The 68,359-nt window shown below is 33.2% G+C and overlaps 11 protein-coding genes across 22 annotated transcripts in view; 5 read left to right on the forward strand and 6 right to left on the reverse strand.

Moving 5' to 3' along the window:
* LOC133299311 (glycine cleavage system H protein 2, mitochondrial-like) overlaps positions 1-984 on the reverse strand; it is a 3,562-nt gene extending 2,578 nt beyond the window's left edge. The window contains exon 1 of one of the 2 annotated variants that reach the window (XM_061498765.1): positions 865-984. In XM_061498765.1, the coding sequence (XP_061354749.1) occupies positions 865-943 (79 nt within the window). In that variant the 5' untranslated portion in view covers positions 944-984. The remainder of the gene's footprint in view (positions 1-864) is intronic. The other variant, XM_061498766.1, reaches the window with a different exon arrangement.
* Positions 985-5,863: 4,879 nt separating this feature from the next.
* LOC133299307 (uncharacterized) lies at positions 5,864-7,916 on the reverse strand. The gene is made up of 4 exons (XM_061498761.1): positions 7,491-7,916; positions 7,362-7,412; positions 6,940-7,149; positions 5,864-5,950 (listed from the first exon to the last, which is right to left on the reverse strand). Exons 1-4 carry the CDS (start codon positions 7,554-7,556, stop codon positions 5,864-5,866), a joined length of 414 nt encoding a protein of 137 aa, XP_061354745.1. The 5' UTR covers positions 7,557-7,916.
* A 675-nt stretch (positions 7,917-8,591) lies between these two features.
* LOC133299306 (glycine cleavage system H protein 2, mitochondrial-like) lies at positions 8,592-13,026 on the reverse strand. 2 transcript variants are annotated; one of them, XM_061498760.1, is made up of 3 exons: positions 12,911-12,996; positions 9,663-9,928; positions 8,592-9,458 (listed from the first exon to the last, which is right to left on the reverse strand). In XM_061498760.1, the coding sequence occupies exons 1-3, from the start codon at positions 12,984-12,986 to the stop codon at positions 9,330-9,332; spliced, it is 471 nt and encodes a 156-aa protein (XP_061354744.1). In that variant the 5' UTR covers positions 12,987-12,996; the 3' UTR covers positions 8,592-9,329. The 2 variants fall into 2 exon arrangements, with proteins under 2 accessions (XP_061354744.1, XP_061354743.1); XM_061498759.1 differs by having other exon boundaries at positions 8,597-9,458; positions 9,663-9,922; positions 12,908-13,026.
* Positions 13,027-14,290: 1,264 nt separating this feature from the next.
* On the forward strand, positions 14,291-19,222 carry LOC133299305 (pseudouridine kinase). 3 transcript variants are annotated; one of them, XM_061498757.1, is made up of 10 exons: positions 14,291-14,425; positions 14,519-14,809; positions 14,933-15,058; positions 15,350-15,452; positions 16,706-16,753; positions 16,844-16,941; positions 17,098-17,212; positions 17,322-17,404; positions 17,772-18,336; positions 18,647-19,220. In XM_061498757.1, exons 2-10 carry the CDS (start codon positions 14,771-14,773, stop codon positions 18,703-18,705), a joined length of 1,236 nt encoding a protein of 411 aa, XP_061354741.1. In that variant the 5' UTR covers positions 14,291-14,425; positions 14,519-14,770; the 3' UTR covers positions 18,706-19,220. The 3 variants fall into 3 exon arrangements, with proteins under 3 accessions (XP_061354741.1, XP_061354742.1, XP_061354740.1); XM_061498758.1 differs by having other exon boundaries at positions 14,303-14,425; positions 14,698-14,809; positions 18,647-19,222; XM_061498756.1 differs by having other exon boundaries at positions 14,303-14,518; positions 14,698-14,809.
* Positions 19,223-21,622: 2,400 nt separating this feature from the next.
* LOC133299310 (uncharacterized) lies at positions 21,623-25,771 on the reverse strand. The gene is made up of 4 exons (XM_061498764.1): positions 25,723-25,771; positions 24,781-25,083; positions 24,529-24,645; positions 21,623-24,430 (listed from the first exon to the last, which is right to left on the reverse strand). Exons 1-4 carry the CDS (start codon positions 25,738-25,740, stop codon positions 22,019-22,021), a joined length of 2,850 nt encoding a protein of 949 aa, XP_061354748.1. The 5' UTR covers positions 25,741-25,771; the 3' UTR covers positions 21,623-22,018.
* Positions 25,772-26,972: 1,201 nt separating this feature from the next.
* Positions 26,973-30,461, forward strand: LOC133299309 (uncharacterized). The gene is made up of 6 exons (XM_061498763.1): positions 26,973-27,505; positions 27,599-27,794; positions 28,416-28,594; positions 28,773-29,017; positions 29,375-29,544; positions 29,944-30,461. The coding sequence occupies exons 1-6, from the start codon at positions 26,973-26,975 to the stop codon at positions 30,109-30,111; spliced, it is 1,491 nt and encodes a 496-aa protein (XP_061354747.1). The 3' UTR covers positions 30,112-30,461.
* A 3,540-nt stretch (positions 30,462-34,001) lies between these two features.
* LOC133299303 (uncharacterized protein At4g19900) lies at positions 34,002-38,004 on the forward strand. The gene is made up of 5 exons (XM_061498750.1): positions 34,002-35,200; positions 35,301-35,450; positions 35,660-35,794; positions 36,855-37,049; positions 37,415-38,004. The coding sequence occupies exons 1-5, from the start codon at positions 34,062-34,064 to the stop codon at positions 37,599-37,601; spliced, it is 1,806 nt and encodes a 601-aa protein (XP_061354734.1). The 5' UTR covers positions 34,002-34,061; the 3' UTR covers positions 37,602-38,004.
* A 756-nt stretch (positions 38,005-38,760) lies between these two features.
* Positions 38,761-42,652, reverse strand: LOC133299308 (disease resistance protein RPV1-like). The gene is made up of 4 exons (XM_061498762.1): positions 41,714-42,652; positions 41,335-41,631; positions 39,079-41,249; positions 38,761-38,948 (listed from the first exon to the last, which is right to left on the reverse strand). Exons 1-3 carry the CDS (start codon positions 42,644-42,646, stop codon positions 39,165-39,167), a joined length of 3,315 nt encoding a protein of 1,104 aa, XP_061354746.1. The 5' UTR covers positions 42,647-42,652; the 3' UTR covers positions 38,761-38,948; positions 39,079-39,164.
* Positions 42,652-44,592, reverse strand: LOC133299293 (disease resistance protein RPV1-like). Its single transcript, XM_061498736.1, has 3 exons — positions 44,060-44,592; positions 42,734-42,806; positions 42,652-42,660 (listed from the first exon to the last, which is right to left on the reverse strand). The coding sequence occupies exons 1-3, from the start codon at positions 44,575-44,577 to the stop codon at positions 42,652-42,654; spliced, it is 600 nt and encodes a 199-aa protein (XP_061354720.1). The 5' UTR covers positions 44,578-44,592.
* Positions 44,593-47,431: 2,839 nt separating this feature from the next.
* On the forward strand, positions 47,432-50,806 carry LOC133299304 (uncharacterized). Of its 5 annotated transcripts, none has more exons than XM_061498751.1 (6): positions 47,432-47,598; positions 48,243-48,467; positions 48,562-48,738; positions 48,844-49,068; positions 49,182-49,310; positions 50,367-50,806. In XM_061498751.1, exons 1-6 carry the CDS (start codon positions 47,521-47,523, stop codon positions 50,598-50,600), a joined length of 1,068 nt encoding a protein of 355 aa, XP_061354735.1. In that variant the 5' UTR covers positions 47,432-47,520; the 3' UTR covers positions 50,601-50,806. The 5 variants fall into 5 exon arrangements, with proteins under 5 accessions (XP_061354735.1, XP_061354736.1, XP_061354737.1 ...); XM_061498752.1 differs by having other exon boundaries at positions 47,462-47,598; positions 48,198-48,467; XM_061498753.1 differs by having other exon boundaries at positions 47,592-47,654; positions 48,198-48,467.
* A 13,211-nt stretch (positions 50,807-64,017) lies between these two features.
* LOC133299296 (protein NARROW LEAF 1-like) overlaps positions 64,018-68,359 on the forward strand; it is a 9,806-nt gene continuing 5,464 nt past the window's right edge. Inside the window, exons 1-4 of one of the 4 annotated variants that reach the window (XM_061498741.1) lie at positions 64,018-64,316; positions 65,290-65,800; positions 66,593-66,736; positions 68,268-68,359. The exon at positions 68,268-68,359 is cut by the window's right edge and continues 149 nt beyond it. In XM_061498741.1, coding sequence (XP_061354725.1) covers positions 65,312-65,800; positions 66,593-66,736; positions 68,268-68,359 — 725 coding nt within the window. In that variant the 5' untranslated portion in view covers positions 64,018-64,316; positions 65,290-65,311. Of the gene's footprint in view, positions 64,317-64,366; positions 65,835-66,592; positions 66,737-68,267 lie in introns of those variants that run through there. The other 3 variants (XM_061498742.1, XM_061498743.1, XM_061498744.1) reach the window with 3 other exon arrangements.

The following is a 68,359-nucleotide window of genomic DNA, read 5'->3' on the forward strand; positions in this document are numbered from 1 at the left end:
CAGAACACAGCCCATTAAGTAGGTCGCAGAATATAATATAATACACCATTGTTAATAAAGGTCAAATCATAGAAATTTGAAGACAGGACATTGTTAATGGTATTGCTGGTGGCAGGATGGTGCACTTTCCCTTTTCCACTACAGCCTATAACGCTCCCTCCCATTAAGATATGGGCTTTATTAATCTCCATCAATAGGAGAGAAGTATCTCCTACCACTCTCACAATCATGTGGTGGGACCCGCATAGTTATAAAATAAAAAAATAAAAAATAAAAAAGCTCAAGGATCGATGTCTCTGTGGGAAAATAAACCTATCTCCTATGGCATAAGACTAGTTTTTTCCTTAAGATATATAGATGGGTTTGATTTTTTTCATAATATTGTATGAAATAAATTTATCTCATGTTGCATGAGATAATTTGTGTCATGAATCCACAGTAGGACCCACTTTGAAACAGAGAGGAAAAAAAAAGTGATTATCACTGTGTTACATTAGACAAATTGTATAAGAAACACATTTCCTTATATAGATAATATAAAAGTAAAGGTGGAATGAACAGTTTCTCAACATGGTCAACACAAAAAGATGATCACCATTCATGGCTGAACACCCACTATATGTTGTATCTTATGCATCTCAAAAAACACAAGAAAATACGTGTATTTCACATCCAGAAGAGAATGGGGGAAAAAACACGTTAAATTTAAAATGAAACATTCAAGGACATGGATCAAGATCCAAACCACACACATGACATGAGATAACATGACATGCTAACAACACGATCGTAATTGAACAGTGCAAACAAATAAAAAAATGAAAAGGAGATCATAGAGAGAGAGAAGAAGAAGGAGATTAATACCATTAGAAAAGCTTCTGTGAAAGACAGAGATTCTCAAGTACGATGCAGCTCTTGAAGCCCACAACTGCCTGCAAGCCATCTCTCTCTCTCTCTGGTTTTTTCTGAGTAGTGATTTTATACTTGGGGGGTTGGTGAAAGTCTTTTTTTTTTTTTTCCTTCAAAAATAATATCAATTTAAAGCTTATATTATTCTTATTAAATTATAAATTAAGTAAATCAATTATTCTTACCCCATTCTTAGAGTCTATTTGGATCATTTTTTTTAAGTTAGACATTATTTGTTAAAGCTAAAAAAAAAAAGAACTTAAAAAAAGTTAAAAATTGTTTGATAATTATATAAAAAATTTAGCTTAAAAGCACATATTTCAAGAAAATTATTTTTCTCTATTTCTATAGCTCTTCATTCTTTTTTAAAAAAATAAACAATTTAAGAAAAATAGATAAGAGCTAAAAAAAAAGCTTCTCCTAAGAGCTTTTAACCTTTTTCTTTATTATAAAAAAAAATTCATTATAAATTTTTTTTCTCAAAATCTGTTTGGCCTAACTTAATTTAAAAAAAAGAAGATTCAAAGAGGCACTTAGTTAATGATCCTATACACATAGTTTTAATTTATTAATCATGTTAGCCGTTAAATTAAGTATATCTTGATTCATTTTCAATTTTTAATATTTAACATAAAAATCTATACTTTTTTTTTTACAAAAACTTATAAATACCTCCTTTTTCGTAAACAGTACCTAAATGCATCCATTATTTATATAAAAAACAGAAGATGTTAAGTGGGGTATTTGCGTCTGGTAAGGTCGAATCTTTGATAATATTTAATGATAGATAACATGCGCAGAGCAACAACAACAAGGACGATGGGTGGTGGGTCCCGAAAGTTGGTGACTACCAATTGTGCTCGCTGGTCGTCACGGGGTTAGCATATACTTGTTAATTTACTGCTGGTTGAAATTTTGATTTTTTTTTTAATTAATTTAGTGTCACTTCAAAGTTTAAATTTAGTTTTCGAAGTTTCTTATATTATAGGAGATAATTTTATCTCTTATATATATATATAAAAATATGTAAAACACATGTAGGGCCATATAAAAAGAAGAAGAAAAAAAAATCCTACATAGTTTTATGTATTTAGGAGATAAATGAGAAATGTTAATCTCTTTTTCAAAATGATATAATTTATACAACGCTATGGGTCTTATTTACAGTTTTGCAGCAGGGTTGCTAATTTTTAACAAAGTGGTGAATACTATATACAAAATTGTATACACAAAAAGATGGCCCCGTTTTATATATTACTAGTGTATTACCCGTGCGATGCACGGGGAAAAAAGATCAAAATATTTGTGGTCCGTCATAGTTGGTTAATTGCACTACAAACATTATACTTACAAAAATCTGTATTGCTATCTTATTTTTTTGCAAGGATTTGTGTCGTTAGTATTTAAAAAATTAAAATCTGAATTAGAAATTTAATTATAAAAGAAGAATAGTGAAATTTTAATTTAATTATTAAAACGTGTTGGCAGGCGGGGCGGGCAGGGCCTTTGGGCCAAGCCTAGTTTGCAACTTTTAATTATCAGCATTTTATGTAAATATTTATTTTTTTGCAAGGATTTGTGTCATTAGTATTTTGAATTTTACAAATTTGTATTTACAAAAATTAAACTCAGATTTAGGAATTTAATTATAAAAAAAGAAGGATGAAATTTTAATTTAATTATAAAAATATGTTGGTGTAGGCTCTAACTATCATCATGCAATAGATTTTTATATTTATCCATAAAAAAAGGTTCTTATAGTCATATTTAGGTTTTTATATTTTATCTCTCAGATGGACTTTCATTTATTACAATAAGATTTAAAAAATAATAATAAATAATTATTTTTTGCAAGGATTTGTGTCGTTTGTATTTGAAATTTTACAAATATGTATTTACAAAAATCAAAATCAGATTTAGGAATTTAATTATAAAAGAAGAAGGAGTGAAATTTTAATTTAATTATAAAAATGTATTGGTGGGCCGGTCCTCCGGGCTGAGCTCAGTTTGCCACCTCTAACTATTAGCAAGCATGTAATAGGTTTTTATATTTATCCACACAAAAAAGCTCTTATAGTTGCGCCTAGGTTTTTATATTTTATCTCAGAGATGAACTTTCATTTATTAAAATTAGAATTACAAAAAAATAATAAATATTTATTTTTTTGCAAGGATTTGTGTCACTAGTATTTGGAATTTTATAAATTTGTATTTACAAAAACTGAAATATGAATTAGGAATTTAATTATAGAAGAAGAATAGTGGAATTTTAATTTAATTATTAAAACGTGTTGGCAGGCGGACCGGGCAGTCCCTCTGGGCCAAGCCCCGTTTGCAACCTTTAACTATCAACATTTTATGTAAATAATTATTTTTTTGCAAGGATTTGTGTCCTTAGTATTTTGAATCTTACAAATTTGTATTTACAAAATTTAAAATCAGATTTAGGAATTTAATTATAAAAGAAGAAGGATGAAATTTTAATTTAATTTAAAAATGTGTTGGTGGGCCGGTCCTTCGGCCTAGCCCAATTTACCACCTCTAACTATCAGCATGCAATGGATTTTTATATTTATCCACAGAAAAGGTTCTTATAGTCACATTTAGGTTTTTATAATTTATCTCAGAGATGGACCTTCATTTATTACAATCACATTTAGTAAATAATAATAAATAATTATTTTTTGCAAGGAATTGTGTCGTTTGTATTTGAATTTTTACAAATTTGTAATTACAAAAATCAAAATCAGATTTAGGAATTTAATTATAAAAGAAGAAGGATGAAATTTTAATTTAATTATAAAAATATGTTGGTGGGCCGGCCCTCCGGACCGAACCCAGTTTGCCACCTCTAACTATTAGCATGTAATAGGGTTTTATATTTATATACAAAAAAAGGCTCTTATAGTTGCGTCTAAGTTTTTATATTTTATCCCAGAGATGAACTTTCATTTATTACAATTAGATTTACAAAATAATAATAAATAATTATTTTTTTGCAAGGATTTATGTCATTTCTAATTTTTTTCATTTAAATTTCAAATTTGAATTACTTTTTATAAACTATACATATTTTATAAAAAAATTTAAATAATTAATATGTTTAATCTATAATTTAACATATTAAATTTAATTTTATTATATATATTTTTTCCACTACAGAAACATTAATGCGGAATTATTTTTCCACCTATCAAGTTAAAAATTCAAATTTAAAAAGTTTGAATTTTAAAATATTAAATATTTTCTCACCCAATAGACATAATAACAAATATTATTAATAGATTTAACAATTTTCCATACTAAAAGTAGTGGGAAACATGCATAGAAGGTTGTGTATAGAAATGATAGTGGGTTTTTCATTTTCAAGTAACATTGATAATACATCTTTCACCTTCCAACAGAATAATTAAAAACCTTACAATTCCAATATAGAAATGATAGTGAGACATTAATTTGATGTCTGCCACTAACACTTTAAGTTCAAAATTTAATTTACTTAAAACTTAATTTTTAGTTATTTATTTATTTTCAAAATTAGCAAGCAATTGAGAACACACATAAGGTAGAAGATTAAGCGTCTGAATGGTTTGAAGGTTATAAGAAAATATCAAATGATGAGTTTTCCATTTTCAAGTAACATTAGTAAAGAACCTTGCATCTTCCAATACAACAATTAAAAACCTTACAGTTCCAATGTAAAAATAATAGTGTGTCATTAATTAGATGTCTCCCACTAATTTCTTAATTTTGATTTTTGATTTAATTAAAAACTTATTATGTAATTTTTTAAAAAATTGACATGCAAGTGTGAACACAAAGCTTAAACTGCATGAGAGCTTGACACATCAGTTTTTTTGGTTCTCCTTTTAAGTATATAATAATAGATGGAAATTTAATACAGTTGTCTCCTGCTAAAAGATGTTAAACCCTTTTCACACCTATATCAACTTCAAATTTCAAATTTTAAAAAAGAAGTAGGATATTAATACACTTGTTTGTCACTAATTAATGGTAAACTCTTTTCGTACTAACTATTTAGTTTAAATATTTTAAATTTCGAATTAAAATAAAATGTTTTTCATTCATATGTAATTTTAAATTCTATATCTCGTATAAAAGCGTAATTAATGCTGAACTCTTTTCTTTGGGTCTTTTGATTTTTCGATAAATATGAAAAAAACATTAAATATTTTTTAAAATGAGGGTTAACAATTTCCATGTAGAAAATAGAGAAAATTTAATACAGTTGTCTCCACTGAAAGATGTTAAATTCTTTTCCCACCCATATCAACTTCAAATTTCGAAATTTCAAAAAAAAGTGGGATATTAATGAACCTGTCTAAAACTAATTAATGTTGAACTCTTTTCTTTGGGTCTTTTGGTTTTTCAATAAATATGGAAAAAAAATTAATTATTTTTAAAATAAGGGTTAACAATTCTCATGTAGAAAATAGAGAAAATTTAATACAGTTGTCTTCCACTTAAATATGTTAAATTCTTTTCCCACCTATATCAACTTCAAAATTCGAAATTTAAAAAAAAGGTGAAATATTAATGAAACTGTCTGCCACTAATTAATGCTGAACTCTTTTCTTTGGATTTTTTGATTTTTCAATAAATATGGAAAAAAACATTCAATGTTTTTCAAAATGAGGGTTAACAATTCCCATGTAGAAAACAGTGAAAACTTAATACAGTTGTCTCCCACTAAAAGATGTTAAATTCTTTTCTTACCTATACCAACTTCAAATTTCGAATTTTAAAAAGAAGTAGGATATTAATGCACCTGTCTGCCACTATTTAATGTTGAACTCTTTTCGCATTAACTATCTAGTTTAAGTATTTTAAATTTTGAATTAAATAAATTATTTTTCATTCTTCTACTTTAAAATTCTATATCTCGTATGATATTTTTTCATTCATCTCTTTTAAAATTCTATATCTCGTATAGTTATTTTTCATTTTCCATTTTATCATTATGAGCATTGACAACTCCCATTTTTTTGAGGATTCCATTCATATTAGCATTAGCAATTTCCTATTTTTATTCATTGAATTGACAACTCATTATTAACATAAGCAATTACAACAATTACACATAGTAAATGACTTATTTCTAATAGGTATGTTAATTGTTAAAAGACTCCTCGTAGTATAATTACTTTATGTTTTGAAAACGTCTACAGTTACCTTTGAAATTTTCCACGCAATCAAAATTAGAGTAAGAATTCCTTGAAATTTTCAACTTAATCAAGTTTACAAAAGAAATTCCAAAAAATATCCCATATGATGCATTACTTGGATCGTATTTTTGTGTTGCATGTGTTTTATTTAATATGTATAATTCTAATAGGTATATTAATTGTTAAAAGACTCCTCGTAGTATAATTACTTTATGTTTTGAAAACGTCTACAGTTACCTTTGAAATTTTCCACGCAATCAAAATTAGAGTAAGAATTCCTTGAAATTTTCAACTTAATCAAGTTTTCAAAAGAAATTCCAAAAAATATCCCATATGATGCATTACTTGGATCGTATTTTTGGGTTGCATGTGTTTTATTTAATATGTATTTTTTTATACTTTTTCTTATTTGAAACTAAACAATGAAATTAATATTTCCAAATTTTAACTTAAATATTATAGAAGTAAAACTCAGAATATGAAAATATAAAGAAACATAAATAATAAACAAACAAAAGTTTTAGGTTATTTGCACAATTTAAAAAGTTATTTTCCTTTATTATGAGATATTTTTGAAATTTCAATAGTTTATTCACATTTAAAGTATATTAATTTTTTGAAAGTTTTACCGAAATAAGTTTTGGATATTATTTAATTTTGCTGGAGAAAAAAAAAAGGATATATAAAGGATACACCATAAAAGACATACATAAAGAAAAATCATTACTTTTTTGGATATAAAAAGGATATTAGTAATTATGTCCATGGGAGAAAAAAAATAAGAAAATAAGAAAAGAATTGGTAATATAAGATTGCGCCCAATTCTTATCTCTGGTTCATTAGCTCCAGTAGTATTGGTATCTTCTTGCCTTTCCTGAGGATTCGACCCCCAATGCGACCCCTGATGTGCATTTGTAGCATTTGCGGCCATGTTCATAAACATGCTTGCAATATCATTGGGATTAAATGGCATTGAGTTAAATGGAGGCGGCATTGCATGGCTTCTTGATCCTCCTGCAGATTGGTTTTGGGATTCTTGAGATGATCTTGAATTCTTTAAAGAATAAAGAAAAAATAGGTTTAGTTAGAAGTCATTATGTTGGAGCAAATTGTCATCAGAATACTATAGCTATTGTATTATAAACAGCGATTATCGAGGAGGAAAAAAAGATAAATTGAAGACAATATGATCACATGCAGTACCGAAAACAGAAATATGGATTATGGATAATACCTAACTTTATTTAAAAGAAATAATAATAATACCGGATTATGATCTGCGTGATGTTGCTCTTCAATCAATTTTTGCTCAGCTACCTATGGATAATAACAGCATTATGAGCACATAGAAAAAGTAATAGGAGAAGCAGAAGGAAAAGGAAAAACAGAACAAACCTGTATATTTTCTTTAACAGACTCATTGTTCGGATCCAACTGCAAGGCTGTAAGATAGAACATCATGTTCAGGCTAAATAACTTGAGTAGATAAAAAAACAGTATAATAATAGATAATGTAGAAGAGTAGGTTGAGAAGATGAATAAAGTAGTGGAGATGTAAAATGTGAGCACAGACGATTTCCCAAAGAACAACTCTCATCCAATATATCTTCTTTTATACACGACTTCTCTTGGCTTGCACATCAAATATTTCAAAAAACTTTTCAGCTTCTACTATGACACAACTCTAAGAAACTTTTCAACTTCCAATAAGGTTCAATAAATTGTTACAGCTTCCAACTTTCGCAGCTTCCAAAAAGGTTCAATAAATTGTTGCAGCATCCAACTTTCGCAGCTTCCAATAAAGAGATAGTGAAAATTTAATTGTGTTTGTCAAAATATATATTTTTTAATCGGATTAGGATTGTATTTTTAAAATTTCATGCTTAAAAAATAATTGAAAAAGTTACGCAGATAATTTAATCGGATTAGGATTCCTTTATAATATATAAGATAAGATAAGATAATCCAATGACGAAAGAATGGCACTGAATGAAGAAGGGTTTCTTTTGAGTGATGCAGAAAGTAAATAAACAAACATTGATAATGTAGGACATTATAGTATTATACCCTCGAATCCTGAGCAAAAAATCTCGAAACCGAGCCAAAATTATAAAAAAAACAACACCAACCATCATAAATTCTGAACACAAGCTTTCAAAGCAGCTTTATTCATTATACCAATACAAACAGGATTGCATAGAGGAATGAAATAGAATAAAATATATTGCAAAAAAACCTATCAACTTTCATTAAGACACAGCTCTGAAAAACTTTTCAACTCCAAATAAGATTCAATAATTTTAAAAAAATTTCAGCTCCCAATAAGATTCAATAGATTGTTGCAGCTTTCAACTTTTGCAGCTTCCAATAAAGAGATAGTGAAAATTTAATTATGTGTGTCAAAAACTATTTTTTAATCAGTTTACAATTTATTATTTTTAAATTATAAGCCTAAAAAACAATTTAAAAAGTTACTATAACAGGAAACATTTTAAATTTCTTCAAGTGTGAAGACAAACCTCAGATTCAAGGAGAATGCGGCACATCATCAAAGTTTCCAATAAACGGTTTTACTTTAGAATAATTCCAATAAACGGTTTTACTTTAGAATAATATAGAATAGATATGTTACAAATCATATACGAGAGACACGACTTCATCATTTAATATAATCGAATAAACTTAAAAAAAAAAAAAAAAAAAAAAAACTCGTGGTTTCCGTAGGCAACTATGGAATAACTGTCTCTTAATCATTTTATCGGTTGCATATGATAAGTTGTGTGTGAAGCCAACGGTGTTATAAAATCATTGTCACACAGACAGTTTCTTTCATTGGGAATATGTTAAGAGTCTGGTGTGCATCACACATAACTTCTGGGAGCTAACCGGTTCGAGAGAGAGAGGTAAGAAGAGAATCATTATAAACTAGCAATGAGAACAACTTATCATATGCAACCGATAAAATTCATGATACCTATAATGAAATTCATCTAACAATTTGTCACTACTTGAAAAAAACTTAATGACTTTTCATGTCAAATTTCCCACATGAAATTTCATATTTCTAAGGCAAAGAGTGAAATTATTACGCCAATAAATTTGAAACTCATGAGAAATAAAAATAAAGTAGTCAAAACACGTATTTCGAAATAAGGAGAAATCAAACAATTCTTAGCTTCCGCATTTTAACATGATCAACATCATGTATAGTGCTGAAAGATCTTGGCAAGACCATCAATGCTTGGAATCTTCATCTTCACAGAATTCGGAGTACTGTTCTGAATTCATCAAGTTCTTTAGTTCCCCACTGTCACTCATTTCAACTTTAATTATCCATCCATCTTCATAAGGGCTTGAGTTGACCTACAATGTAGGACAGCACAAAAACACTAAGGGTCGATATAAATACATTGTGATCCTTAAACATTACGTAAGCATAGTGATCCAAAATTCAGAGAGTACATAGAAATTACAAAAAGGGAAAAATTGGTAAAAATGCACAGAAAATCCAGCTTTTCAGATCCTGGCTTGTAAATATTCTTAAAAGAACAAGACTTTGAAACTCACCAAAGCAGGAGAGCTGCTAAGCTCTTCATTGATTTCAACCACTTTTCCTGAAACAGGAGAGTTAATATCACTAGTTGCCTTCACACTTTCAACTGCACCAAAACCATCTCCTTGTGTTACTTCCGCTCCCACTTCTGGCAATTCAACGTACACAACATCACCCAAATGATCTTGGGCATGATCAGTTATGCCAACAGTTGCAGAATTTCCATCAACTTTCACCCACTCATGAGAATCAGCATACTTCAGATCTTTCAAAACTGTAGGTATAAAAGACAAAGGGAAGGTAGATTTGTCACAAAAAACAATAATTGACTTTCTTCCTAGATCACTTCAAACCAAAAAATCAAATCCTTTGGCACTTTTTTCTTCTTGCTTCATTGTTATTGACTTGACTGGTGGTACTTGCACTGGCTGTGTGTGTGAGAGAGAGAGATCACAGAGAATAAAAAAAAAAGTAGAATAAATCAACCATACAATAGGAAGGACAACCACCCCCATTTTTCTAAATAAAGTAGAATTGCAGCACAAGATAGAACTCAGAAGGGGTAAACATGTAGGAAACCAGATATGGGGTGGGGACATGGTTGACATGATGATAAGTTAATAACATTGCAATCTTTATCACTTTATCCCCTGATCAGAGAAGCTGTTTCAACTATTAGAACCTGTGACCACTAAGTTACAACTCAGAAGGTAACAACAACCTTAAACTTTATGTCAAAGCACACTCTCTATAGGGTGTGGCATGATGATTGACATACTAATAACACTAACACGGATAGCAAATTCTAAATACAACTAAAACACACGTCATGGAACTTCTTTTGCTTCTTTTTTTCTGCCGAGTGAACATGAAGTTATTGAAGAAAAAACAAATCCCAGTATGTACATAATAACAAAACCTAACAGAGCCTTCATTCTGCACTACCTATATTTCTATTTCTGCTAACTGTGCTCTCCACTCAGGAATGAATCAACTAAAACTTACATTTCAGTCATTATAATGACTGTAACCTATAACTTCAGCTAAGTCCTCACACATCCTAAGCAGACAAATTCTTCAATAGACTTATCCTACACAAATCATCATCAACATCAACATTATCCCAAACTAGTTGAGGTCGGTGGAAGATGAACCAAAATGAAAAATACAAAAAAATTGAGGGAAAAAAAGGATAAAATTAAAATTAAAAGAACTATAAATACCATTAGAAATGAAAACATATCAATTCAGAAGAAGAATAAAATAAAATAAAAGAGAAAATAAAGATACATAAGAGAGAGGAAAAAATTAGAAATAGAGAGATACAAATAAAGAAAAGAAGAAAAAAAATAAATTAATAAGAGAAGCCAAAGAAAGATGAAATAAAGTGAGATAAAGGAAAGGAGAATGGAAAAAAAGTAGATGTAAAGAAAGAAATAGAGGGACATACAGGGGGAAAGGACTAAAAAAGAACCAAAAAAGGACCATCTGGAACATAAAAAGCAAAAACGGATCTAACCCTCCACAATGCTAATAGCTTTCTTCCAATCCGTTCTAAGACATACCGTCAGCCAATCTATACCCCACTCCATTAAATCTTGATTTACTACCTTTCCCCAAGTAAGTTTCGGCCAACCTCTTCCTCTCTTTGTGTTGAGTTCTTGGTAACACACTTTTATTCTTATAGGAGCATCTAGGAATCTTCACATCATGTGCTCAAACCACCTCAATCTATGCTCTCTCATCCTTTCAACCACCGGTACAACTCCCATTTTGCTTCAAATATCTTCATTTTTTTATCTTATCCATCTTTATATGACCACACATCCACCTTAATATCCTCATTTCTGCTACTCCCATTTTATGCTCATGTTGCCTATATGCTGGCCAACATTCAGCTCCATATAACATTGCAAGTCTTACTACTATTCTATAGAATTTTCCTTTTAGCCTAAAGGGAATCTTGTGGTCGAACAAAAACCCTGATGTACTATACCATTTCATCCAATCTGCTCTGATTCTATGATTCACATTCTCATCAGTCTCTCTACCCTTTTGCAAGATAGATCCCAAATATCTGAAAACATCTTTCTTGAGTACCTCTTGTCCAAGCAGATGCAAGTCTTGATCTTCATCTCTAGCCGGAGCAAACTCACACTTCATATATTCAGTCTTGTTGCTTCGACTGAATATATAGCATAGTGGTCATTTTTTATTTCATGACCACACAAATATCAAGCTTAAATATATAGCATAGTTTATTTTAATGAGAATTATTGATGCGTCAATTTTTTATTAGCTTTATCTGCAAAATTGTGTAGAGTAGAAGAATTTCTCCCCCAAAACATCTGAGGATAGTGGTCATATCATGATTTTGCGTAAGAAAATATCAAAAATTTTGTATTTTTCTCTTAAAATTTATCCTACTTTAACGTATAAATTTAATGTTCAGAAGACTAAAATCCTTTTTTCAGTCCCTACCCTTATCATACTCTTGTACCTAATTGGGCCTGTACGGTCCACAACATTCAGCATGCAGTCAAAGCTGACATGATCAATTTTGGAAAAAGGACATTGCTGATTCTATTGCTGGTTCCCTCCCAAGATCGACCGCCTAGAGAGCTCCCTTTCTTCCATTAGAATGACCATGACCAAGAAATGTCAGGATATTTAATAATGGGTGGAATGGAATAAAATGAGATACAATAAAATAAAATAAAATCATCATACCATTGTTTGGACACTTTAGGATGGAATGGAGGAATGTTTATTTTCAATTATTTTGAGAAGTGAACAGAATAATAAGGAAATTAATAAACAATGAGTTTATTTCTTTACATATCCCAAACTGGGAGGTGGGAATAGAGGTATAAGATAATAGATTCATTCATTTCCACCAAATTCTAAACCATCGAAACAATAACAACTAATGCCATTCCATTCCATTCCATTTCCATCCCTTTTGCATCAATCCAAACATAGAGACAGTCATTCATGGCTGAACCCCACACTATATGTGAGCAATATGTTGTACATCATATACATCAGGAAACACAAGAAGAAACGTGAATATCCCATCCATAAAAGAAGAAGAGACCCGAAATTTAAAATGAAACATTCAACGACATGGATCAAGATATCCACACCATAAACATAACATGACATGACGTGAAAACAACATAATCATAAGTGATCATCGAAAAAAAAATAAAAGAAAATGAAAAGGAGATCACAGAGAGAAGAAGAAGGAGATTAATACCATTAGAAAAGCTTCTATGAAAGACAGAGATTCTCAAGTACGATGCAGCTCTTGAAGCCCACAACTGCCTGCAAGCCATCTCTCTCTCTTTCTCTGTGTTCAACACTTGCACACTTTCTCCTCTGTAACCCTTTTTATTTACCAATGTGGTAGGGTTGGTGAAATTTATTTGTTCTTGTTTTTTTTTCTTTCTTTCTTGGTTTAAAAAAGAAAAACAATTTTTTTAATTAAAAAAACATTGTTTTTTATTTTGTTATTATACTCAGATTAGATCACAAACAACCATTTACTATATTTAATAGTAGTACTATATAGTAGTAGCATTTTAAGGGTGAAGCAGGGCTGTGGGTCCCTCGGCAGGGTTGGTGAGTAGGTAAAAGTACTGTGCTGGCTGCTTTAAGCGGGCGTCACGTCATCATGTTAACACATAGATTGTAGAATTTTCTATATTTCTTTTTATTTCTCATTGCACCTTCTTTTAAAAAATAGATAAATTTAGCATAATTTGGATGAATATGTTATATTTATCAATTTTTATAAATTATATCATATATCATCGGTAATATACTTTTAATTAAGTCTATTATCACTAATATATAATTGAGTTTGTAAGACTTTATATAAAAACAAATTATAAATGTAACATTTTTCTAATATTATTATCCAATCAAGTACGAATGAGTGGTTTACTTGCCTATAAATCGTGCATAAGTAAATAACTAAATATACGTGTGGGAGGAGCAAATAGTTTTTTTTTTAGTAGGCGGAGCAAATAGCTTTAACATTAATTAAGCCATACGGGATTAATCTCAAGTCAATTTAAAGAGTTGAAGTGGGGATATTAAAAAACAGATTTATAAGATTGGTATAATAAAAAAAATTAATTATGTAACTATGGGAGGATAGAAAAAAGAAATCAAATATATCATATTTTATATATTTTATTTTATGAATTAACGTTTCTTCCGTCATCTTAAATAACTTTATTATTTACAACTCCGAAACAATATCGATTTGAATATTAAATTTAAAATAAAAGACATTTTAGAAAAATTTATAATGCAAGAAAAAAAAAATTAAAGATGCTTTTATTTTTAATTTTAAACCCTAAAATAATATTATTTTGAGAATTGCAAGAGATAAGATATACATAACCACATAAGCATACACCGGTTTTTTTACTCATCCAGAGAAAAGTATATATTATTATGGAAAAAATATATGTAATTTCAAAGAATATAAAATTATGTTTAGATGAGAAAAAAAACAGATAAAAAGAAACAAATGATGAATAAAATAAAAATAAAAATATGAATTTCTAAAAATAAAATGATACAAATTATATAGACACCCAGATTGATTTGAGAACCAATCCACTATCGAGTCCGAGTCCACTACGACACTGTTGACTCGGGTTAAGGTTATATCCCTCATCTCTCTCTATCATCTCTCAGCTGTGAACCCTCTCGACTTATCTAGTATCAGAACAAACACCGTTTTTACCCACCGTGTGAAGTGGTAAGCTACTTGTGTTCGTTTAAACATCGACTCGAGTTCGAGATCTTGTGTATGCAGAAAATTCTTGCTGAGAGACTCATCTGTCAATGCTAGGTAACCTACCTGGATCGGATTGGACATAGTCGGGGCGAAGTCCCGAAAACCCGAGGAGCATTCCAAAAAAAAAAGAACAAACACCGTTTTTATTTATTTATTTTCCTTCACTTCTTTTTCCTCTGATTTATATCCCATTACATAGTTAGTTATCTGCTACTTGATTGATTCTTTGCCAGCTCTGGATTTGAGAAAATTACAATCACATCACATCGCATCACAGGATTGGAGAACAGCAGCATTAGGGGAAAAATGCAGGCTCATGAAGCTAATAATACTCTTTTATATCCTGTGAGCTTTTTTTATACTAATATTTCCAAATTTGTTTTTTGTTCTCATTATTTATTTATTTATTTATATCTCCTTTTCTATATTATTGTATTTTGTGCAAATTTGATAGTTGTTTGTTGTAAGGTTGTGCTAAGAGGTACACAAATGGAGTGTGGGGATGCAGAAGCAGTGATAATTGGGGGTATGGTGTTGGACATTCATGCTACACCTTCAATCCATGTCAATTCGGGAACTACTACCCCTGGCAAGGTTATTTTTCTATATATTTTCTCTGACAAAGAAAGAAAGAAAAGAAAAGAAAAGAAACTCGCTGGATTTGTATGTACATTATTCTGTCATTGTTGTTTACATCTTCTTAGTTACTAAGATGTAACCTGTGACTATAAAGTTGAAATCTCTTCAATAAAAAGTTCTCAATGCTAAATGAGGATGATGCTAATGATGTGAAGAACATAAGCAGTCGTTGTCTTGAAGTGAAATCCTTCTTGTTCTTTTTCTCTTTCTAGTGTTTGCACCTATCTTATACTGAAGATTTGTCAGGTCTGTTATGTCCAAGGAGGTGTGGCAAGGAATGTAGCTGAGTGCATGTCAAAGCTAGGAGCAAAGCCATACATGATTAGTGCTCTCGGGTTTGACATGGCTGGTAAATTCTCATAATCACTAAACATTTTCTCTTCCATTGCCATGATGATTTTTATCTTTTCCCTTTTTATTATGGTTAATTAAGAGGCACTGCTTTAAGGCAACTTCCAAGTGGCCTAGAGTGAAATTTGTCAGTTGATCTTTGTGGAAACATTTCTCGAATTCATTTATCTTAGTCAGGATGTATGTTTTCCGTCTTACTTAGAGACTAATAAAGCACAAAACTAGTATTGTTATTCTTTAAATGAAAAATGATGTAAAATAATTTTCTAAAGAAGTTGTGCAATTTGATAAGTTTAGTCACTACTGTGCTAGAAATTCATAATGATGCTGCCCAAGGGTTGTAAGTCTATGGAAAAGGAGTAGGATGGGATTGGAAATGGTCCTTGGATAGAAATATGAAAATTCTTAAGAGATCCAATCCTAGAAATGAATGTAGTTTTCTTCGATATGAAATACGTGCGGTTTGCTTTTGCTCATAATACTTCATTAATCTGATAAGAAGTACATGAAAACTCCTACTAATCTACTCCTGTAATGTTCTAGATTTGACTGGAACCTTAAGTGGCTTACTTAATGACATCCGACTGACTTTTTAGACTCCCTTTAATTACTTGATCCCTAATTGACTTTAGAATTTCTACACTTAGTTAACTTACATCATTCATTGATGGGAGAGTCCCCACTGGTCAGCAATTTGGTTTTATGCATTACACTAGGCTGCACAGACGAGTAATAATTTCGTTAGGTACACAAAAGCCTAACTGAGCTAAGCTAATAAATGCTGCATAAGAGAGTAGGAGGCTGGCCTCCGCCCACCTGGAGATGCATACCCTTTTAGGATCATATGCAAAGGGGAAAAGACATAGAACAATGTCCGCTGAGTTGACTGAAACATTTAATACTCTTAAATAATAAGAAGATGGTTTTCATTCTGTATCGCATGCTCATGAGCACGAAAGTAAAATGATAATCAAGAAACCAACATATACTTCATTGGTATCTTCACTAATGCCTATAATAACAAATTATGAAGTATCCCAAATTTGTAATGTTTTGAGCTAATATATCCTTTTAAGGATGTTAAATGATATACTTGTCATGCCAATCAGTTAAGAAGCTTCTATGGTTGATTCTTAGTTACTAAGATGTGTATGTATCAGAAGATATTGTGATTAGAATTACATTTGGCAAATAAACCCAGGGAAGAAGCTTACAAAATTCTGCCTCAGTTCTCTTAATTTTTTTCCATAGGAAATCTGCTGTTGGAACAGTGGAAATCTGCTGGCCTATCCACAGAAGGTAAACTCTTTTATCTTTGTGGCTGTTCATCACATAAATCTGTTATAACAATGTCAAATGATTTGTTGTACATTATTGATTTTGAGGTAGGTATTTTGAAGGATAAAGATATTGAGACTCCAGTTGTATGCAATATATTTGATGTTAATGGCGAGGTAGCAGCTGGTGTTGCTAGTGTGGAAGCTCTTGTAAGTTGACCTTTCAAGTAATAAGCTATCCAGTTATCTCCAAACTTAAGCAAGCTAAAAGATGTGCATCAGAACCTTACATATTTGCATAATGATAATTGTTATAAAAGATAGAAGCAACTAAAAAGAAAATCTTACAAAGTCGTATTGTTACAGGAAAAATATCTGACACCTGACTGGATCTTGCACTTCAAGAGCACTTTACTTTCTGCTCCAGTGGTATTGGTTGATGCAAATCTGAGTTGTCCTTCTCTGGAAGCTTCTTGTAAAAGTACATCACATGTTACTCATTTAATTATCTCTTTCCGTCTCTGTTTGCTGGATTATAAACTCACAACGAGTGTTATTTCTTCCATTGTATAAATATCTACATTCCTCAGTGGCAGCTGACACAGAATGTCCTGTCTGGTTTGAGCCAGTTTCAGTGACTAAATCCCGGAGAATCAGTTCTATTGTCAAGTATGTGAGTGCTATGCTTTATACAAACAAGATATTCTTTTTAGATCTATTTCATGGTTTGGTCAAAGCTGTTTGTGAGAAATTGGGAATTGCAGTAGTCAGAAGTTGTTGTAAACAGTTGTGGCTTCAGCATCTTCCCTAGCGTTGTCTTGAATTTTTTATATTCATTATTTTCTTAATGATGTCATCATTATGCGTTAGTTTAAACTTCTGCTTGCATCACTAGAAAATTCCTTAGAATTTAGATATATTACATTGTTCGTATCTTACTTGTTTGAATTTATCAACACCATTGGATACCATATATGCTTATAAAATTCATTCATTGTATCAAAATTGTCTTCTGTGACATGTGTGCATCCTTTGTTTAGGTAACTTTTGCTTCTCCAAATGAAGATGAACTTATTGCGATGGCTAATGCTTTATCTGGTGGTGATCAGTTCCATCCACTTATAGAAAGTCATTACAAAAATAACCTTTCAAGTGTATCTTTGTTTCAAATGTTGAAACCAGCAATATGGGTTTTGCTAGAAAAAGGCATTAAAGTGGTCCTAGTGACCCTCGGCTCAAATGGAGTGTTTTTATGCAGTAAAGGAGGGCCAAGCTGCTTTAAAGTTCCTGTAGAGAAAATGAATTGGTGTAGTTTTGGTGGACAATTATATAGGACTGTTATGCAAAAGTGTCCACCAAATTGTTATTCTGGTTTTTCAGAACTTGATAGAAGCTCTCGTCTCTTTGTTGTGCATTTTCCCACAGTTCCTGCATCAGTTGTGAGGCTTACAGGGGCTGGTGATTGCTTGGTTGGTGGAACACTCGCATCAATTTGTGCAGGATTAGATATTATGCAAAGTGTGTCTGTTGGCATTGCAGCGGCTAAAGCTGCTGTTGAGGTTGAGGCTAATGTCCCTTATGCTTTCAGTTTAGCTGCTATTACGGGTAAGGTTTTAGCTATGTTTTTATTTACAGTCATATTCATATGCATGTCTAGGTGCTTAATTTGTTGCATATTTGAAAGTTACTTTGAGAGGAGTTCAGCATCTCTGATAGCAAAACTAAGCCTGCATGTGGACTTGAATCAGTGTTTGAGATCAACAGCTTATCCTTTTCAATTATGAATTTAAGATTTTGTAAGGTTTTGTTTGTTTGCCGTTTGATTGTTGGGTGCTTTCCATAACCATGATGATGCCATCACCTTTTCAATTATGAGCATTGTGTGAATTTTTATTTTATGTTTATTCTTGCGCAGACGATGCTAAATCTGTATACTCTGGTGCCAAAGTGCTCTTCCACCAATCAATGCTGTAAATTTTGAATAAACATCATGTTAGATGAACAGCTTGAGTTGTGAAACAGCAACCACCTTTGTCCAAAATATGGTACGTTATCACAAGGTTTTATGGCATTGGAGTATGAATGAGTAACTATTTTTGAAACTTTTAGAAAGTTTTCACATTTGTCTGTAACAATTTGATTGGTATGCACTGTCAGGGTAAGAGTTTTCTACACATTTGCAGCATACTAAATTATTAACTACTAATTTTCCTCCTCCTCTTTATCCTTGGGAAATTCACCTCAACTTTCTGTTTTAAGATTAACCAACAAAAGAGAAAGCTAAACCAAGAACAATGCCACGTTGCCGATGCTGACCGTGTTAGTTAATCTAGTTCAACGTAGATATAAACCTGTGTATTATTATAGTGTGTTTCGACTTTTATGCATTATGCAAATGCTATGAAAAGGGTGTGTTGACAGTGTTGTATACTTTGATGACTCCTTATTGTCCGTTTTGTGGACTCCGCTGGCCATTGCAGAAAGTATATTAACAAAGGCACTAGTAGACCCTGCATACAATTCACTGTTTTGGACCGCAAGTTTGTTACGCCGATCTTTTAAATAGTGAATTGTAAATGGTATCCAATTAAGATTTAATAAAAAATACCAATAACTTTTGTTTTAAGGGGTTTTGTCTTTTTGTAAAGAATTAATTAAATCCAAAGTTTAAATTAATATTATTTTTTAATAAAATGAAGGGCGGTGATGATCGAACGCATAATCGTTTAATCATGTAGGCTCTGATACCTAAATAATTAATTCAATGCAAAAATTTAAAGGTTATATTAATGATTTTATATTTCTTTACCATCCATAATTAGAGATTTCTGGTTGAAGTTTTTGGGATGAAAAAACGGTGTTGCTCCAATTGGATTAGATGGGTTTTTGAAAAACTGATTTGAAAGATAAATAATAATAATAATAATAATAATAATAATAATAATAAATAGCTTAAAATATATCATATAAGTAATGTATTGAATATATAGTGCTCAATATATGAATAAAAAATAACATCACGAGTTGAGTCTTGCAATTAACATAAATACATGAGCTTAAAAAATGAAAATCCCATGATTCATAAGTAATTAATTTATTTCAAATTTAAATATAAAAAATTTATTAGTATATTTAAAATTTATTTGAGAATAAATTAATTGAAGGCAAGTTATTATTCAGATTTTTAAATCTATTTAAAATTGATTGAAATTATAAATATAAGATAAATAAAGTAGGGTGACCTTTCAAAATTAAGATAAAATATTGGAAAAAATAACTAAATCAATAAAACAAACTATATTCAAAATTTATTATTTCCAAAAAAAAAAAAAATTATTCAAAATCGATTTAAATTATAAACATATAATAAATAAATCATTGGAGTGGGTTTTTTTTTTTCCTCCACCAATTCATTATTCAACTAATCTGTTCAAGTTTTGTCAAACTACCATTTTTGCCATTCTCATTACCATAGGTAACCATTCAAATCTTGACATTATGAGGGAATAGCTTCAAGGAATATATGTTAAGCCATTAGATTGGAAAGGGTGAACCCTACATTCAAGTCCCCCCGAAATATCACTCTATGACTGTTCTACTATTGTCTACCCCAATAATAGTTATAATACTTCACTCGACTTAACTCTAAGCCCCAAAGTATACTATAAAGAGCAGGGATATTTTAAAAAACTTGACTCAATAGGAAAAAGAAAACTTATGAACCCCAATTGGATATCTCTATTCAAAAGGAAAAAAGTAACGGCACGTAATAATAGTTAAATGGGAGTGCATCTTCGTTTCGTGTGTTAATTAATATGATCATATTATATTGGGGATTCATAATCATACGAAAGTGAATTCATGGTAATAAAGAACGCTTTAAAGTTTCTACAGTGAATGTAGATAAGTTATCTACATTCGCTCCCAAAATAACGTCGTTTTGAGTTGAAAAATTAAAAAATTATAATGAAAAAGACTATTATAACCTGAAATATATTATAATTACAAAAATAACATGATTTCCACCTCAAAACGACGTCATTTTGATCTCACTGTAGATAAGTTATCTACATTAACTGTAGAAAAAACGAACCCAATAAAGAAAGAGAAAAAAAAAAATATGGGAATAGATAGTTACAAAATCATCATCATTATTCTCTTTTGTATGATTAAGATTTTCCCATCTGACATGGCCAAGTTAATTAAAACATGGGAGAATTTATTTTCGAGTGAAATAATCATAAGTATAGTGTAACCAAGCTAATCATAAGTATGGAATAAAACATGGGAGGATTTATTCCCCTTGTTACCTTAGGTTCGGGATTGTAACCAAGCTACTCTTGAAGATGGATCTGAATATATGCAGGATTCCTGTAATAATTAAGAAGCTCCAATTGAAACTTTCGGGTGACATCAGAAAAGGCTTACTTGTGATGAATAGTACGAAATCAGTATCTCCAGGAAAAGAATCCTTGTATTCAATTTGTTAAAGAGCGTCACATAGATAAAAATCATACGCGCAGGTATCAATACGGAAGAATAAATGTCAGAATATGGTGGCTCCTTCTATTTGGCAATTTAGGAGCAAGTGCTAGCAGGTTTTGCTTTGACACTGAAAAACTACTACCTTTCCTCTCCCATTGCTTAATCTCTAGGACTACCACAAAACTGGTTGAGAACTATTCAATATTCATGCATATATCAAATATATTTCATTGGTATAGACATAGTCTAGGTAAGAAAAATCAAAATGATCAACTTTCAGATAAAATACCCAACAAGTGAAAATTTCAAGAGGAGTCTATGAAAATCATAAAAGAATGGATCACGCTACAACTACAACAACAACAAAAACAATAATAATAATAATAATAATCAAAATCAAGGGAGTTTGATTGTTCCCGGGGATAAAAGAGACAGTTTATGCAATAAAAATTCACATGAAAAGTAAGTGATAGAAAAAATAATAATTAGATGGGTAAGTAACCACTAGCATGTGTTTGAATTTTATCCTTTAATATATCTAAGGCTTGTAAGCTTGAAAACAAATTTGATAGACTACTACCATTTGTCGTACAAGAGTATTATCAACTCCCACAAAACAATGTTCTTTCCAACATTTGATGTACAACCGGTTCGCAAGCTAAGCATATCTTTTTCTACTATACTCTGTTGCCTCCCCAAAATAACAGTTCGGTCTATCACAATTCTGAGAACTTACTTCACGTGTTTCTGAACTTTCTACCATTGCCACATCGAGATTGGCATGTGAGCTAATGATGAACGCTTAAGCCATCTTTTTTTCATACGAAATTTCAATTGGAGCATCGTCATTGCTGGAGTTCTGTAAACTGTCTGATCCATCTTTAACTTCAACAGAAAAGGAGCCACAATCTTTCGGGAATTCTTCTTCGGTGTTAATACCTCTGCCAGCGCATGTGATCCCATCTACATGATGTTCTTCACCAATTGAATGGAATGATTCCTTGTCCAGAGATACGGATTTAGTACTATCCATCATACATAAACCTTCCTTGATATAACAATTCTTGTCTTTGCAAGAGGCTGAAGAAAAAACATTCTGGTTATTCAAGTTCTCCAGACATTCTGATTCATCATTAAATGCAGTAAGAGCATCATCTGTTGCTTTCTCTCCTCCTTCGCTGCAGACATATTCCTTAGCATGACTATTACTCTTATCTTCAGAATGTGTTTGTACATTAATGTTTTGTACTTCAGCATCTGTTTTAATGTTATCCTCAGTTTGAACCAAAGCACAGCAGCTTTCACTAACATCCTTAAGATTAAAACTTCCTTGTGTCAATGGTACTTGTAAATTTTGAAAAGCACCAAGACCAATGCCCTTATCATCGGAAGTTGTACTCTTGCTGAAATTTGGGCGGATCAACTTTCTTTTCTTTTGTTGCACAAGTACCAAATTTTCACTCTTTTCACACTCATTGGAGCTTGTGATCTCAGTCTCATCAAGTTTCCTTACTTTGCTACGGCGCTTGAAATCCACAAAACATATCTCTTCAGCTGTTTCATTAGTATTGCCTCCAATAGCATTTGTCAAATCCACATTTAAATCTTCCAAGGTATTTTCAAAGCAATCACCCTTCATCCTCACGCTACTGCTTTGAGTTTTTTTCCTCAAACTTTCAGCATTTTTACGAATTCCTAATGGCTTTGGCTTTCTTTTTGTCATCCCTTGCTTTCGACTTTGATGAACCATTTCCATCACTGCATCAACTGTATGGAAATCATATTCCTCATTCCATGCATTGTTTCCATTTTCTTGATTGTTAACATCCTGCGTAAAAGATAAACGAGAAAACACACTACTTTTTTTCTTTGGATAACAAGAATTATTATTTTGAGAATCACCATAGCATCCAATGTCATGTTCAAGAATTAATGAATCACCATACTGAAATTGGGAATGACTCTCATTTGGACGAGGAACAATGGGAGTAACTGTTCTATTGTTCTTCTGCAGTGTCATCTCCTGACTCAGATTTTCTCCCAATGCTATGGAATGGACATTATTGCCTAAACATGATTTATAATTATGGAACAAGGAAGAAACGGGCTCATCTACCCTGCCACTATTTCCAATATCTGTAGGAGGGATAGTAGCTGATGAAGACTTCAAGAAACGAATGCTATTGCAAGGCTCATATACATCAGATTCTGCTTCCAACCGGTCAGAATTTTGAGCTGCATTCAAGGACATGCAATACCTATTGCTACCGTAGAAAACAGAATTTAGAAAGCCACCACCAACATCGTGCATTCTGTTCATGTCTTTCAGTTCAGTATGCATGAGCCGTGGTTGACTACTCAAGCCTTTCCCTCCACGGTTGTTTGAAGGAGAAGAACTTTCTATTATTAATTCAGAACCATTATTAATTCTAGCAGCTGATGACTGACTAAAATTTAAACGAGGTGCATCTTGATCATACAGAAAGGTGGTCTTAGAACTAACATCACCTTGTGTTGCACAAGAATTGTTTAAGATCTGTGCCTGGATTTGGTGATTCATAGCAAAATTTCGCCTAAGCTGATTTTGAACCAAAGAATTATGCTCAAAATTAGGCTTGGAGTAAAAGACAGTTGGATTGACATTAGAATCATGTAAACCAGGAATACCATCTAAAAATACCATCCTCTGATCAGTATTTCTCAGATCTTCACTCTTTAACCTATCACTAATTGATAACCTGCCATCACCATGAACTCTAATTTTATCACAAAGGCTTTTGGAGTATTCATCTATGATGTTTGGCCTGAGATGGGTATCCATATAATGCTCTTTCTCATGTTCAGTAAACCCGCTTTCATCTTTTAATGCCAAATAGTCACTAACACATTCACTTGAAGTACCCAGCACGAGCTCAGGAGCTCTTCCTTGCTTATTTACTACAATATCACTTGCATCTAATCTGATATATTCAGCGTCTCCATTGTACTGTAAAGAATCTCCTTGGTATTTATGCATTATGATGGGTGAAATGTTAACACCAACACCTTGCTCATCTTGATCACTTTCGACGTGCATTCCTCGATCAACAGATCTTCCAACTTCACCAACTGGGTACCACTCTGATTCCAACTCTTCTGTTCTAGTTAATATTCTTCTACCAGGAACCTCCAGTTCTAGCTTTCTTGTACTGAACAAATATAGAAGTTTATAGACCTACACAACAGTTCAAAAAATAGATTGTAGATTGATGTAAAATCTTTTAAGAAAATCTTTCTCATTTCACTGAAAACAAATCATGTACAGGAGCAGACCTGGTTTTCAGATAGCCCAAAGTTAAACTTTTTAGCAGAAAAGTAATTTTCTATAATTGCGTCACGGAATAAGCATTCCTCTAGTGGCTTGCAGCGCCAAATTCGAACAAACTTAACCTACAGCAGAAGATCAATGAAAAACTGAGTCCATCATATTAACGAAAAGTAAGCAAATTGCAGTCTTGCACTCAGAATCAAAAGAATGCTTTGCTCTAATTGAAATTCAGAGAAATGAGGCAAGTGGGTTGCTACCTGAGCAGGGAATTGCTTCCTCGATGAAGCGTAGGCATTAGGCACAATATTCATAGCTCCATCACAGGTAGCCTTGAATACACCATAAAGTTGTCTCTCCTCATATTCAAATAAAAACAAAATCATTCCGGCTTTAACCTGCTCTACAAACTGGATGTCAGATGATGGAAGGCCGAATAATCTCCTCTGGAAACATTCTTTTTTCGTAGCTTCATTTGACATAAAAATTGCACCACAATCTGGATCTATTCCATCAGCATCGTAGCGCTTATCATTGAATCCCATGGATAACCTAACTCTATGCTGTCACATTAAAAAATAAAGCAATACCCATCGCATTGTGTAAATGTAGTCACACATAATAAGTTCCTTTGCAAGTTTCAACTATTAAGAGTACTTATTAGAAGTTTCAACTATAAACCATAATTGTTAAATTCTAATAGTTAGAATTATTTAAAGATATTTTTTTTTGGATACAAAGAATTATTTAAAGATATTAACATAATCAATAATACTCAGAATTATTTAAAGGTATTAACATAATATCGGTTTTCAATCAAATTCGATTAATCAAGTTCAAACTACCTGACCTAATTTTATTTTTTTTCTAATTTGTTGTTTCTAAGAAAAACAAAACAAATACTCAACCGCTTGATAAGACGAACAACTAACTACTCCATAGTCTGATCGGAACAGGAATAATTACCGAAAGAAATCGAAGAATTCACAAGAAGCATAATATAGTAAAATATCAAGAAGAAAATAGAGACCATCGCGTGCATGTTTAAAGAACCTTCTTCATTTGAAAGGTGCAATGAAAAAAATAAAAAAAGTAATGGACTAAAGTTGATATGAAAATAGAGAATTTAATGAAGTATATGGAAAAAGAAAAAGAAATGAAGTGAGAATCGAAGAAAAAAGACGTAATGTAGAAGAGCGTACCGTAGCAGAGTGCTTCATATGAAAAGAGAAGAGAAGAGAAGGTGGGAAGCATTCAGAGACGCTATTGTGGGGGGTAATGGCCTAATGGGGGGTATATGTAGTAAGAGGCTGCGAACCGTTCTTATCATCATTTATAGATGAGGGCCCATTCCAAATCTTCATTTTTTTTCCTGTGTTTTATTTAATATTTAAATTAAAAAAAAAATTGGGTCACTATCGCTGGATCCTTGGCTTTGGATATTGTTCAAGGGAGTATTTGGTTGATGCGAAATTTTTTGAATATTAGAAAAATGTGATTGATAGGAAAATGGTTGGAAAGTGAGTTTGGTAGGAAAATGTAAAAAAATTGTTTGGTTGAAAAAAAAATTACCAGAAAAATTAGGTTAAAAGATATAACATTGTCATCATTTTTATCACATTTTTCTCACTTGCCCAGTTATATATGCAATACCGTGTTCAAGTTGGTTAAGATCTAAAATAATATAGGATGTTTTTCTTTTTTTTTTCTCTCTCTATATATATATATATATATATATAGGGGTAAACATTTTTACAGAAACTTTAGATAAGCTTATCTATAGCTGCCATTTTTAACTATATTCTTCCGGAAGAATATAGTTAAAAATGACAGCTGTAAATAAGCTATATATATATATATATATATATATATATATATATATATATATATATATATATATGAGGTTATACTTACTTATGTCACGGAAACATTTTTATCTTTTATGTTATAGAAATATTTTTATGTGAGTCCCTTCATTTAAGGTAATAAAAAATTGTTTTTATGTTTATTATTTTACATAACATAACTTCACTTTCCTACACACACATTAAAGAGGTGGGGTTTACATGTGTTTTTTTCTCTTTCATCATTTCATTTTTTCTCTCCCCATTATTATGTGTGTTGGAAATTAATGTTATGTTATGTTATGTAACATAACAATAATAAAACCCATAAAAAATATAAAAAACAAAAAAAATTAAAACATTGAGAGATAAAGGAGATGATTTCTGTTCGGCAACGGAGAAAATCATCTCCAAATATATTAATATATATATATATATATATATATATAAAAAGCATATGAAAAGAAAAAAAAAATATGGATCCACGTAATTTTAGAGATAAAATTTATTTGTTAACATTAATCCCATTAATAAATTCTCTATTAAATTATGTCCTTAGTTGTTCGTCTTCATCTTCATCTTTGTCAGATTCGTTCACTCATTCCAAAATGGTTCAGACACCAAACCCTCCTATTCATCTTCATCAAGCATTGGTATTAAAATCAGCAATACTTTCAAGGCTCATAGTGTTAACCCTAATCATCATCTCGCGCGCTCTAGTTTCCCCATACGACACCTCTGCACCGTTAAACTCTCCTTGCCTCACCACACCCACACCCACAAACAACACTCACCAATCTCGCATAGCTTCGGCAATCGAAAACGGCATCGTTTGGGACTCCGTCTACTTTGTTCGCAGCGCTCAGTGTGGCTACGAGTATGAACAGTCCTACGCCTTCTTACCCTTCCTTCCCTTTTCCATTTCCTTCTTCACTCGCACCCTTTTTGCTCCCTTCGTCACCATCATTGGCCATAGACCCGTTCTCGCTTTTTCTGCTTACGTAATCAACAATTTCGCTTTCGTACTCGCAGCTCTATACTTCTATAAACTTTCCATAACTATCTTGAAGGACCCTCTAATTTCATTACGGGCTACCATTTTGTTCTGCTTTAATCCCGCATCTATATTCTATTCATCAATGTAATGTTCTCATTCTCTCTTGTATTTTTTATTTATTTAAATTAATTTTAGGAAAATAATCTTTTTGTTTTTTGTTTTTTTTTGGAATGGCAGATACTCAGAGAGTTTGTATGCTCTTCTATCATTTGGAGGATTGTATTACTTCGTAACTGGTGGAAATAATTTAGCTGTTATTTTTCTTGCTCTCTCTGGTGTTGCAAGGTCTAATGGGGTGCTTAATGCTGGCTATATCTGTTTTCAGACTATGCATCGGGCTTATGATGCTATGTTTCAGAAAAAGCATGTTACTGTGAGTTCCTTTTCTTTCCTTCTTTTTTAACCCTCTCCATATTGTGTATGCCTTTGAGAAATGATTTTGGAAACATGGTTGGAAATTGTCGTTTGCATTGAGTCATTCTATTTGAATGACATTGGTTAAAGTATTTTCTTTACTGCGATTGTTTTTGTTTTTCTGGGTTTGGACATTTGAAGGAACTGCCTCGGGAAGTTGCAGATTTACAAATGTGATTGTTGATGTTTGATGTGGAAAGAGAGGGTGAAATCAGTTAACATAGCTGCTAGCTTTACCTGTTGAAGAAATTTGTTTGCTTTTTCATTATATGGAAAGTTTGATGCGGATAATTAAGTTTAATTCCGGGGTTCTCTGAGTTGTGGATCTTTTCACATATAATGATAGGTCATAAAGTAGAAAGTAGATATATGCAGAACTATTAATTTTTTTCCCATTAATTTGAGTTTTAACTTTGTGCTATATAAACATTTATAGACTGACATAGAGGCACAACTCATGTAATTAGGTAGATGTTCTAGGGTTGATTTTCATGACAACTGAAAAGAAGCAGTTTTCAAATATTGTTACTTTGTATTATAAACTGGAATTCTTGATTGATTCTATATGTCATTTGGCCAGCTGGCATTGCAGATTGTTATTGTTGGAGCTTTACGAAGTGCATGTATTTTTGCTCCATTTGTAGCTTTCCAGGCCTATGGCTATTACAATATGTGTGTTGGACGTTTTCCTGATGAAATAAGGCCTTGGTGCAAGGCAAGGATACCGTTACTTTACAATTATATTCAAAGTCATTATTGGTATGTCCATTTTGAAGTTCCAAAAGTGTTGTTCATTTCTTTTGCTTTATGCCATTGGCTGAATTATTATACTCTAGCCTAAGCAACCTATTATGATGTATTTTCTTTGTAGACTATAAAGTTGGAGATTTAAATATTTGGATGTTCCAGTGAAGGTTGTTGATTTCTGATTGTCCAGGGGTGTAGGTTTCTTGAGGTATTTTCAGCTGAAACAGTTGCCTAACTTTCTTCTTGCATCCCCAATACTGTCTCTGGCACTTTGTGCAGTTGTCCATTATGCTAAGTCAAGGCCTCTGAACTTTTTCTCCTTGGGCTTTCAAACTACTACTGAAGAAAAGAGCTGTGGAGTTATGTTTTTGTCAGATGATCTCTCAAGGTCCAAAGTAGCTAGCAATGTGGAGAAATCCTCTGTTAGGGTAGAAGGTACAATTCTGGAACCAAAAACTGTGTTTTGCAATAGTTTAATACTTGGAAGTACATTGTTGTGTGAGGAATGGCGATATGTAATTCACTGACTTGGGTATCACTATTAAAACCACTTTGACAGTTTCTATGATGGTGCTATTTTCTGATTCTTTCACATCTGTGGTTTGGCCATTTGTGTTGTTTGTCTTGTCATTCCTGTTTGGTGATATCTGTACAGTTATAAGCTGTGCTTAATTCCTTAATCCATTGTTCTATACTGCATATAAGCATGTGTAATCTTTTGCGCTTGGATATATAATTGTTTTTTATATCTGACTATAATTGCAACTATAACGCAATTCACTCCTATAACAGAATATTTCAATCTTAGGAGGAGAAAGAATGTAATCAAAGGGGACGCTGTTAATGTTCCCATAGAATCTGAACCAACAGCCAGGCCAGGATACTTGTCTGCTTCTGTTCTTCCCTTTGTGTTACACTTGGGATTCATGGCTGGCACTGCTTTTCTTGTCATGCATGTACAGGTTAGTGTCAACTGTGTTGTTGACTTGTTCTTCTGTGAATTATGTTAAGAGAGCTGAACACGAGAAACTGACCAGTGTCAAATTGAACTTATGCTAATCATCATATCTTTGGAAACCTGGTCCTGAATATTGCTTAAATATTCTAACGTGGTTACTGAGGGTGTACTCTATAATAGGAGTGAGATTGGGGAGGTGAAGAACGGGGGAATGAAAAATGACGAAGTATTTGGACACAAAAAGTTGTAGATACATCTCTCATTTTCATTCCTCCATTTTCTGTCTTGCCAATTTTACTCTTACCCACTACCATACTTCTGTCATATCTTTTTGTTGCTTTAGAATGGATTAAGTGTTTTAATTTCTCACTAATGTGAATTTTTGGTAATTGACATACAACAGGTGGCCACTCGTTTCTTGTCTTCAAGCCCTCCTCTTTATTGGTTTGCTTCATATATAATGACATATCCTGCAAAATGCCGTAGATGGGGATACATGATATGGGCATACTCTGCAGCATATATTTTTCTTGGCAGTTTGCTATTTTCAAACTTCTATCCTTTTACTTGATAAGAAGATAGAATATATGGTTCCCCTTCAAGGCTGTAGGTCTTTTAATTTCATGGAAGGCACATAGGCATAGCTACCATAAAGTGTTGCTGTTGAATTTCAGATGTCTGTTGGTTCCTTTGCCCATTTGGTGGTTGCTGTTTGTTCTTACATGCTTGTGATTTACTAGTAGCATGGAAATTCCCCCCTCCCACTCTCAAATGCCCCCAATGTTTAATGTTTCTTTAGGTCAGCGTGTGTAATTAATTAGGATTTAATATTTCTCCCTTCACAATAAAATTCCTAACCTAAGATGATGTCATTTTGGAGTTTGGGGGAAAAATACAATGTATTTTGAAAAATTTCATGTTACAATGGAGAAGTAATCCCAAAAAGATATTGTTTTGTGGGTATATGAAATCAGTTTTTAACGTGCAGAAATATTTTCTCAATTAATAATAATCTAAATGATTAACCTAAATTATGAAGTCCATTTTTTTATTTTCAATGTTTTTTGGTAATTTTCACTGTTGTTTATTATATTTTTTTGAAGTTCAATAGGCCAGTGAATAATTCTATTTATGCCCACAAATGATTAATGTTACGTGCTTCATTTTGAAACTACCCGAATGACAAGTGCAAAAATAAAACAAATAAGAAGTTTAAGTCCCCGAGTAAGAACGAGTTATATGTGGGAATAAATCATTTTAATTTGACGTGATATGATTATGTATTTTTATTTATTTTTAGGGGTTATTGTTTTTTCTACATTTATCTCCTTCCCTTGCACATAGGGGTCATAAACGAAAAGAATCATCGGCTCTTGGCTCGGTTCGTGAAAGCTTGAGTTTACATGCTTAAAATTGGTTGTTGGAATCAGATTTGGACTTGTATAAAAGCTCGTTTAATAAAATGACTTCAATTCAAAAGTTCGGCCTTAGAGCCTCTCAGGTTGGTCTAGTATATTAATTTTTATTTTATATTTTTTATACTATTTGTAATATCTATTTTTTCAATTCATTTTATCTCATTTTATTGGTTAAACAGATTTTTTAAATGATTTTGTTCTATATTATGCTATTTGGATATATATTAAATTTATGAATATTTATGGAATTACTAGTGTTGTACTGTTGTTGATTGTACATTTTGTTTGGATAAATTTTTGTTGTCTTATTTTTTTCAAATTGGCTAACAGGTTAAATCAAGGTTTTATTTTTTTGTAAATAAGTCAGGCCACAGACCGATAATTATATTCATAACATGTAGCAGGCTTGATTAGAGATTTATGGTGACACATTTAAATACAAACTTAGTCTTTTAAGATCAAATCTTAGCTCGGCTCGGCTCGGACCATTAACACTCCTACTTACATATACATATCACTTATAATTATGTGCATGAGATAAATTATATATTTACTGAGAGACATTAAAGTTTTATTTTTAAGTGCATTTATAAATCATAATGAATAAGTTATAATCATCTATAAAAAAAAATATTCTACATAGATAAATTAATGAATATTTTTTTCCAAACTAACTGTTATTTTAAAAAAAAAAATTAAACAAATTTTTTTTATTATAAATTAATTTAAATATAAATAAGTTCAAAACAAACTTAGTCGGTGCTGGTTTGAGAGAGATTTTTTTTTGGTTCTCTTTTTTATAAGTTAATTCAAATATAAATAATTTGAAAAAAGTTCAAAAAACCCTATGGTATTGCTTTAAATCACTTACACCATTGTGTTTTTTTTTTAATAACTTAACCCTGTGATTTTTTCATCTACACCCTCTTAACACTATTAGAAAATTAATTAAGTATACTTATTTTATCTTTTTAGAAGAAAAAATAAAGTGATAAAAATAAATAAATAAATAAATAAGACCAATCGTTATGAAAATTTAGAACACTTAATAAAAGGCTAAATAGAAGAAAAATCAAATGTTTCAAAATAATAAATAAATGTATAAAAATAAGCAAATAGAATAAGAACAAAAAAATAGAAAAAATCAAATGATAGTAGCTCAGTTAGCGCATGAGAGTTGAACAATTATGGTGAGAGCATGTATTTGATTCTTTCCAATACAATTTTTGAGAAGAGTTTAAATCTTTAATTTTGAACCCTCCTCGAACAGAGTTATCTCTCGTGGAGAATACATGTGGTTTATCCAAAAAAAATAAAATTAAAAATATTAAAAATCACAACTGTCTAAAATTAAAAAAAATGAAAATAGTCCAAAAGAAATATATATATATACTAAAGACAAAGAAGGAAGAAAAAATTAAGATAAAAAAATTTTGATTAAAAAGAAATCACAGTTACGACTTTTTAATATATTTAGCTTTATTTTTTCTTTTTTTGTTCTTGGTTTATTTTATCATTTTTTATTTAGATATGTTTGGTTTTTTCTTTTGTATTTACATTTTTTTGTCTATTTTATTCTAATTTTCTTTTTGATTTTTTTAGTCTTGTGCCACCCCATTTATTAAAGATTTTTGTAAAAAAAAGAAAGAAAAAAGAAAGAGAGAGAATAAAATAGAGATATAAAAAAGATCATACATATCTAAATAGAAAGAATAAACAGCCCAAGGAAAAAAGTAAAAACAAATATATTGAAAATTCATAATTGTGATTTTGTTTTTTGTTCATTTTTTTTATTTAGACACATTTGCTTTTTCTACTATTTTTCGTTTAGTATTTTATTAAGTGTTTTAATTTATCATAACATGTAGTCTATTTTTTTTTCCTTCTTATAAAAAGAATAGAATATGTATACCTAGTTAATTTTCTAACAGTATTAAGAAGTGATGTGAATAGAAAAAATCACACGGGATGAGTGATTAAGAAAAAAAAATACAAGTGTAAAGCAATACCACGAGGGTTTTTGAACTTTTTCCAAATAATTTTTAGAATAAATACCTTTTTAAGTTCTCAATAAAACATACATAACCCATTTTAAAAAAACAGGTACCTATAGTAGTACTTTTTGAAGAATTAACGTAAATTTTCTTTGAATTTAGGCTAAATTATACAGTTTTGAATTGAATCAATAAACAAACTTATATTTTAACATTAAACATATTTAATAATTTTATGACAAAAATATCCTTTGCCATCAATCTGCTACTAACCATTGCTACTCTTGGCAATACCTACTAAACTTATTTCTTGTCAACGATCTCTATATTAGACAAATTAGAAGGCTTTACTCATAAATATTTGCCTCTCGAGAAAATAATAGGCTGCATTTCTTCTTGTTTGCATCACATCCTTCATTTTCTGTTGAAAAAATCCTTAGAAATGGATGGAAGATTCTTCGTTGTCGATGTTACTTTCCTTGATATATTGCTGCCTATCGAAATTCAACATCTTCAACGAAACGTCCTTTTTCTATTTTTCCATTATAAAACAAACTCTCTCATGATTTAATACATTGCATCTTTGTTAATTTACGAGGAAGATATTAGTAGACTATGGAGTAAGAAGAAGGATTATCAATTTTTTAAAGATTATCCATTTTTGTTTCGGTTAGTTTTTGTTGTGGAGCACTTGTAAGCAGAGTTATATGATACCAGGTTGAAGAAGGGATATTTTTGTCTTAAATTTATAAAATATGTCTAATTGATGAAATGTTGAAGTATAAGGTGGTTAATTATTTTAATTAGAAGTGCAAGGTGATCTTTTAAAAAACACTTGAAGTTTTTGGTTATTTTATGTAATTTAATCTTGAATTTACGATCAATCACAATTTAAAAGAACTGAAATATCAAAAAATCACAAGTTAATTTTTTTTTTTTTAAGAATTAAAATAAATTTCGTATTTTTGTTGTTGTGAGGATGAAAAGAATATTTACTCTAATTTTAAAGTGACTTGCTCTCAATTTAAGTCAACGTTACTTGGGGTAAACTAAGACCAGGGGTTGAAGTTTACAAAGAAAGAGAGAGTGGCGAATGTAGTTTCAGTTCAATGTTGAGAAACCTCCGATCCCGGCGGCGCTCCCCTTACGGCGCCTACTTGTGCGCCGTTATTTCCGCCGTCCTCCTTCTTCTCTCTGTCTCCCTTCTCTACTCTCGCCTCTCTCTCTCCCACCCTCACTCCAACTACCTCCGTCCCTCTCTCCTCTCCGACTCCGACGATGCCGATCTCTCTATCTCCGCCGCCGAAGACCCCATCGACGAGCTCGACATCATCATCGACGAGCAACAAGACCACCACGACGCCCTCAACGTTAAGGCTTCCGCCTATTTCTTCGATCCTCTCACGGCCTCCATTCGCCGGTCTTTCATAACCACTCCTTCTTCCATCCACCAATGGGACGACGCCGACGAGAAACTCACCATCGGGAGATCCACTCCCGAGGATCGATCCAAGGCGGCGTTCGGCTCCGACGACATGCCCGTCGACGACGACGTGAGGACGAAGGCGACGCAGTTGACTGGAATGGAGGACGCGCTTTTGCTGAAAGCTTCTCCGTTGAGGAAAGGCTGGGGTGAGTGGTTCGATAAGAAAGGCGTGTTTCTGAGGAAAGACAGGATGTTCAAGTCCAATTTCGACGTCTTGAATCCGATCAACAATCCCCTGCTTCAAGATCCCGACGGCGGCATCGGCGTCGCCGCCACCGGTCTCACCAGAGGTGACCGGATCGTGCAAAAGTTGTGGATGAATGAATTCAAGAGAGTGCCGTTCCCTGGTAATAAGAAGATTCTTCTCAACATTGACAATGGTAATTTAGATACTTCTAAAGTAGGCGCAGAACGAAAAACCTTGAATGATAATAGACCTATTAAGAAAGATGTCATTGTTGTTAATGATGGCATTCAAGGGAAGAGTGTTGTGAATCATATATATGCAGATGGTAATAGTTGGGGATACTATCCTGGTTTGCCTCTGCATTTGACCTTCGTAGACTTCATGGATTCCTTTTTAAGGATTGGTAAATGCGTTATGAGGGTGTTTATGGTGTGGAATTCACCACCTTGGATGTTTAGTGTTCGGCATCAACGTAGCCTCGAGAGTTTGCTCTTTCACCACCCTCATGCATGTGTTGTTGTGTTCTCCGAGACTATTGAGCTCGATTTCTTCAAAGATAACTTCGTCAAGGACCGGTAGTTATCCACCCCATTACCCTGCATTCTCTTCCTTTGCAAGTAACATTACTGTGTTGTTTGAATTTCGCATTTTCTGCTAAGGAATTGGTTTTATCAGTTACAAAGTTGCTGTTGCTATGCCGAATCTTGATGAGCTGCTGAAGGATACGCCTGCTCACATTTTTTCTTCGGTCTGGTTTGAATGGAGAAAGACAAAGTTTTATTCTACTCATTATAGTGAGCTTATCCGTCTTGCTGCTCTGTACAAGTAAGCTTTCTCGGTTGTGCTGGCTAGTAGGTAGCGGTTACTTAGTTGTGATTTGTGAAATAATTTTGTGATGTATTCAACATGCCGATGGTATTTGCTGTGCATTAATTGGAGTAAACTGTGAGCTGACTGTTTCTGAATTTTATTTCTGGGGAAAAGTGTAAGGATCAATTGTGGCAATGACATTTTGTTTTGATTTGATTTACCAGGTATGGTGGGATCTATCTAGACTCAGATATTATAGTTTTGAAGCCAATTTCTTTCCTTAATAATTCTGTTGGTATGGAGGATCACGTTGCTGGAAGTGCTTTGAATGGTGCTGTGATGGCTTTTGGGAGGCACAGGTATGTTAGCATGGTTTCTACTTTCCAGATTGATTTCATTTTGTAAACATGTTTTTAAAGGAAGCTATTAAATGAGGATCACGAACATCTCAATCCTACTCTATCATGAACTGAGTATGTTTTTTTCTTCGTTGAAGAGCATCACTTTTGTCCTTTGTTCTATAGCATCATTTTTTTATAAAACTCAATGGCGTCAGTTTGATCCATGTAGCGGAACCCACCTAATGTGATAAAGCTTGGTTGTTGTAGCTGGATGCACTTTCCGTAATATTCCTTTGCGTTTGAGTTGGTTTTAATTTGTTTTTATAATCCGGTAGACTGTAGAGTATTTATTGAGAATGTGACAATTGTGCATGAATAAGCATAACATGTGCACATTTCTAGCTTGATCAATTCCACTGTTGTGTTGTCACTGTAATTATCATATGGAGATGCACATCAATTCTGTGATGTCCTTTATAAACAAAATAAAGGACGTCATAGAAATTCATTTCTTAGTTGCCACTTGCCACTTGCCACAATAGATTTAAGAACTACCGTGAGTTCAGAAACAAAGAAGGAAAGTCTGAAGCACAAAGCTGGGAACCTTTACACCTAAATAATTACACTGCTGTTTAAATTACGTAGCCAACTGCTAGTCTGCTAATATCCTCCATGAACCATATAACTTCTGACTATTGCGACAGAAATAAGAGCAGTTGTGATAATGAATGAGTCTATCTGTTATCCTAGTTTAACACTGCAAAGGCGGAAGTTAGAATTTTCCCTTTTGAGACAGATATAAAGTTGGATTCTGTTTATGAGAATCGATATGAGGATAATGAAAGATGAAAATCTGAAATTCTTGTTTGTGAGATCTTGAATTTTTAGAACAGCTACAAATTACAAATATACATTGAACTATATTTTTTGAGGCTAGTTTATGAACATTCTGATTGAAATGTGTGTTGCCATGCCTTTTTATAATCAATTTGAATTATAGAGTGATAGGTGCAAATGCAATTAATTTGTTTTGCATAGAATTGGACTTTCTTTGAGACTGACTCTTCGCTCTATGCAGTCCGTTCATAAAGGAGTGCTTGGAAGAGTTCTATATGACATATGATGATACCCGTTTAAGATGGAATGGTGCTGATCTATTGACAAGGGTTGCACGAAAATTTTTGGGAGAGGAGAACAAATCTATTAAACGGTTGGAATTGAAAGTGGAACCCTCCTATATCTTCTTCCCTATTAGTTCTCAAAACATTACAAGGTAAATTGACATTTATCTCAATTGATTAGGATTACATTTGTGACATAGGGTTGATTAGAAATACTTGTGGAGGCATTTTTCAGTGGTTGGGTTTATTGCTTTGAGTCCGGAAAACAATTGCTTCTTTGTGACTAAAAGGTCACAGTTTCGAATCCGGGAAACAACTTTTTTGCAAATATGTAGGGTAAGGTTGTATACAAGGACTACCCTCACCCCACCCTCTTTAGTCAAGATTTAATAAGGAGTGGTTTTTTTGGGTCTATTGCTTGAGTCTGATTTGGAGAGTGATAGTGATACCGCCTTGCCTTTTTTGTTTACTTTTATTTTTGTGCTTGTGTACCTTAACTAAGTTAAACTGTAAACAGATACTTTATTGCACCGGCAACAGAGACTGAGAAAGATCAGCAAGATGCTCTGCTGGAGAAAATATTGCACGAGTCATTGACATTTCATTTCTGGAACAGCTTGACATCTGCTCTGATGCCAGAACCAGACAGCCTTGTGAGCAGGCTTATGAATTTTGCATGTATCCGATGTTTGGAATTACTGTAAATCCCAACTTATACCAAGTCTGTCAGCATAGCATATTAGGAATCCTCTATATCTTTGGCTAATATACAAGATTATAATCCTTGAAGCCATGTTATCGCTCTGAACATTGCAGGCCTTAAGACATCTGCAGGTTCTTGTCCATGTAGTTGTACAATTTTGTTGTATGTTTATACTTTATTGTAGGTAAATACTGGGTTGGAGTCCACACTAGAAGCGAGCTAAAATATACTGAAAACATTGTAGAGATGCATGGTTCGCTCTTGTATTGTATTACGACTAACAATATAGCATGCATTAGAGATGCATATTTCATCACTGCACGGTTTTGGTGGAATTGCAATATGTAACTGATATTTTTCATTAGTTGATGAAGAAATAAAGCAAGATTCTATTATTATTATTATTATTATTATTATTTTGGTAAATAGTAAGATTTTATCACTCACTTCATTTGTTATTTTACATTATTTTTCAAGACATTGAAACTCTGTTTCTCTGTCATTTCTCAGAATAAAGCAAGAGATTATTGTTAGAATAATGAATACTGGATGCGCAATACCAAGACTTACATCACCTCACACGTGAGGTGGTTGAATCAAAGTAAAATAATGCAGAAGTTAAGGTGGTGACCATTTATAATTAGATAATGAAATTTGAGATGGGATCACGATCCTCTGCAGTTAAAAAAATAAATGTAGATACTGCAAAAACAATTTAGCATGTAACGAAAATAGAATTATAAATATAATTTTCGTATATTTTAATTGTCCGATTATAATTGCAGCATTTTTTTGTGCAAGTAGTATTAAGTTTGGGATAAAAGTATTATTGATGTTGATTTGTGTAAATAGCGTTATTCTTGTTTTATCGGTTGGATAAGATTACATGGTATTATTTTCCATTTCATCAAAGTGTCTTAAAATTAATATAAAATATTCTTTAACAATTAAAATATGAACAACTTAATCATATTATTAGTTTTTTTTTTTTTTTTTAAATTCTACAATTATCGATGTAAGATATATATGATAATTAATTATAATTTCATCAAAAGTGGTTTTGACGAAAAAAAAAAAGGGTGACAAGTAGTTAACAGGAGTGGAATTAACTCTTTGAATGAGATGGAATTCTTGTAAATGGAACTTCAGCATAAATGGCATACTGATGTAACATAGGAAATTAGACAGAAGAATCCCCCTCCCCCCTCATTTGGAACGCTGAAATATATCTGCTTTTATATATGAAGACCTTGCTGCGTATCCCCCAACCATTTTGGATCACTGCAAGGGATGAAACCAGGTTATTGGATTACCCCTGGATTCCTTAAAAGTTCTTCAGAAAAATGACCTGTTCATGGAAAGTGTTATTCCTTAACAATGATGTTAAAAGTAATACCAAAGATAGGGGGATTCCCTAAAAGGATCTAATGGATGCTAGAAAAATAATATGGTTGAAAGCAGATTTTAGAGTAACGTACCTCTATGGCTTCAAGGATGTACTGTATTACTCAGCAACCACAGGATACAAATCCTTTCATTTGCTTCAGGTTGTTGTTCCCCATTTTCACTTTAACACTTCCTTTTCTTCATGTTGTAGTTCACTTTCAACATGAAGCCTTTCAGTATTAGCAATCAATAGTGGTCTGACCCCACACTTCTTTACAATGTCCAACCTTTGAGATGGACCCTTAAATTTGAAAATGATTCTTAGCTTCAGGTTGTTAGAATCATAGTACTTGGCTAAATCCTTGAAATCTTGCATTATGGAAACATTAAAAGCCGGATAATAGCATATGAATATATGATCTGAATTAAAACCTCGTGGCACCTGCATTATGGTTGTGCAATGGCCAAGAAAGGGAACATTGGGATCAGAGTTACCAGCAGGCTTGACAAAGTGATAACAATTAAGATCTGGATCATAGCCTTCATAACTGTTTTGCTGGAAACCACCAATTACAAGGCATAGAGCAAAGCCTAAGAACTTTGAATCAATGAACCACTGTTGAGGAATTTCTATGTCCAGTGAAGAATTTGTTGTTTGGTAGCTGAACCAGTCTGGGATTTCAGCTCCTGGCAAACAAATAGATATGAGAGGTCCCACAGGTGTTCCTTCTTGCAAAGAAGTAAAAGCTGCTTCAAAGGGTGCATCTGCAATGATATTGTTGCGCGAATTGTGATCCAAGTTTATGCAATTGTAATAGAATGCATGCCTATCTTGTATTAAGACAGTCTTTGAACTTGGAACAAACTCGAGTGATCTGCAGTCAGCTGCACAAAACAATTGCAGGCATGGGGGGAGCTCTGGTATAGCCCTGAGCCTCTTGCACTCAAGTAAGGTGATTTTTCGCAAATGAGAAAGATCTTTGATGTTCATTGGCAAGCTCTCAATATTGCATTCATTTACAGACAAATCTTCCAAGGATGGTGGAAGATCTGGTAAATATTGAAGCTTCTGGCACTTGATTAAGGCTAGTTTTCTCAGATGAGAAAGATCTTTGATGCTTACAGGTATGCATTCAATATTGCTTGCATCTAGTGATAAATCTTCCAAGAATGGTGGAAGCTCTGGTAGAGAATGAAGCCTTTTCCACTTAATCAGAGGAAGCTTTTGTAGATGAGAAAAATCTTTCATGCTCCCAAGAAAGGAATCAGTTTTACTTTCACTTAGTGATGTAGTTTTCAAGGATTGTGGAAGCTCTGGTGGAAACAAAAGCTTATTGTAGTTAACTAAGGTGAGTTTTTTCAAATGATAAAGATCTTTGATACTTACAGGTAAACACTCAATATTGCTTTCATCTAGGGATAAGTCTTCCAAGGATGGTGGAAGGCTTGGTAGAGACCGAAGCTTCTTGCACTTAGTCAAGGTAAGTTTTTTCAATCTTGGAAGATCTTTGATGCTTGCAGGTAAATTCTCAATACTGCTTCCTTTTAGTGATAAATCTGCTAAGGATGACAAAGTCCATGGTTCATCCACATTTGACCTTTCAGAAGAGTATAGCTCTTTGAGAATGAGAGGCAATTCATCAAGTTTTGGTCTGTCAGGAAAACTCACAAGTCTTTTACAGGAACGAAGAACCAAAGTAAAAAGCTTGTTGTTGCGCCAAACAGATTTTGGCAATTCTTTTATTGATGTCCCTCCCAAATTCAGGTACTCCATGTTCTCCGAAGTCAGAGAAAACACTTCAAGATTTGAACAATCTCTAAGATTGAGACTTTTAAGAGATAACAAGTGAATGTTGCATGTAAGACTCTTAAGCTTATTGCAGGATTCCAGATTCAAGTAAACAAGCTGGCTCAGATGCTGCCAAACTGATGCTGGAAAATGTTCTATTGCTGTCCCTCTTAAGTCCAGGCGTGTCATGTTCTCTGAAGTCACTGAAAACTCATCAAGACTTGAACAGCCTTTGAGAATGAACATTTTAAGAGAAAACAAGTGAATGCTACTTGGAAGACTCTTAAGGTTCTTGCAGGATTCCAGGTTAAACAAAAGAAGCTTGTTGATATATTGGATAGATGAGTGAACATGAAGCAGACTTGTGCAATGAGAAAGATCTACACTTTCAAGATTTGGCGCTAGAGATAAATCTGGGAGATCAGTTAAATTCTTGCAAGCACGGAGGTTGATCTCTTTCAAGCTTGCAAGACTCTGCAGCAACAAAGAGTGAAAAAAAAATGGCTTTAATAGCACAAACATACAATTTTTCCTTCGGTTGTATAATACAAGAAATTACCTTGATTCCATCCCAAAGTTTTTCAACATGGCTACCCATCATGGAAAGCACAACAAGGTTGTCAGGACAAAAAGTTGAGGGCAAAGACTTGGAAGGGTATCCATCCCAGTGAAGGAACTTCAATTTATTAGACAATGATTCAAGACCTGAAGGAAGGAGCAAATTGCATGTCCTACCCCTGCCCATATAGAATTTGATAAATCTTAGATTGATCATTCTTGAGAAGGTCTCATAGCTCAGTGGAAAGACTCTTATTTGAGACACATCTAAGATCATGCCTTCAACTGCATCAGTTCCCTGACAAAAAAACACTAGAATGTTATTCAATAAAAAGTATCATATTAGCCAGCTTTGCAGCCAGATACATGTGCTTTCTTACCCTATTGTTTTTCAATACATCATAGATTTCCTCTGGATCCCACAATCGGCTACGCCTTCCAGGGTCTTTGATAGATTCCTGATGAACAATTTCCTTGCCCATTTCTTGTATCAAATCATGCATGCACACTTCATTGGCATCTGAAAAAGTTATTAGAGCTTTGTCTAAAAGGTTTCTTATTCCAATATCTGCAAAGAAACCAAAAACATCTAGTAGCCTCATAACATCTTCTTTATTCTCTCCTCGGAAAAAGCATGCAATGTCCAGAAACATATTTTTTTCTTCATCATCTAATCCATCATAACTCCATCTTAACACATTCTGAATTTCCGCATTAGGGACCTTCATGAGTTTTCTCAGAGCACTGTCCCATTGTTGCTCATTTCTGGAATGGAGAACTGAACCTAAAACTTTTAAAGCCAATGGATTGCCATTTGCATGATCAACAACCATTTTAGATGGCATTTCAAACCCCGTTTCAGGATAGGTTTTGTTGAAGGCATTTAAACTGAAAAGTTTAACAGCATGATGAAGGGACAATCCCTTGACCTCATAGATTTCATCCACCCCTTCGCTAAGGACATGCTTATCTCTGGTAGTGACAATGACTCTACTACCTGGTCCCAAGCAATCATGTTTTGCAGCAAGATATTTTAGTTTCTCCCTATGGTCCACATCATCAAGCACAATTAGAACCTTTTTTCTACTAAGCCTCCTCGTAACAAAAGTGGATCTTACTGTGGTGGTGCTAATATGGAGATTTACATCCTCTAGTACCTCAGAAAGAAGCTTATTACGTAAACAACTAGGGCCTTGCTTTTGGAATTCTTCCCTTACATTTGCCAAGAAGCAGCTACCTTCATATTGAGAAGATAATTTGGCAAACAAAGCATTGGCAATAGTAGTTTTACCTATTCCTCCCATGCCCCACATTCCAATTATTCGAACTTCTCTTGACCTGATTCTCAATAATGATTCAATACAAGCAAGATTCTGGTCAATTCCAACAAGATCTTTTACTTCAGTGGGATATATACGATCTAGTTTTTGCATGACATCTTTGACAATTTCTTCAATGAGTTCATATTCCGTCCTAGCATGCATAAAAAGAAACAAAGATGAAATATTGCATCATAAGTAAAAAAAAATTAACATAGCTAGTTACCTTAAAATAAAAGAGAAGAATGTATTTGAAGTGAAAGAATGTAAAGCATCTTCATATGATGTTGATGAGATCTCTGATAATAAGCTATAGTAGATTAGCATGAAATCTTATCACCAATCTTTTCAATGAGGAAAACAGAAGAGAGAGAAGTATAATGTTAATATCAGAATCATGTAAAGCAACATTAAAAAGTGCAAATTAGTGCCAGAAAACCTACGAAGCACCGATACTCCGAATTTTTTTTCCCAACGTATTGGATACGCGTATCCGAAACGTATTGTATCGTATCGACGAATTAATGGTCGTATCGAGAACGTATTTGGAACGTATCGAAAACGCCGTGTCGAAGTCGTGCTTCATAGCAGAAAACTCAGGCCATGCACGAAGTCTAGAGATGCATCAGAACCTATTATGTGAGCTATAGTAGACATAGTCTTACATTTATAAGAGGCTGATTACATCGACTTTGTGACCTCCAAGTCACATGCGAGCAACATTCAAAGTCTTATTTTGCATTTGCAAGAGGTTAATTACATACATCAAATTTGTGTTCTCCAGGTGATTTGTGATAACATCCATAGTTTTACCTTACATTTGCAAGAGACTGATTACATGCATCGAATTTATGACCTCCAGGTCGTGTGCGACAAACAACATCCACAATTTTACCATACATTTGCAAGAGGCTAATTACATGCATCAAATTTGTGACCTCGAGGTCATATGCAACAACACCAGCAATTGTGAAGATTCTCAGTAAAACTAAGCAACATTAAGTGGAAAAAATTACATTGAAATGTCTAAGCTAATCTGAGTTTGGAAGGAAATGGATAAAACAAGCTACTTAATCACTGAACCATCAAGCATAGCTCAATTGGCAAGCTGAGTGTCCAAGAGTTTGCTTTAGTCAGGTTCAAACCGTGGCCAAAGCAAATTCTTGAAATTCTTTGGAGTCGGAGGGAAACTGTCTCTCTCTCGAAGGGGGCTAGTCTCACCGGAGGGAGATTACTTTCACACTTCCTCATGTGACAAAAGTCCAATGCATCCTGCATCCTCTGTTTTAATAAGTAGCTAGCCTTAGGACCGTATTCCGAAGATAAGGTGGTTGGAGGAGGTTAAAAATCACTAAGTAGCTCTTCAAAGATTTACTTTTATTCCCAAAAAAGAAAAGATTTTTTTACCTGTAATTCCGTGATTCCCACCCAACTAAATTGGCAACTTCAGTGAGAGCAGCTTTCCACTTCAACAACTTGGTCATGTTATGTTTGACATCTCTCTCGTATTTTTCAAAAGCTTTCTTGTAAGTACCAGTCTGTTTCCGCACATGGGACGGATCAACCTTATAGAAGACAGGTATAACAAAATGTCCACCAAGTTTCTTGTATTCAAGTATTTTGACAAGTTCACGCAAGCACCACGTGGAGGAAGCATAATCTTTGGACAGAACAACCACAGACACATTGGACTCTCTGATGGCCTTAAAAATTGAGGGAGAGATCTCATCTCCTTTGGGGATTCTGTAGTCTATGAATGTTTGGATTTTGTTTTGGTAAAAAGCAGCATGAAGATGGCTTGTGAAGTTGTTGCGTGTATCCTCACCTCTAAAACTGATAAAAACATCTTGTTTTTTAAGAGGTGCTGCTGCATCACATGAAGAAGAAGAAGCCTCAGCTGTAACTGTGAGTGTTTGGTTTGTCATTTTGGGTGGACATGATAATTGTTTCTGTCTTGTGCTGCTGCCACTAAGCATACTGTAACACTTGTTTGATCAAGGTAAGGTTGCAGTAGCAACACACTTCTTTGTGGTTGAATATTATGGCACACAAAATCAACTTGTTCTCAGTATGAACAGGTGGTCTTTGACTGTTCCCTCAATTATTTTTTATTTTTGTTTTAATAACTTTAGTTGGGTCTATGTGATCCAAAGTCCAAACATTAAACATGGTTTTACATTGGGGTGTATTATTACGGTTTGATTGGTGTTTGTAATTGTAACCATATCACAATCGTAATTGTAGTTAATTCATATTCAGAATTTTGGTAATCACAGCACAAAACTGTAAACTGACTGGGGAAGATTATACTTATCATTTTTTTTATTATCTCTTATCATTAAATTTTAGTCATTGATTTTTATCGATCTAACAATTATAATTTATTAAAAATTAATAATTAATTGTAGTGTTGCGCATAGAAAACATTGATAAGAATAGGATGTAGGATACCAAATGGTGGTAGCTTAACTAAGCTGGGAAGTAAGAGCATGTGTTTGAATCTCTCCAGTACTATTTTGGAAGGGGTTTAAAACCTTAATCCTGGACCCGCCCCGAATCAAATTAGTTGCGAAACTATGAACCGATTGGATTATTTAAAAAAAAAAAAAAGGATGTAGGATATACATTCTCTCACGCGGAACTTGACTTTTAAAAGTCTTCCCGAACCATGAATGCGAAAGAACCAAGAAACCGTGCTGCAATTTACAAGCGACTAAAAAACACATATCTGTTATTAATTTATTTTTTATTTTTTTGAAGAAAAAAATTGCCCAAGTTGATTTTTTTTTTAATTCTTGTTTATTATTAAACCAGCGCCTTATGGCCTTATGGGTCAACTATTTACTTTTATATAATATTATTCTTCAAAAAGTAATATTTCAAATAAATATATTTTGGTACATAAGTTAAATAAAATATCTAGGTTTTTTTACCACTATAGCTTTTTTTTAATAATTAATTACCAAATTAATCCTATTTATAAACTATTTCAAAAATTTAACCTCTTCAGAAAACATAACATCAATCTGCCCCTGTTTGACCGTTGACCATGAAGCCTACCCGGGTACACCTCTCCCTACCTGGGTATTTTTTGAAATTTTTTACCTACCCGGGTACACCCCTCCCTACCCGGGTATATTTCTTGAACGGGAAAAAAGTTTGAATTATTTACCCGGATAAGTAGGGGTGTACCCGGGTAAATAATCATTCTCCCAACAACAAACAATAAGGGAAAATGAAGACTTTCTGACAATATTTTACATTTTTGCAGCCTTTACTGAGGTTTTATTTCTTTTACTCATTCTCCCAACAACAAACAACAAAAACAAAAGCCTTACCCACTAGTTAGAATCAGGTACATGAATCAAATAACACCATGGTGTTCTGTCTTATGACTCATTCTGCCATTTGCAACTCTACCATGGTGTACATGAATCAAATATACTTAATCTATTTTTTGGCTCTGCACCTCTGTCGTGCCTTGTGAGTACCAGGATTTGCTGCATGCAGTTCCTTTGACAGAACATAGATGCAAGATTGATATCATTTAATAGATTTGGAGAGGTGTATTGTTGGAAAGAAGTAAGACATTGAAGAAAGGCCAATTCAGAGTGATATAGTTACTTGGGAGCTATACCATCGAGGAGAATAAATTTGAGAAAACTGCCTTGAAGTTTTCTCAGTTAGGACAATTTATCGTCATTAGTTCTTGGCAGTTTCCTTCTTTTTGCCTTGTAGTATGCATTTTATTCTATTTTGTTTTTCTTTAGCTCCATGATTTCATTTGGCATATCTTCTTTTGGCTCAATGCTGAAGTTTCTTTTCTTTTTCTCCAGATAAATACTCTAATAGCTAATGGTGACAAAAAGTCATTAAGAAAAGTCGTTACTGAGAAGATGTTTTCTGTATGCTTCACTTCCTTTTTGTGATCTTATTTAGTGTATTATATGAGCTTATGATGCAGCTCTGTACATTTTTGCATTAATTTCTAAGAGTGTACAGTTGAATTTCTGAGATGTTGTATTTCATTTTCTGTATGATTATTTATCCGGGTACACCCCTACCTACCCGGATAAATAATTCAAACTTTTTTTCAGATTCAAGAAATATACCCGAGTAGGGAGGGGTGTACTCGAGTAGGTAAAAAATTTCAAAATATATCAGGGTAGGTTTCATGGTCAACGGTCAAATAGGGGCAGATTGGTGTTATGTTTTCTAAGGAGGTTAAATTTTTGAAATAGTTTATAAATAATGTTAATTTGGTAATTAATTATTAAAAAAAAGGCTATAGTGGTCAAAAAGCCAAAATATCTAACATACCTTTTTGTATTAACTCATGAAATGAAACAATTGATAAAGAAAAGTTGAAGAAATAAAAAAAAATTATTTTAAAAAATTGGACAATGGCAAAGGGATAGTTTGCCCCATGTCCAATAAATTTGGGCCGTTCTGTAAGCCTAGCAATGGGCTTTACTCTGTAAATAAATTTAATTGCTTTACACTTAGTGGGATCTTTCAGTACATTCCATGATTCCAACATAGATATATTACGGTGACAAGAAATGGTTTTGTGATAGATTATTTCAACTAATTAATAATTGGTCATTTCCATCACTTAATTAACAAAAAATCGTACAATAGATTAGCAATCCAACGCATTAGCCTAATTTTTTTTTTATTAAAGAATATTATTTAATTAGAACCCCCTAAAATCTTTGTGAAACAATGTGAAGTATGTGTTAGCATCTACATTTGAAGGTAGATTCGTTAAGCATAAACACGTGTTTTGAGTACAGCAGTTCCTTAATCGTAATTCCTAAGTATGGTTACAGAAGAGAACTCCATTTATTTATAATTGTACTATAATCATGTTCCGTTCGAGATCACTATTAAAAGCTCCTTTCATCTTTGACTACTACAACAACAACAACTACGAGGTGAAGAAGGTATCTATCTATGTTTCATCAAAAACTACATATCTTTGTTTCTCTCTTGCTTTTAGGTACGCAATATAGAAATCGTGGGAATTTGCTGTGTAATCTTAAAATTCATTATTCATGCATATCAATTTTCTTTTTAGCTGAATATTGTATGCTTTTATGGGTGAAATCGTATTATTGATTTGCTGAATAGGAGAAATCTCTTGTTGAGATGATGATCCTTTCACAGAAAATGAACTACCTGATAATTGATTTCTATTATTGTTTGGATGTTAGCCTGAGTTAAATTTTCCCACGGATGAAAAGTACCAGTTTTTTTGTGTGTGTGTGTGTGTGTGTGTATGGATTGAACTGATTAGGTAGGAAATTGATTCGTTGACCAAAAGATAAAAGCTTCACTTGAAAGTGTCACTATAGTGGAGGCACTTTTTCTGTTAGGCAAGCCACTTGAAACAAAACTGAAGGTTTTATTATAATATGGCATCATGCTTTTAAGATTTGATTGAGTCTGTAGTTGCAATGTTTTGTCTAGTGTATGCTTCTCATATCAAATCATATTTCTTGTTGAACTAAGTTTTATTTTATACTGTTATTTTACTTTGAAGATTTGGAGGTTTTTGTGATTCGATCTTAAAATATCTACTGCTTAGCATCTTGTTACAATGGCGCGATCTTCATTGGATGAGATGTCAGACACTGGTGCATTTGTGAGATCTGCTTCCACATTCAGACAATTCATTTCAAGGGACCCAAATTCCCAATTTCCAGCAGAGTCAGGAAGGTATCATCTCTATATATCATATGCTTGTCCTTGGGCTTCTAGGTGCCTTGCTTACTTGAATATCAAAGGACTTGAAAAAGCCATCAGTTTCTCGGTTAGTAGGCTTCATGTTGAATATTTTAAAATAGACTAATTTACATTTGTTCCTCCAAATCCAGAGTTTCATGTCTTTTATGCTTAATTATCAGTCAGTCAAACCCATCTGGGGAAGAACTAAAGAATCAGATGAATATATGGGATGGGTTTTCCCTGATTCAAAAACTGAGGTGCTAGGAGCTGAACCTGATCTGTTGAATGGAGCGAAGACTATTAGGGAACTTTATGAAATTGCAAGTACAAACTACACTGGAAAGTTCACTGTTCCTGTATGTTTTCTCTTTAGGATGGACTGACTTCTTTCTTGGTTTTTTTTTTTATTTGCCTTACTGAGCAGATGTTTATTGTCAACTGATGGATTTTAATCTGCACAGGTTCTGTGGGATAAGAAACTGAAGACAATTGTTAACAACGAGAGTTCAGAGATAATCCGCATGTTTAACACTGAATTCAACAATGTCGCAGAAAATCCCACCTTGGACTTGTATCCGACTGACTTGAAAGCCCAAATTGATGAAACTAATGAGTGGATATACGATGGTATAAACAATGGTGTTTATAAGTGTGGGTTTGCGAAGATGCAAGAACCATACAATGATGTATGTAGCTATTTTTAAGTTTTTTGAGGAACAGATAATACTTTAATGTTTACATTCATTATAAGGCTTATGTACTTAGGAAATTGAAACTGTTTACTTGGTCCTTTGTGCAGGCTGCAAGACAATTGTATGAAGCTTTGGACAAATGTGAGAATATACTAAGCAAGCAACGCTATATATGTGGCAACACACTAACTGAAGCAGACATTCGTTTGTTTGTCACTCTAATTAGATTTGATGAGGTATAGTGTGTGTGTGTGTGTATTATTGGGCATTTATTGTTGACGTTTGGGAATATCCTGTGTGCTTTCATGTTACTTGCAATATGCAAACCATCTCCTCAAAGAAGCATAAGCGAGAGCCTCCTTATAGAACTCAAAATTAAATGGAATCACAGCCAAACCTAAGTTAGTAACTGGAGAGCTGGAGTCTCCCTTAGTTTTAAGACTATATTTCTTGTAAAAAATTAAACATATGGAGTTATCAAATTTCTTTTAAAAAGATAAAAAATAAAAAACTCAGTATTTCTATCCTGGGTTGGAATTTTGCAAAGTTGTGCCTCTGAGTTGAATGCTGACAAATGAATTGGAACCTCTGAAATATCCGTTTCAAGTCTTAAATCATTGTTATATCTCTAATAGCTTCCTTCTCAACTAGCTCAATTCAGCTGTGTCCCCTGGGGAAGAGAAAGAGTCTTTCAAATGTAAACAGAAAAAGAAAAAGAAAATAAAAAAATCTGTGATTCAAAATAGTCAGTTTTCCCTGATGCTTTTGGTGTAGTATTATTACTCTTAATTAGACTAATGAAAGATAAATATAAAAAATAAAGCATGGCATTTGGTTCATAATTTTATATTGGCTATCGCTGGTGCAAAGATGTGTTCTCAAATTCCTATTCCATTGTTATTTTAACCTTGAGGTACCCCGGTGCTAAATCATTATCTTGACAAAGTTTGTCCTTCTTGTTATTGCTTTATTGTTATCAGATGAATACTAAATGGTTTTACTTCATAAAAAGAGCATGCTAAAAGGAAAAGCTCTGAAATGGAACTGAAGTTTTAAAAAAAATTCTCCGTTCCTTTTGTTCTTTTCTCATAAATCTCCTCAACTTTTTGACGGTATCATAGGAGAATATACGATTGTTAGGGTGATTGTGTCATGCATGACTTGTTGTCTTATTATTAAGTTGGCTTCTGATGCCATGTGGTCTTCTACTTTCCTATTTTGGGATTCAATTTTGCAATCTATCCATTCCAATGTTTTGGCTTTTGAGTAAATAGCCTTTGTTGTAATTGTAGGTTTATGCTGTTCACTTTAAGTGCAACAAGAAACTACTGCGGGAATACCCAAATCTCTTCAATTATACCAAAGACATTTTCCAAATTCCTGGCATTAGTAGCACAGTGAACATGGAACATATAAAGTTGCATTACTATGGAAGCCATCCTTCTATCAATACATATGGGATCGTTCCTGTGGGGCCAAATATTGATTATTCTGCTCCTCATAACAGAGAAAGGTTTTCTTCTTAGGTTGTTTATCTGTACAATTGTATGAGATTTATGGCCTAACTAGTTTGAGTAAAGGTGATGTTAATGTTGATGTTATAAGTGATTTATGACAAATTTTATGTATCTTTAAGGGATTGTTTTGTTGAAATATTGCAGAAACAGCCATGCTTTTGATTTTGAAAATAAAGTGAGACAAATGGGTGTGTTTATACTTCTGATGTTAGAATTTGTTCTGTAATTGGGCTTCCATCGTTTCTTTTGTTTGTTAAAACTGGTTGAGCTATAGCCACATATTTCCTACAACTCATTACTATCTTGTGATTAAATAGATTGGAAAAATCACATGTATTTGGTGTTGGGCTTTGGGCTCAACATGTTAGTTTATTGGATCTTGTGTTGGCCCTAATTGCTTAGGTCCATGGTGAGTGGAACCAAGACAACGTCCATTCATGCAGGGTCAAGTCCCCTCTGCTCTCTTATGTATATGTATGCGTGTTATTTCACGTATATGACTAATTCATTTTTCTGCCCATCAAGAACATTGTCATTAAGGAGATAGAAAGGAGAGGAAGATCATTTTTCTAGCATGCACAAGTTGCGTACAATCTTCTTAAGGATTCTGAGGAGGATCAATCACAACAAAATATGAAATGTCTTTCACAAGTACACTGTTGTTCTCTATGGATATGATGTGAATTGATATTCTAATATCATGTATCATGATGTAGGATATTTTAGGATGTGATTTATCCTACATTTATCGGATGAATAACAATCAACTTGTTAGATGGGGTTGTGGGTGAGTAGAGGTTAGACAGATTAACTGCTGTTATGGAAACTGTTGAGATATATAGTCCCACATTGGTTGTATGAGCAACTAATGTGAAGTTTATAAGGTCTTGGGCACTCCCACCCCTTGAGCTAGCTTTTGGGGTGGTGTATCCCAAGGTTCTTTACATGGTATCAGAGCCTCGCCGCCTCCCACTTTCTCTTGTGGCGTTTCTTAGCACAGGTAGACTGGGCCTGTTGCATTGTCCACTCTTCAAGCCCAATGGGCTCTCGTGTGAGGGGGCGTGTTGAGATATATAGTCCCACATTGGTTGTATGAGCAACTAATGTAAAGTTTATAAGGCCTTGGGCACTCCCACCCCTTGAGCTAGCTTTTGGGGTGGTGTATCCCAAGGTTCTTTATAGAAACAAACTCCAGGATAAATAGGTGTACACATGATGAGACCTTGGGATGCACCATCCCAAAAGCTAACTCAAAGGATGGGAGTGACCAAGGCCTTATAAACTCCACATTAGTTGCCCATACAACTAATGTGGGACTCCAAGTCCCATACCTTGCAAATGCAACCCCAACATTCCACCACGCTTCCCTAGTGCGTGCCCCCACGCACAACTCCACGTGATGGATGCTCTGATACCATTTGATGAGACCTTGGGATGCATCACTCCAAAAGCTAGCTCAAGGGTGGGAGTGCCCAAAGCCCAAAGGATGGGAGTGGCCAAGGCCTTATAAACTCCACATTAGTTGTCCATACAACTAATGTGGGACTCCAAGTCCCAAAGGATGGGAGTGGCCAAGGCCTTATAAACTCCACATTAGTTGTCCATACAACTAATGTGGGACTCCAAGTTCCATACCTTGCAAATGCAACCCCAACATTCCACCACGCTTCCCTAGTGCGTGCCCCCACGCACAACTCCACGTGATGGATGCTCTGATACCATTTGATGAGACCTTGAGATGCACCACTCCAAAAGCTAGCTCAAAGGGTGGGAGTGCCCAAAATCTTATAAACTCCACATTAGTTGCCCATACAACCAATGTGAGTCAAGTCCCATACCTTACAAAGGGAACCCAACATTCCACCAGCTTCCCTAGTGCGTGCCCCCATGCCCCCACGCACAACTCCACGTAATGGATGCTCTGATACCATTTGATAAGACCTTGAGATGCACCATTCCAAAAGCTAGCTCAAAGGGTGGGAGTGCCCAAAGCCTTATAAATCCCATATTAGTTGCCCATACAACCAATGTGGGACTCCAAGTCCTATACTTTGCAAATAGAACCCAACAACACATCACACAGAAGATCATTTTTGTATATAGCGGGTATATAAACGCTGGAGTCCCATATTTTGCTGAATCTTTTTGTATAGGGACTTGGCCCTTTATGCCTATGTAACACTGTACTGCGCAATTGCAAGCTTGTAAATGTGATTTATGAGTTTTTTAAATGGAGTGTCCCTAAAGTTCTGTTTCAGAAAGAAAAGAAAAAAGTTTACAAATTCCAACCCCAATTTTTATGAAAACTGTCTTGAATCCATACACACACTTTCCATAGTCCTAAACATATACTGTACTATGAGTTTGAGCTTGTTAAAACAGGTTACGACACCACAGGTTGAGCATTATTTTATATATAATTATATGATGCTGATCAAAGTACAGGAACCAACAAGCAACTGACAAGGCTGTAAATCAGTAGAGAGCCTTATCCACCATGGGGAAACTGAGCAAGAAAATATTGCACCACCCTTACAAGCCTTCCAAGCCCAAGCAGCTCCCTCATGAGCAGCTGAATTGCAGACTCTTGGAATCCAATCTAATGACAGATCCACTGAACTTTTCAAGAAGTTACTGATTTCTAAAATGAATGCTAAATTTTTCCAAGCCACACTAGATTTTCCTTTTGCACCTTCCACCACTTTCCTACAATCACTTTCAATTCTGTATTTGGTATTTGGAAACAATCCAACAACTTGATCAGCACTTAGAATTGCTCTAGCTTTAGTATCTTCAACTTCTATAACAGTAAAAATTATGCCCAAAAACCTTGGCAGCTACCTCTTCCATTTCTCTGACTGCAATTGCTGTTTTACTGTCCTTGACAGTAGCATCTACAATAAGTTTAATTTCTCCCCGTTGAGGACAAGACCAATGAGGATCAATGCTTTTAGAAGTGCCAAACTTAGCCTCCTCTTCCGAATAATTTCCAAAATCATCAAGATCCCTTCTAATTAACACCAATAGTTACCAAAATCATCAAGATCCCTTCTAATTACCTCCAATAGTTACCAAAATCCAAAACTTCTTGTATTACCATATAATTTCTCACCTCCCAAGTTCTTCTTAACTCTGAAGCCAAACGAAAGGGATCCAAGCTTCATTAAAAACCAAAAAATCACTTTCCGTTAAATCTGACTAGCGAGTGTGGGGTGGAGATAATCCTTGTATGCAGCCTTACCCTTGCATAATTGCAAAGGGTTTGTTTCCTGGATCCAAGCTTCATTCTCTGCGTTAAAATATCTCTCCATTGCACTCCAAGCATTTCAGCATTGGCGGGTTCAATTCTAGAACACTAGACTGAAAACCATAATAGCCTTAATATATTACATCTTTCAATATAATGCAATTCATTCTCCAGACAGGAAGGAAGGAGCAAATTGCTATATTACCCCTACCCATATAGAATTTGAGAAATCTTAGATGGATCATCCTTGAGAAGGTTTCAAAGCTGAAGGGCAAAACTCTTATTCGAGACACATCTAAAATTCTGCCTTCAACTGCACTAGTCCCTGACAAACAAAATCTAGAATGCAATGTCCAATTTTATTTTATTTTTAATTCATCATCTAATCCATCATAACTCCATCTTAACACATTAGGAACCTTCATGAGTTTTCACAGAGCACAATCTCATTTTTGGAATGGAGAAGTGAGCCTAAAACTTGTAAAGCCAATGGATTGGCATCTGCATTTATGTTGGGCATGTAGGGAGAGCTCGCGGGGAACGCCAACCATAGATCAAGTGAGCAATAATATTAAGAGGGCTTGGAACACCACAATCAAACCCAAAACCTTAAGGTATTAGATGCATCGATCCTTCCACTTATATGGTGCTCACTTAGTCCTTCTTCAACCAATGTAGGACTACATTCAATCATTCACACTTAGATTCGTCAACAATTTAAACTAAAAAGCCTAAGAGCATGATGAACGTCGTGGTTTGGCTGGTTCAATCAGTCAAATGGATTATTCCATTGTAATTGAATTGGAAAATATGATTCCATGATTAATGATCAGGAAGTCAACCAAATGGGATGGGTTTTTCCTGATTCAAAAACTCATGTGCTAAGGAAGAACCAGAAATTGCAAGTACAAACTCTTCCAAAATATAAACAGCAAAGTAAGAAATTAATATTTTCTGTAGTTTTAAATTGTCACTTTTCCTTGTCAAGCTTTTTTGGAGAAGTATTAAAATATTGTATTCTTAATTTAGCTAATGAAAATAAATCATACCTGTTGGTTCCAAAAACTAAACTTTTCAAATTTGTACTCCATTCTTATTTTAAACTTCGTGATACCACTGATAAGTCATTATCTTCACAAAGCTTTTCCTTATTATTATTGCTATGCTGTAGATGCATAAATAATGATTGACCTTATAAAATGATCACACTAAAGAGAAAAGCTCTGAAGTGGAACTGAAATTTGGAAGGATTTTCTCCATATCTTTTGTGCTTTTATTATATATCTCCTCAACATTTTGATGGTAGTGGTGGAATATAAACGTATATGCTGTTATAGAAGGGCACATTAAATTTGGTATGGCAAACGTATATGCTGCAGTCCCATATTTTGCTGATTAATTTTATGTAACACTGTACTACAAGCTTGCACTGAATCTAGGTGCAACAGATGCACCAAAGATTTATTCCTATTTCAGAGAACAGGTTTACAAATTCCAAACTCATGTGGTATGAAAGCTAGCCTGAACCCATACATACACTTTCCAAAGTCCTAAGCTTATACAGTCCTATTAGATGAACTTTCTGCATTTTTGATATTACAAAGATCTCTGTAACGAACACAAGTATTTTTTAAAAGTAATTACTTTATTCAGTTCATTACTCTCCTATATTGCAGTAACACATTCCTTACAAAGTGGCAAAGAAAATCAGTATATGCAATCAGTGTAATGGGACTTATGATTTCGTGAAGCACTGTGACTATTATTGGCAAGCATTGACTTGCTCCTGATGTAAGTAATGGTTCAGGTTTTAGCACACGTGTGACAATAGCTAGTGCAAATATGACCAATTAATAATTGTATGGTAACCAATAAGCAGCTGACAGGAGTTATGCTTGTTGAAAATGATGGGGTTGCTATTCTGATATCAAAGGATTTAATTTTACTGACAGAATGGCTAGTAATAAGGATAATGATGAGCCATCTTTCCCCAAGCAACAAATTAATATAGATTATTTGAAAATGAGGACCATAACATAGCAGTGATACAATTATTTCTTTGTGATTGAAAGATTATGAATTCGAATATAGGAAATAGTCTCTTTATAAATATACAAGAGTAAAACTCCGTATAAAGATTACTCTCATTTCTACACTCTAAATCCAGATTTAATAGAGAGTGATTTTTTATTTAAAACTAGTAATTGGTGTTTAAGTTTGTAGACTACTCTAAACTCATATTCTAGAGTCAAATTTTTGACTAGTAATTCCATCACTACTTATTTGATTGAAAATGTTGGAAATCGACAATCACACACAAATCGAAAAATAAAAGAGAAAGAGAAGGGAGAATTTCGACACGGTGATTTACCTTGGTTCACCCAATGTAGGCTACATCTAGCTTATTTGTATTATATTTATCTCACCGTCACTCGTTACAAAGTCACTCGGTTTACCAGGAGAATATAAATAGGATTAAAAATTACTAATAAAAAGAAAAAAATTATTTTCCAGTTTATGAATAGCTATTGTTAGGGTTTTCTAATCCTATTTATATTTTCCTTGTAAACCGAGTGACTTTGTAACGAGTGACGATGAGGTAAATATAGTACAAATGGACGTTGCCTACATTGGGTGAATCAGGGTAGATTGTCGTGTCAAAATTCTCTCTCTTTTTTATTTTTTATTTTTTATTTTTCGATTTGTGTGTAATTGTCGGTATCTAATATATACCACATAGCTATGAAGCATCGACGCTCACCGACACTCCGACACTTTTCGACACTCCAATACTCGTTGCAAAGACTCAGGAAAAGTTCAAAGGTCACGTAGCATTGCATTTTGAGTTTCAACTATTAGATTCGTTAGATTACGATTACGATTTTATTAAGTTTAATATAAATATTTGGAATATCTTATGTTTCTTTGCAAAATTGATGGGTGTTATAACTTTAGCTTTATTTTTTTGTTAAATTATTGAATACTAAATATAATATACACTACATAAATTAAAAATATTATATAATATCAAAACGTGCCCTAAGTGTCAAAATTTAACGTTTTTTAGAATTAACGTGTCGAAGTATCGTGTCGTGTCATATCTCGTGTCTCGTACCGGTGTTGGTGCAACATAATCACATAGTGTCAAATTTATATAGCAGCAGCAATCAATGACTAAACAAATTATGTTTTTTTTGTGATATAAAAAAAATTAAGGTAAAGAGTTTCGGGTAAAGGATAAAAAAAATAAGGAATGTTATATTTATAAAAATTTTGTTTACAAATTATATTATGTTTGACTGGTCATATATTTTTTATTGAAGTCTGACCAGTCATACTTAATATAGTTTGTAAGAAAAAAAAATTTATAAATATAATCTTTTCCAATAAAATAAACCAGAAACTTTACGAAAAATCAAATTTGTCTTTTATTCAAATAATGCAGTAAGAGATTGTGTAACAATTGCTCTTTTATAGTGCATTTTTGGACCGTTGGACGAGAGTGCGCTGACCATATTAGCATGCGTAAGAGACCTTATTGTGGTGGGGCCTACCATTCCAATAATTGCTTTCTTGAAGTTTTCCTTTCAGCAAGAAGTAGAGGGAAAATTATTTTTTCTTTTCTTTTATATTTGACAAAATCTGTTTGAAATAATCTCGAGCTTGATAAAGACAAGTGCATAAAAATGTATAAGCTGGAAATATACATGGCAAATGCAAAAACTTAAAGGCATATCCTAGAATATCTTATTGTTGGTACAAGATATTATACCATCTTTGTCTTGGTCACCTAGCCAGTAAAGTTGGCGGATCTGACTGAAAGATCAGTGACGTTTATCGTGTTAGACTATTTTCCTTGATAAATGTCGTACACACATTTTAAAATGGAGAATATTAGTCTTATATTACATCGAAGTAGTTCTCTCATGTTATAAAAAGAGTTTAAGTGGGGCCTATCATTAAAAAAAAAAAAAAGGTGGAATTTTCAAAGTGAGAGAAGATGAAATAACTATGTCAAGTAGTATTTTCCTTTTAAAATTTGTAGTGAAGTCCAATAATAATTTTATAAGGACTTATTAAATTAATGTCTTCATATTTTGAATTGAGAGTGGTATGGGCAATTGTAATGAATTATCACTTATTTAATTAAATGAAAATCTCTCGTAGTTTATGTTTATATATTGGACTTATTTAATTATAAACATAAACTACGAGAGATAAGTTATGATTTTAATATTCTTAAAGTGAATGTAGATAAGTTATTTACATTCGCTTTCAAAACGACGTCATTTTAGGTTGAAAAATTAAAAAATTATAATGAGAAAGACTATTATAATCCTGAAATAAATTATAATTACAAAAATACCATAATTTCTGTCTCAAAACAACGTCGTTTTAAGTTCAATATAGATAAATTATCTACATTTAATATAGAAAAAAAGAACCATATATATATATATATATATATATATATATATATATATATATATTAGTTCCATGCTGAGTTGATATTGGTTCTTGATAGTGCAACCGCACCATGGAAGAGCGGAGGGACGATTCATGTATAAGTAATAACTCCTTTCTAAGTCTTTGCGTTAATAATTTAATATGACTTGAAAGATATCATGATTTGATGATTGAAAATGGGAAATCATGATGTGACTAATAATAGTGAAGATAATGTAAGGATAATAGATGAATGGACGGAGAGAGAGAAAGTGAGATAGAGACAAATGGTTGTTGTTAAGTTCTTTAGAATTTTTTTTTCCCCAAGATCTCAAACTTGGACTATTACGTAAGTTGGAAAAGTATTTCTTCAGTTATAGATATAAAATTATTTTCAATGAGTCTGATTTTATTTTGAGATTGTAAGATTAAAAATTATAATGATAAAAATTATAATGATAAAAATAATTAATATAACTCTGCATTAAATTAGAATTATAAAAATATCTTGATTTCTATTTTAAAATAATATCATTTTGAATTCATCAAAAATAATTTATTTCCCTTTCACCGAGAGAAATCCTTACCCATTTAACATTACATTTGTTACCAAATTTTAGGTATTTTATAACGTTAAAAAATATAATATTTTGGTATTCCAAAAAAAAAAAAAAAAAAAATTTGATTACAATTTAGGTAATAGCTATTTTTGCTGGTATAAATTGGGCGTAGTTTCCAAAACATTCTATCAACCGTAGCAATTACACAGCCAGAAATTTCCTTTGCATGTCTCAATCACCTTCTATTTCCTTGTCCAAGGTTTCTATAGTTGTTCCCAAGTTACTTTTTTTATTTCTTTTAAGAGTTAATCGATTATACCAAATTTTTAACACAGTTGGCATTACTAATTAATTAGCTAATCCATATGTTTGGTAGTTTCGCACTTGTTATTATTTCTAATATTTATTCAGTTATAAAAATATAAAATTATTAATGTAGTTTCAATTAATAGTTTAAATTTTCGAATTGAATTAATTTTTTACATAATATCATTGCCGATATGACTAAATAATTATGAGTTCGATCATCATCACCTTCATTTTATATAGAGTTTTCTAGCATAGGTACGCTAGACCTAATGTATTATTCATCATTTAAGTCTAACGGACTCTCGTATGAAAGAATATGTTAGAAAAATATAACACTATTAATGCAATTTCACTCCTCCACTTTATAATAAGTGCACCACTAGGGTTAGCCTAGTGGTGTTGGATGTGTTTAGTGTGTATTACGTTTGTAGTTCGATTCCCATGTAATGTTCAATTTTTTTTTTATAATAAGTGTATTTTCATGAAACTAGGCTTGTTAGCCTAATCAGTGGTAAATTGATAATAAAATTAAACTTAACTTAAATGCATTACAGGCAAAGTGGGCAGCCCGCCTCACCCCACCTCGTCCCGCCATCAACCTGTCAAAAATTAAGTCAGCCCGTCCCGTCCTGTTTTTGAAAGTAGGTAAAAAACTTAGCTCGCCCAGTCCAGTTTGGCGGGTTAGCCCGCTAGCCCGAGCCTATTTTATACTAACCGGTCTATGCCCACCATCAACCCGCCAAAAAATGAGTCCTCCCCGCCCTGCTTTGCTTTTGAGATGGGTTGAAAAACTCAGTCTACCCCGCTCCGTTTAGTGGGTGGAGCGGGTTGGTCCGCCGAGCCAAGCCCATTTTGCCGGCTTTACTCGTGCACCTGAAATTGGATTCTAGATCAGCCACACACTTACCTTCCGCTCTACCTATTCTCATAAGATTTGGTTATCTTCATTCCCATCTCAAGTTTCTTTCGCAAATGTATATTCTGTGAGAGAAATCCATATTGAGTTCCTAAGATAGGGAGGTTCTCAATTCTCATTGTGGATATATAGTCTTAGAGTGAAACACCATTTCCATGGGAGTTGGAAGTCAACTGCTCAATGATGTTAAAGTGTCTTCCATTGAGAACGCTCCAAAAATTCCCTTCCATGGTTTGCGTTGTCATTTATTAAAGGGTAGCCATCTTTGTGGTACATTTCAATGCTAACTTTGCGTTGGCTTCTCTATTTGCAATTCCATGCCCAATGAAGGGATACATTTGTTGTTATCGCCAACACTTTTGATATGATGTAATTCTAGCCATTAGTACGTTATTGCTCCTTGATTTCTTTTAAAAGAGTGTTTGGTACCGGAGAAATTTTTATTTATCGGGAACAAATATTTTTCGAGAAAAAAGTTAGAATTTTTTTTTTACCGGGTAAGTTAAAAAAAAAGTGTTTGGTAGGCCAAAATTTCACCGAGAAAGTTGGTGAATTTTACTGATGTTATGATTGGATGATTATAATATTTTAGTGGAAAAGTGTAGCAAAATTACAAAATAACTCTCAAATTTAAAAATTGAATTTGATTCTCATACAAAATATTATCTTGCGCCTGCATTGTGTCTCTCTCTCACCACGTTCATATCTTTCTCTGCTATCCCTTGTGCTTCAAATGTGTTCGTCTAGGCTTAGCAGCTGAGGTTTGATAAATCAACTTTAGGGCATTTTTGTCATATCAAATCGTCATTTATTTGCCATGGAGAAGGAAAAAAAGTAACCACCCCATGGGTGGTAAAATTTTCCATGCATCTCATGTGTAAAAGAGATACCTGGTCACGTTTTTTTCCCAGCCACCTTTTTCTTAATCCTCCTACCAAACATTGCCATATTATTTGTCCTACCCTAATTTTCTGGCCAATTTTTTTTTGCCACCTTACCAAACAGCCCCCAAGTGCGTTCCTTCTATGGGTTCCTACAACGAACTCGGGCATTAATAAACCAATTTGACACCTGCATTAAAAACTTCAAAGAATATAACAAACCCAAGAAAACACACATTCTTTTTTTTTTTTTTCGATAACAACACATATTCTTTTTGGACAGAATATACATATCGCCAATTAAGTTTATCATTTCTTACCATTGAATCTTAACCATTATTTCCATCAATCTAACAATTATAATTTATTAGGAATTAATAATTAATCAATAAGTGTCATCTAATAAATTATAATCGTTAGATTGGCAGAAATCAACGATTAAAATTTGGTGGTAAGAAATAATAAACTTAACTGGTGATAAGTGGATCCCTCCCCTTTTCTTTTAACATTTTTAGCTTTTTGTTAAACACTACCTCACTTAAAAGCTTAAGTTATTAAAAGTTTTGTTAATAGTTTTAGATTATATCGCTCTAATATATCCGCAATAGTCTTTTTGGCTTGTTTTTTGTTTTATCTTGAGCTCTGATATCATGTTAAAAAACTAATCTCATCTAAAAACTCAAGATTTTAAGTAATGACTCATAAATAATTTTATATTATATTTCTCTAATAATCCGTCTAGCTCCCATTTTCTTTCCGTTCCATTTGGATGACAAGGTAGAACCTAAACCTCATCCTGTGACACTCATACACTTGCTCCAATGGTTTTCTTTAATTTTATTATTAGACTACAAGGGGGTGTTTGATAGGAGGTGAAAAAAACTTTTTCTACAAAAATGGGATAGGAAAAATTATTTGTTTGTATCTGGTAAGAGGTAAAATAAAAATATGGATGATAAACTTTTGGGTTTTATAAGAGTTATGTTGTAGGAAAAGTGATTGTGTAATGTTATAGAGATTCGTTTTGCGTGCCTTAATTTTTTATTTATTTTTTTGTTTTAAAAAGTGTGGGCCCCACAAAATGTTGTGAGGGTAGAAAAGTTTGTTATGTTATGTTAAAGGATAAAACGAAAACCCTAAATTTTTTTCCCATCATTTGCTCTTCTATATATAAAATGGTTGGGGAAGATTACCATTGAAGGAGTGAAATTGTTTTTTTCCCATATGGTGGAAAAATTAACACATAACATCATTAAAATTAACTTAAGATTCCCGAAAAAAATTTGACATACCAAATACTTTTAGTAACTTACCAAAAAAAAAAAATTCTCCTCTACCAAACCTCCTAACTTCTTTCTTTGTTATAGTTTAATATTATACTACAATACTATTAATATTTGATCACTTTCAAAAAAGAGATATAATTTTACGAACATAACCCGAGTAAATTGAGTTATTAAATTACAACTGTAATTTTTTTTTTCTGTATATAACAATATAATACCATCGTATTATGATTTTTTAAAATTTTGGGTATAAAATTTCAGGGATAGGATATTGTGACATACAAATAATGTTACGCACAATGTTACGACCATATCTTAACCGTTGATTTCCGCCAATCAACGGTTATCATTTATTGCGAATTAATAATTAATTAATGAGTTTGATTTGAAAAATGATAACCGTTGATTGGCGGAAATCAACGGTTAAGATGTGATCGTAATATTGTGCGTAACATTATTTATGTGTCACAATATTCTATCCCAAAATTTCAATTAATATTTATTTATCGAATTTAAGGTATTCAATCGGTGATCTCTACTTGATTGAAGAACCAGTAACTGTAACTCGAACAAAATGATGACCAAGCTTAATTAATCCATGTGTCCTCTTTGACCATTGCTTCATGACAATTTCTCATAAAAATATGCTGATTGACACGTAGAATACATTGCACACGCAAGATACATATGTAACCAAATCTATCAAATTCCCCAATGTTTTATATATTTTTGGTAGATAATTATTCAAATCCTACCAAAGTAGTAAAAGAAAAAAAATGGAAAGAAGCTAGTGGAGCAGACAAAAAAGTAAGGGCATCCCCTCCGTTTTTCTAGCTGAATTGTATAGCTAGGTGGGAAATGAATTATTAGATTGAAAGTGTATGCAACTTTTGGGAGGGCACCCCTTCTATTTATTTCCCTTCCGGTTTTGGGTAGGCTGAGTTTTATAGCTAGGTGTGAAATGAATTGCTAGATTGAAAGTGTGTGCAACTTTTAGGGAGCAAACAGGGATGGCCCCATAAACCCCACCCACATTAATAAATTGTTGATAAATATAATCTGTATCCAAGAATAAACCCCACCCACATTAATAAATTGTTGATAAATATAATCTGTATCCAAGAAATATATATATATATATATATATATATATAAATATATATAAATATAATATGGAGGTAGGATCCTTTGACATCAGAGTCAAATTTGAAATTTGACACCTTATCTGATAGTAGTTAGATCAAAAAAGATCAATGGTGTCACATGCTTACAAATCAAAGTCGTTGATCTTTTTTGATCTAACGACTATCAGATGAGGTGTCAAATTTCATCTTAGAGGTGTTAGATCAACAAATATCAATGGTGTCATATGCTTACAAATCAGAATCGTTGATCTTTTTTGATCTAACGGCTCTCATATAAAGTGTCAAATTTTAAATTTGACAATGATATCAAAGGATCCTACCTATATATATATATATATATTTTATTTTCCTTATTATTGTCTAGGTGCCACAAACTCCACCGTTAAAATTTCCCCACTCAGAATTGTAAGTTTGTGACAGATAGGATCCATAGTTAGATAGCTTAAAAAATAAAAAATAAAAAACAACAATATAAATATAAAAAAATTAAAGCAGCAGAAAAGGGCTAAAAGAATTAATATTAATACATTGATTTTGTATTGTCATGTAAACATAGTAGATATAATAGGATACTAGATACAGTTATATTAATGCTTCTTGACCCTCCACAAGTATAGTATAGTTAGTGCTCTTTCATCATCATCATCACTATTCTCTCTCTCTCTCTCTCTCTCTCTCACACACATACACAAACACACATATACAACAAAGTTGAGGCCAAGCAAGAAGGGGAAGCTTGGCGGCAGTAGCTATAGCTGTGACTATTATTCTCATGCTGCACCCTATGAAACTGCTCTTATTAGATTAAGTGATACCCTTCTTCTGCAATCTTAATCTGATAGATGATTGGCATAGAATTTCCATGTACTAGGGCATGAAAACCTTCAAGCTTCTTCGTTTTGAGTCCATTTTCATAGCTCCAACATTGCTGATCGGTGAGTTTTCTGTGACCGAGCCTGCAAAATTGTATCTTTTCACAACCCTTTTTAATGGGTTACGTTTTGTTTTCACACTGATTGTGTTGTGCCTTGGCTGAGAAAGTTGGTGTTTTCTGTTATTTTTATTTTTATTTTTTTCCCGAGACGGGTCAGTTGTCGTTTTGCTTTTCAACACTGTGTTTGTCCATTGTTCCATTTTTGGTTACCCATTTCATGTGACTTTCTGGATTTACTTTGTTTCAATCTCTCTTCTGATAAAAGCATGTAGCTTGAGATAAGCTTCGGATTTTTAAGCTGTTAGTGCACGTGAAGATTCAGGATTTTCCTGTGACACTGCGCATGACCATTTGTAAATTTCCTACTCTTTTTCTTCTTATGGATATACTTTATATGTATCAGTAGCAGATTTGCTAAAAATTTGGTTTTAAGGTGGTAATCCTAATCTTTGATTTAGTGCTCAAAGTGATGTTGATATTTTGTATACAAGTCTAGAGTACCATTATATTTGATAGCTTATATTTTATGTTCTCATATGACAAATTTATTGAGTTGGGCTGTGCTAGCCTTTGCAACGGAAGAACTTGCTAAAATAATCTCTATGTTCAATTGTTTGTATTTTGCTATTTATTTTCTGAAAACTTATGGAGCTTCCTGTTCAAATGTATTGGGATTTTCTAGTGTGCGTTGTTTATATTATGTTCATGACATGATATTCATTTACTTGTTAGGTTTACTTTTTGCAGATGAATCTTATTTTGAGCAAACATTTTTCTGTTGCTGGTTAAGTCTATAGACAAGTCTAAACAAAATATACTCTCCCAAGAATTTTCTCCACTTTTGTTTAAGCTTTTTTGTTAATTGAAAAGTCTTTCTTAGTTTGAGGCTTTGAGCATAACAGTAAACAGTGTTTTGATTCGGGGTTAACTGGATCTGGGTCTTCAATTATCTAAGTTTGTTAAGCTGCGTTAAGTGTGATGTAGGAGAGCTGACAGATGAATCAGACTCGATTGGACTTAAGAGTCCATTCTGGATCAACACAATCAGAGGAGTCGGCCCTGGACCTGGAAAGGAACTACTATGGTCATCCTAATCCTTCATCCAGTCCTTCACCTGTGCAACCTTTTGCAGCAGGTGCCCAGCATTCTGATAGCAATGCTGCCTACTTTTCTTGGCCTACGTTGAGTCGCTGGAATGATGCAGCGGAAGATAGGGCCAACTATTTTGGAAACCTTCAAAAGGGAGTGCTACCTGAAACTTTGGGTCGATTGCCCACAGGACAGCAAGCTACTACCTTGCTTGAACTGATGACTATTAGGGCATTTCATAGCAAGATCTTACGCCGATTTAGTCTTGGCACTGCAATTGGATTTCGGATTAGAGGAGGTGTTTTGACTGATATTCCAGCTATTCTTGTCTTCGTTGCCCATAAAGTTCACAGGCAATGGCTCAACCATGTTCAGTGCCTTCCTGCTGCCCTTGAGGTGGGGAATTTTGGTTCTTCTGGCTGTATTGCAGGTTTCTACGTGGCTTTAGTGGATCTCCTTACACTTCTCAATTGAATTATTGATTATTTTCTTTTGTTGTTTCCATTTCGGTTGTCTTTGTATTTAGTATTGACATATAAGTATTACATTGTCACCATGGTTTGGATATATATAACTTGTAAAAAAAAAAACTATAGAATTGTAGACAGGGGAAATCTTTAAAATAATCACTTGCTAACATTGTTTTTTACTAAATCATGCACCAAAATTTTTTGGGACATCCCATGGGTGCGATGGTTGTCCACATGCTGATAAGGCAATGTCAGCTATTTATCTTTGGCCTACAATGTTCTTTTATGATAAAATGATTAAGAAATTGCTAGTATGAGAAAGTGATCTTCTCTCATATTATCACCTACCTTTCTATTGGTCAGTTTCCTTACCTAACTTAGACTAATCTATGGTTCTTTGTTAACCTAAGCCTGAGTTGTGTTAACATCAAATTCTTCTATGCGTTTTAGGTGTCAAATGCTAACTGAATGTAGTCTATCAAACTACATTATGTACTTTTTCATCTTTATTTTTTTTGTTAATTTAATTAGACAGATTTTATAAATTAACGGGAAACAAACAAATGCTTTATAGTAATAGCCTAACATATTATAAAATCTTTTTTTCTCTAAAAACACCATCTTAAAGCAACTATGGAACTATATCAGCATTTTGTAAGATCTAAAGGTTGTTCTAATCTTTAATGAAGCTGAAGTCATTTCTTAATTTTCCAAACAGGGGCCAGGAGGTGTTTGGTGTGATGTGGATGTTGTGGAGTTCTCCTATTATGGTGCACCTGCACAAACTCCTAAAGAACAATTATATACGGAGCTTGCTGATGGCTTAAGGGGAAGTGGTTCATGTGTTGGCTCTGGTTCTCAGGTATTTTTGCTTTGAGGAATCAATTTCTTTTATGTATTGCATTTTCTGAATACTAAATGCAAGTCAAAGGAAAATAACGTTTCTTAATTTGATACTGAAGAAGAGTTATATCATCCTGCCATCATGGTCATCATCATCTTTGTAAAGAACTAATTCAACCCAAAAGCTTAAGTTGTTGGATGAGGCTACATTAATGATTTTATATATCTCTAACACGCTCTCTCACACTAGAGCCTACTAGGTTTGAAAGGTAGAAAATGCACAGGCCCACCTACCTGTGTTAAGAAACTCCACAAGACTTGATTAATTATTAATTAATGGGGCGGTGAGGATCGAACCCGTGACACCGAGGTTTTGATACCATGTAAAGAACCAATTCAACCCAAAAGTTTAAGCTGTTGGATGAGGTTATATTAATGGTTTTATATATCTCTAACAATCGTTTTTGTTTTTACTGAGGTAAATGCAGTTAAATATTTGATATTATAGTGCTTCTTCCTTTCTAAATAGATTTGATGATAAGGTATGGTGATCTGGCAGGAAAACAAGACTTTCTGAGATATCTTGGGTTCTATGGGGTACCAGTTAATATAATTGGATAATTACTTGCCAGTTTGCTAAAAAATTGACATTTCCTCTTGGTTCAGATCAGGTTACAAACGTGGCACTAAATTATATATGGTTTTTGTTTTACAATTCAACCCATTCATTCTAAAATTTAGTCTTGAGAAAGTGTCATTGGTCTATGATAGAAGATATGGAGCTAGTGTTGTTGATGGATGATAAGAGATTTTGAGTAATTGTATTAACGATGAAATATAGAGGTTGCAGTAATGATGAATGTTTGTGGTTGGTAAACTGTTAACTTGTCTTAAAAACTGGTGGGATTAACAAATTGGCAATCACATTTTGGATTCAAAGTGGAAATTTTCTTTCAATTTTACTTACCAATTTAGTGTTTAGGTGTTTTCTTACTTGTTTCCAGCTTTCTGCGTGGGTGTGTGCATCTGTAGATTATCAAATCACCTAAGGCAAAGTTTTGGATTTCTTGTTTTTAATGGGCTGAGATAATAGTTTTCCATCATAGCAATAATTTCTTCAGATACATTTCTCCATACACAAGGATTGCCCTCACCCCACCCTTGCTAGACGGGGTTTAGTTGGGAGTAAATAAAAATAAAGCATTTCTCCATATGAAATGGTTGCTAAAATGGTGTAGCAGTCATAGTTGCAAAAAAATAATTGTTTTTGTCTCTTTTGTGCCTTGATGGTTATGCTATGCTGATGACCACCAGTTTCTTTCTTTTACTAGATAGAACAGATGATAGTACATAAAACTCATTTTCAATTGTTTCTTTACTTCTAAAATTGTTCCTGGTACTGTTTGATTAGATTGGTTCTTATTTTTCCAAATATTGCTTTCCTGTCATCATTACCTTGAACCTTGATCTAATGCTGGCATCATTCTGAAGTCTGGGTAATTATTTCCCCATTTTCTCGTTTATAATTTTTTAATTTCTTCTCCTTGAAGGTTGCTAGCCAAGAGACATATGGAACCTTGGGTGCTATTGTCAAAAGCCGAACAGGAAATCGTGAAGTTGGTTTTCTAACAAATCGACATGT

The sequence above is a fragment of the Gastrolobium bilobum genome, unplaced genomic scaffold (assembly GCF_033153095.1).
Source record: "Gastrolobium bilobum isolate Gb01-03AN ecotype WA unplaced genomic scaffold, APGP_CSIRO_Gbil_v1 utg61611, whole genome shotgun sequence".
NCBI classification, from domain to species: domain Eukaryota; kingdom Viridiplantae; phylum Streptophyta; class Magnoliopsida; order Fabales; family Fabaceae; genus Gastrolobium; species Gastrolobium bilobum.

What these genes read in the sequence shown, in the direction of transcription:
- LOC133299307 (XM_061498761.1), bottom strand. Translation starts at nt 7,556, where the DNA reads ATGATGTTCTATCTTACAGCCTTGCAGTTGGATCCGAACAATGAGTCT. An exon ending in CTGTTAAAGAAAATATACAG is followed by an intron (nt 7,413 to 7,490) that starts GTTTGTTCTGTT and finishes TATTATCCATAG; the next exon opens with GTAGCTGAGCAAAAATTGAT. An exon ending in ATCACGCAGATCATAATCCG is followed by an intron (nt 7,150 to 7,361) that starts GTATTATTATTA and finishes TATTCTTTAAAG; the next exon opens with AATTCAAGATCATCTCAAGA.
- LOC133299306 (XM_061498760.1), bottom strand. Translation starts at nt 12,986, where the DNA reads ATGGCTTGCAGGCAGTTGTGGGCTTCAAGAGCTGCATCGTACTTGAGA. An exon ending in CTTTCATAGAAGCTTTTCTA is followed by an intron (nt 9,929 to 12,910) that starts ATGGTATTAATC and finishes TGTCTTTTATAC; the next exon opens with CTACAGTTTTGAAAGATCTG. An exon ending in TTAGCAGCTCTCCTGCTTTG is followed by an intron (nt 9,459 to 9,662) that starts GTGAGTTTCAAA and finishes CCTACATTGTAG; the next exon opens with GTCAACTCAAGCCCTTATGA.
- LOC133299305 (XM_061498757.1), top strand. Translation starts at nt 14,771, where the DNA reads ATGCAGGCTCATGAAGCTAATAATACTCTTTTATATCCT. An exon ending in TCTGGAAGCTTCTTGTAAAA is followed by an intron (nt 17,213 to 17,321) that starts GTACATCACATG and finishes TACATTCCTCAG; the next exon opens with TGGCAGCTGACACAGAATGT. An exon ending in TCAGTTCTATTGTCAAGTAT is followed by an intron (nt 17,405 to 17,771) that starts GTGAGTGCTATG and finishes TCCTTTGTTTAG; the next exon opens with GTAACTTTTGCTTCTCCAAA.
- LOC133299310 (XM_061498764.1), bottom strand. An exon ending in GGAAGCAATTCCCTGCTCAG is followed by an intron (nt 24,646 to 24,780) that starts GTAGCAACCCAC and finishes CTTCTGCTGTAG; the next exon opens with GTTAAGTTTGTTCGAATTTG. An exon ending in TTGGGCTATCTGAAAACCAG is followed by an intron (nt 24,431 to 24,528) that starts GTCTGCTCCTGT and finishes ACTGTTGTGTAG; the next exon opens with GTCTATAAACTTCTATATTT.
- LOC133299309 (XM_061498763.1), top strand. Translation starts at nt 26,973, where the DNA reads ATGGTTCAGACACCAAACCCTCCTATTCATCTTCATCAAGCATTGGTA. An exon ending in TATATTCAAAGTCATTATTG is followed by an intron (nt 28,595 to 28,772) that starts GTATGTCCATTT and finishes CTGATTGTCCAG; the next exon opens with GGGTGTAGGTTTCTTGAGGT. An exon ending in TTCTTGTCATGCATGTACAG is followed by an intron (nt 29,545 to 29,943) that starts GTTAGTGTCAAC and finishes GACATACAACAG; the next exon opens with GTGGCCACTCGTTTCTTGTC.
- LOC133299303 (XM_061498750.1), top strand. Translation starts at nt 34,062, where the DNA reads ATGTTGAGAAACCTCCGATCCCGGCGGCGCTCCCCTTACGGCGCCTAC. An exon ending in GATAACTTCGTCAAGGACCG is followed by an intron (nt 35,201 to 35,300) that starts GTAGTTATCCAC and finishes TGGTTTTATCAG; the next exon opens with TTACAAAGTTGCTGTTGCTA. An exon ending in ATGGCTTTTGGGAGGCACAG is followed by an intron (nt 35,795 to 36,854) that starts GTATGTTAGCAT and finishes CGCTCTATGCAG; the next exon opens with TCCGTTCATAAAGGAGTGCT.
- LOC133299308 (XM_061498762.1), bottom strand. Translation starts at nt 42,646, where the DNA reads ATGTGGGGCATGGGAGGAATAGGTAAAACTACTATTGCCAATGCTTTG. An exon ending in ATGTATTGAAAAACAATAGG is followed by an intron (nt 41,632 to 41,713) that starts GTAAGAAAGCAC and finishes TTTTTTTGTCAG; the next exon opens with GGAACTGATGCAGTTGAAGG. An exon ending in AACTTTGGGATGGAATCAAG is followed by an intron (nt 41,250 to 41,334) that starts GTAATTTCTTGT and finishes TTGTTGCTGCAG; the next exon opens with AGTCTTGCAAGCTTGAAAGA.
- LOC133299293 (XM_061498736.1), bottom strand. Translation starts at nt 44,577, where the DNA reads ATGACAAACCAAACACTCACAGTTACAGCTGAGGCTTCTTCTTCTTCA. An exon ending in TGGGAATCACGGAATTACAG is followed by an intron (nt 42,807 to 44,059) that starts GTAAAAAAATCT and finishes TATGCATGCTAG; the next exon opens with GACGGAATATGAACTCATTG.
- LOC133299304 (XM_061498751.1), top strand. Translation starts at nt 47,521, where the DNA reads ATGTTCCGTTCGAGATCACTATTAAAAGCTCCTTTCATCTTTGACTAC. An exon ending in AAAAAGCCATCAGTTTCTCG is followed by an intron (nt 48,468 to 48,561) that starts GTTAGTAGGCTT and finishes CTTAATTATCAG; the next exon opens with TCAGTCAAACCCATCTGGGG. An exon ending in TGCAAGAACCATACAATGAT is followed by an intron (nt 49,069 to 49,181) that starts GTATGTAGCTAT and finishes TCCTTTGTGCAG; the next exon opens with GCTGCAAGACAATTGTATGA.